This window comes from Papilio machaon, chromosome 19 (genome assembly GCF_912999745.1).
Source record: "Papilio machaon chromosome 19, ilPapMach1.1, whole genome shotgun sequence".
Classification (NCBI taxonomy): Eukaryota; Metazoa; Arthropoda; class Insecta; order Lepidoptera; family Papilionidae; genus Papilio; species Papilio machaon.
Window position 1 is genome coordinate 6314342 of NC_060004.1, and position 72089 is coordinate 6386430.

General features: G+C 33.3%; 2 protein-coding genes across 2 annotated transcripts; both read left to right on the forward strand.

The window, feature by feature from the left end:
- Positions 1–2773: 2773 nt before the first annotated feature.
- Positions 2774–10763, forward strand: LOC106709506. Its single transcript, XM_045682661.1, has 9 exons — positions 2774–2876; positions 3160–3431; positions 3704–4429; positions 4518–4849; positions 7205–7305; positions 8599–8861; positions 8981–9544; positions 9804–10100; positions 10332–10763. The coding sequence occupies exons 1-9, from the start codon at positions 2870–2872 to the stop codon at positions 10761–10763; spliced, it is 2994 nt and encodes a 997-aa protein (XP_045538617.1). The 5' UTR covers positions 2774–2869.
- Positions 10764–19128: 8365 nt separating this feature from the next.
- LOC106709507 lies at positions 19129–38592 on the forward strand. The gene is made up of 23 exons (XM_045682662.1): positions 19129–19148; positions 19730–19807; positions 19915–20005; positions 20558–20674; positions 21329–21367; positions 21456–21511; positions 21837–22067; positions 22467–22525; positions 23142–23170; positions 31661–31760; positions 31900–32686; positions 32838–33027; positions 33198–33612; positions 34011–34431; positions 34781–35001; positions 35191–35590; positions 35665–35716; positions 35897–36002; positions 36404–36514; positions 37038–37172; positions 37738–37868; positions 38093–38176; positions 38264–38592. The coding sequence occupies exons 1-23, from the start codon at positions 19129–19131 to the stop codon at positions 38573–38575; spliced, it is 4185 nt and encodes a 1394-aa protein (XP_045538618.1). The 3' UTR covers positions 38576–38592.
- Positions 38593–72089: the final 33497 nt, after the last annotated feature.

Here is a 72089-nt window from a genome sequence, read left to right on the forward strand (position 1 = left end):
ACTTTTTTCTCCCACCTCCTCAATCCTACCCTCAACATAATTTATTCAGTGTTGCTATTATAATGTCTTAATATTACATTGAAAATATTAGAACTCTTTTAGATTATTTTGTTTATACAATTTTAAATAATGAATTGTTTATCAATAATTACTTAAACCTAACACACGACCACATAGAAGACAGGCATGAGTGGAAGTAATTCCGTTTCGTCTGATGAGTTGTTTCTCGGAGGCCTAATTTTAGTCTTCTTTCACTTCTCATCCTTTTCTTATAAGGAAAGGATGGGAAGGGAAAGTGGATTTGATGGAGGGGGAGATGGATAGGAAGGGGAAATATTCTTTTTTGTGCGTCTCCTTCTCCATCGATTAAAGGCAATGGCAATCGAAAAAAGGTAGGCAACGCATCTACTATTGCGGATGTCTATGGGCAGCGGTCGCTTCGCCATTCCGGTGAATTTAGGCGGCCGCTTGCTCGTTTAACATCTCGTAATATAAAAGAAATTAAAGTAAGTAAGCCTATTAGCACTCTGGAGAAAAATACTAATCGATTGATGACACGTTCCAAAATAATTCAAGCCGTCTAAAAAAAAAATCGAATAACATCTCACTTGTCAAAATTGGTTTAATCTGTCAGGTGGCAGGCGGAAACAATTGAATTGCCATATGTATAGACCTACATACTTTTATTTAAAAAAAGAAATAGTAACAGTAGATAAAATGCAAATCTCGAAAACATTATTTTTTAATTATTTCCAGCCAAGCTTAAATTATCAATTAGAGAAGAGTACATAATTACAATTTCAATCATAACGTGGATAAGCACAAAGGATACGCAAGTATTATCCGAATGAAAAACAATTGTAATTGCAACAATTCCATGTAATTGTGAATCAGATATTTATCAATGGAAATTAGAGCGTCGGTGGCTCAGGGGTTAAGCACTTGACTTGCAATCTGCAGGTCCTGGGTTCGAATCCCGCCATGTACCAATGAGTTTTTCAAGTCTCGATTTACATATGTACATTTATTCGACGTTCTTACGGTGAAGGAAAACATCGCGATGCTGCACATATCTGAGAAGAAATTCAAAGATATGTGTGAAGTCAACCTGCACTGGGCCAGCGTGGATGACTATGGCCCAGTGACCCCTATCTTGGGGTAGGCTCCGAGCTCCTCAGTGGGGACGTATGGTGAGCTGATGATGATGATGCAATCAATATTCTATCGTTTATTTACAATTTCTTCTATAAGTGCTTGTTTTCACTGATCACTGTTAGCTGCCAGACTCCGGCCAAATGCAGCTGATGAAATGGTTAAATATTTTCTTATTATAGTGCTCCTCTATATCTACACTTTATTATAAATAGGAACGATATGATTGCACACGAATATTATAAATAGGATATTTGAGTATTTTTGCATGGGACGAATAAATCGAAAAACTACTGGATCGATTACACAGTTACATTATCACCGTGTAGCACAGACTATAATAAAAAAAAATGATAAATAGCAAATAGATATGCTATTTATCATTTTTTTTTTAATTCTGCGTGTATGAAGCCGCGGACAAAAGCTTTCTTACTAATATTATAAATGCGAATGTTTAGATGGATGGATGTTTGTTTGAAGATATCTCCAGAACGGCTGAACGGATCTTGATGAAATTTTGGCACAGATGTAGAACATAGTCTGTAAGAACAGATAGGCTACTTACTACGTATTTTTAATGCCGCGCGGACGGCGTCGCGGGCGACAACTAGTTATTTTACATGTATAGAAGTTACATTATCGCTTAAGGAAATAGAATAGGTATTGTATTGCCCTGGTAAATGGTCGAAGATGTTTGGCTTTTGTTTTTTCCCGACTAAAGATGATTTTTTCCTGGATTTTATAAATCTGTTTAATAACCTTTTATAGAATTTAACGGCTTTATCAATTTCTAGGAGTAAAATAAATATTAATAATTATATTTTTCATCGGAATTGAAATGACGAAATTTAGACGCTAGCAACAAAAACATCCGTTGCACGAGCGGGCCTTGCCCGGTGCAATACCACGACCACACAGAAAGCAGGCGTAAAGTGGAAGTAATTTCGAATTTCGTTTGATGAGTGTCCGTGCTTTGGCCTACTTTTCCTACTCTTTCTAACCCTATTATTATTATTATTCTAATAAAGATAGGCAGTGCACCTGCAATTACAGATGTCTATTTGCAGCGGCCACTTGCTCTTTTAGTACCTTATAATATATAAAAAAACTTGACAGGTGTCAAGGGACACCCGGATGGAACGAAGTTCTTTTCGATTAATTAGTGAAGGAACCAATGTTTATTCTATGAATAAAAAACTTAAGTCTTCACAAGAAGTACATTTTATTTCTATGAATTTTCGTTATATATTGTCACGTCGTTGCCATGGTGAAGTAGCGCTCATTCGTCTATAGCAAAAAGTGTCGTGACAACTTTTCGTAAGAATTTTTTCCGTCTAGCCCACTTTCACAACGCGCGATAAGGAACTTCGTTCCAAAAACTATTATAGTTTCTGAGTATTACTTAGAGCTTAATTTTTAGGGATGTCATCATGCATTTCCATCTATCATGATGTTAATCTTTTTATCTTTGTGTTAAGTGAATTTTCATGTATAACTTGTTTTTCCGCAATTAAAGATGTCAAATAAGATAATAAAGATTGAGACACTATTATTATCAACAGATCTATTTTTGATTATATCAGTAGCTCTATAGTATATTTGGAAATAAATAGCAAACTTTGTATTCAATTTGAACCAGTGTCAGTGGTAATTTTGGGACGATAGTATTGTTTTGGTGGTAATTGTTTTATTAGAAGCTAACCGTCAAATAGACGGAATGATCGGTACGTGGTTTTTTAAGTTTAAAAATATCTTTATGTGCAGTGACACGATTTTTAGTTGTGAAATAATGAAGAATATCCACAGAATTAAGATTTCAAATTTCAAACGATCTGACTTCATTTTAAAAACTGTCTGTCGTTGAAACCATTCGTGAATAATTCTCCCAGTTTATGAGTTGCAGTTAGTTTATAATATTTCGAATCATTTGTAAACTGACGAAGCTAAAATGCGACACATAAACGAAGAACCTAAATAACGAGCATAAGAAATGTTCCTTTTTTGCAGGAAAATTTATATTCCTAGCTCTCCTGGCTCTAGCCCAGGGGATGCCGTGGGATGATATTATATCAGAGAATGCAGACGTAGAAGCAATCAGTGATGAGGAGACTCTTATCTCAGATAGACTTGTGCCCGACGAGCGATGTCCTGAGGACCAATCTCATTTCCTCATCCCTCACGATTATGACTGTACCAAGTTCTACTACTGCGAGTACGGTCTAAGATGGATACAGCCAAGAGACTGTGCTTTGGGCACTGAATTTTCTGCAGAGATACAAGTATATACATGTTAATTTTTATTATTATTACTGGCTTTTTCCTCTAACTTAGCCTACGTGGAATTAAAAAAACAAAACAAATCTTAGTAAACAGCCTTCGCACTATCCGGACAGTGATCTCTCTTTGTGTCCAATATCATCCAGATCCGTAGAGTTTTGGAATTACCTGCTAACTAACATCCATCCGTCCATTTAAACTAACTATGTAAGTAAGATAAAGTAAGAAATAAACGTCTAAGTTGTCCCTAATGAATTTATATTATTTTAACCAGGTGTGTATCCATCCGGTGTTGGCGAATTGTACACTGCCAGGATCACCTACTCCTCCACCAGAGACAACCCCATCTACCACAACTACCACGCCAACTACAACAACCACAACTACATCCGCTCCAACTACTACAACCACAACACCGGCTCCGACCACAACTACTACAACTACAACAACACTAGCACCGACAACAACAACAACTACAACAACACCAGCACCGACAACAACAACAACAACTACAACAACACCAGCACCGACAACAACACCAGAACCGACAACAACACCAGAACCGACAACAACAACCACAACTACAACAACACCAGAACCGACAACAACAACCACAACTACAACAACACCAGAACCGACAACAACAACAACAACTACAACAACACCAGCACCGACAACAACACCAGAACCGACGACAACAACAACCACAACAACGCCAGCACCTACTACATCTACAACAACTTCTACGACCACAACAACTCCCGCACCCACAACAACCTCTACTACAACAACTCAAGCACCTACAACCACAACATTAGCACCAACAACTCCACCATCGTGCGGTAGTAATGAAACACTACCTAATGGTTGTCCTGCAGACTTCAGTATTCACAAATTATTGCCACATGAAACAAACTGCTCACAATTCTACTATTGCGTTCGAGGGGAATTGGAACTGAGGCAGTGCTCCGCTGGACTACACTTCAATCCAGTATTAGAGGTAGGGTTTTGTTTAATGTTTTAGTCGTAGGTTCTATAATATTTAGCGATAAAAGAAATATTATTTAACAAAATATTTCCTGTTCTAGGTTTGTGACTATCCAGAAAACGCTGGCTGCGAAAGTAACGGTGGAGGTGGTAACAGTAACAACGATAAATGCAAAGATGGCTGCAACGTATTACCTTGGCCACATGAAACCGATTGCGACAAATTCTGGAGATGTGACGGCGAAAAAGCAACCGTAGTCGTATGCTCTGAAGGTCTACATTTCAATGCAGACACACAGACTTGTGACTTCATTTGCTACGCAAACTGTGAAAGGAAAGAGATTCAGGCGACATCACACAGCGCTGGTTTGAAACTGTTCATTCCTTGGCATAGAGTAGATCATAATTGGGTGGGACAATACATAGACGAACTGTAATGATTGACTCTGCTATGAATTAATTTAAAAAATTAAATAAATTATACTTATAATCTTTATTTTGATTTTACAGTGCTAGATGCACTGACGGCACTGTTTTAACACCTACCAACATTGCAACAAAATTACCCATTCCTTTTAAATAAATAAATTTAATTTAAATTTTTTATATTACGAATTTTGAAATTATCGATAGAAAGTGCAGCTAGTTATAAATTAAAATATAGAAGAATTTGAAGACTTGAAGTGAAAGTAATTCCGCGTTTCGTCTAATGACTGTGCGTGTTGGCCTAATTTCAGACATATTTTCGTACCCACTCTTTTCTTATAGGGAAAGGATGGGAAAGGAACATATGAAGGGAAATATTCTTTTTCTGTGCGTCTCTCGATCCTTCAAAAGTAGTCAACGCATCTGCAATTACAGATGTCTATGTACAGCGATCGCTTTCGCTTTCGCTTTCGAATTCAGGTAGCCGCTAGCTCCTTTGCCACATTAATAAATTTAAACATATTTTGTCTATACTCTATAAAAATTTTCTAGTAATCTTAGAAAAAAGCATAGCACACTCTTCTATCAGTCTTCCACTGCCAAAGTCTTCTATTGTCATAGCATTCGACAAGGAGAACTAATAAAGAGGAAGAGAAAGGAGGGTTCCACCGGTAGGGTTAATGCGTAAAAAGATAGATTGCGTGAAAGGTAAGTAAGGAGGTAGTGAAATTATTTTAATGTTGCCGCAATGTAAACCCAAGATCAACTTTAACAAAAATATACTTTCCATCAACACAAAGTAGTAGTCTTAAAATCGTAATCTTCTAAACGATTTTTGATTGAGTTTTTGATTACTAGTTTTTTTTATCCGTAAAAAAACATATTAAACCGATTTAACAGTGGCTAACGAATGCTTTGACAGTTGACAATACATGTGTCCTAAAACCTACAATCATGTGCATATGTCATAAGTACATTAAGTGATAACATCATCTTTTAGATAACTTTTACAATCTCGATTATCAAATTAACAATAACATAGGAAGTACAAATAAAGTACGCAAAGTTAGGATGTTTACAAATTTCTAGTTTTAACAGTTTATTTATTTTTAAATATTAAATCTATTTTTATAAATTAATTAGCTTTTACCCGCGACTCCGTCCGCGCGGAATAAAAAAAATGCACACAAGATAAAAAAGTTCCTATGTCCGTCTCCTAGTTCTAAGCTGCCTCCCCATCAATTTTCAGCTAAATCAGTTCGACTAATCTTGAGTTATAAATAGTGTAACTAACACGACTTTCTTTTATATATATAGACTAGGTTTTACCCGCGACTCCGTCCGCGCGGAATAAAAAAATAGAAAACGGGGTAAAAATTATCCTATGTCCTTTTCCTGGTTCTAAGCTACCTGCCCACCAATTTTCTGTCAAATCAATTCAGCCGTTCTTGAGTTATAAATAGTGTAACTAACACGACTTTCTTTTATATATATAGACCAGCTTTTACCCGCGACTCCGTCCGCGCGGAATAAAAAATAGAAAACGGGGTAAAAATTATCCTATGTCCGTTTCCTGTTTCTAAGCTACCTGCCCATCAATTTTCAGCTAAATCAGTTCGACCAATCTTGAGTTATAAATAGTGTAACTAACACGACTTTCTTTTATATATATAGAAGACGATCAACTGATAATGTCGATTTGGATTAATAAAATCTTTTCGAGCTATGACCTACTAACTTATTTTTACAGAGACACAGATGAGAAAAATTAATTAAAAAAGAGAAATTATCAAAAAATAAAAAAAATATTAGGATTCATGATAGATCCTTTGATATCTTTAAATTTTTATTCTTTATAAATGTCTAGATTATATTCGACTAGAATAAACAAAAACATGACAAAGCGCAAACTTAAAGCGCTTGTAAAATGCTAAATACCCGGTCTAATATTCGAAAAAAAACTAACCAATGCTAGAAATCAAAGACCTTTATGTTGAGTAGAAGCATCAGAGGGCCTAGCGCGAAAAATTACGAGAAAGTATTTGAAACGTCATCGACAAAATTTGTATTCGATGTGTACAGCGTAAAGTATCCACTTTTTGACATATTTTATAGATGACGTAAAAAAAGGAATATCAAACATTATCCTGATAGACCCTCAGAAATAAAGAATTAACTGAAATATAACAAGAAAACAAATGAAAAACTTTTGCCTTGCACTTGGCTGTTTTGAACAAATTATGGTCGCCAATTTGTTATCCGAAATAAATGATCGTTTCTGAGATATTATAGATTCTATCAATGAAATTATCAAATATGTGATTTTATCAATGACATTAAATGCAGTATTAAGAATAAATAGCAATTCTGAAGTAATAAATAACGCAGTGCATCGAAGATCTCTTACAGAATCGACTGGAGGGAAATTGCATCGCAAAAGGCGTCAATTAGACGCAATGATTGGTAAGTATTTTGTCATCCCTTTTAAAATCTAAAAAAAAAACGGATATAGTGATATGTCCTTACATATATTTATTTTTTCAATTGAAGATACAGGTTGATTAAAAACTCTTTACAATTATTTTATTTTTAAATCTTACTAATATTACAAATGCGAATGTTTAGATGGTTGGATGTTTGTTTGAAGGATCTTGATGAAATTTAGTACAGACGTAGAACATAGTTTGGAAGAACACATAGGCTACTATATTGTTTTTTTATTTCCACGCCCACGGAATCGTGGGCAACATCTAGTTATCAATAATTTTAACAGTGGTGGACGCCAGCAAATATATCATATATTGCACTAATGTGCCGTCTTGACCGGTGCAATACCACGACCACACAGAAGACAGACGTCAAGTGGAAGTAATTCCGTGTACAGTCGGATGAGTGTGGTGCTGGAGGACTAATTTCAGTCTTCTTTCCCTTCCCTGTCTTTTTCTTATACGGTAACGAAAGAGGTTTTGACGGAGAAGCGAGCGAATTATTATGCGTTTCCTCCGTCAATTTAAGGTAGTTAACGTATCTAAAATTGCGGATTTCTATGGGCAGCGCTATTTCGGTAGATTCAGATAGCCTCTTGCTCGTTTATCACCTTATAATTAAGAATATATTGTAGTACTAGTTTAATCAAAGACATTAAAAGGGATGACAGTAGTTAGTTAGTAGTAGGGGCTCAGTTTTCCGCAACTCCACGACAAGCGCGTATTTTGCGTGAAGGCAGGCTGTAGGTTACTCCAGCCAGCCCAGCTCGCTTATGTATGATGACATAAGAAACATGATATCTATGTATAGATGACAGTATATATTGATACAAGTGTTACTACAGTTCTAGTTCTTCTAAATAGAAATAGAAAATGAATTAATTGCCCTTCGTAAATAGAAAATTAATTTCAGTTAAAGTATTAATAGGTTAATTAAATGTATATATTTTTTAATTGTTTGCCACTGAAACGGTTTTCAATTCGACACTTTTATTATCTATTGCGATGTTAATCATGTTATCTAAAATCAAATCAACAATCATAACAATAAAAACACCGCTCTTTTCAATTTTTTCCAATACATTGATAGCAAAAGAATATCACTCGAAGATTATCAACTACCATCAGATTACATATTTTTAAAGGTTATGAAATATAGGAAATTTTACTACGACTATTCTAGACGTTTTTTTTATATTTTTAGAAGATAATGTTACTTTTCAACAGGTGCTGTTTCGTATAATATGAATGAATCTTTGTCAAATTTTAGGTGGAATATTTCTATTGGCCCTATTGGCGTTAGGCCATGGGATGCCACGAGATGTTCCAGATCCTCAAGATATTAAAGTAGATGAGGAGGTATTCCAGGAAGATAGAAGGGTCGTTCCTGATGAACGTTGTCCTGTAAACAAGACACATTACCTTCTTCCACATGACTACGATTGCACCAAGTTTTACTATTGTGAATACGGTCTCAGATGGATTGCACCAAGAGACTGTGCTTCTGGCACTGAATTTTCTGCTGAATTACAAGTAAGTTGTAACTATGACGCTATATAATTTCAGTAGTTATCGAGAGATTATTAATTCAGGCGTAGTCCATAAAGACATTCCATCAATAATCCTAACACTATTTGTCTCATTTTTTGCAGGTTTGCATTCATCCAACATTGGCGAATTGTACTCTTCCTGGATCTCCTACACCGCCAGACGATTCAACCACTACAACAATAACATGTCCACCTGCAAGCACAACAACTACTTCGACAACAACTCCTTCAACAATATGTCCACCAACAACTACTCCTTCAACAACAACAATCACTACACCATCAACAACAACAACCACAACACCATCAACAACAACAACAACTCCATCAACAACCACAACAGCTCCTACAACAACAACAACTCCATCAACAACGACAACAGCTCCTACAACAATAAGCCCACCAGCAACAACTACAACAACAACACCTTCAACAATATGTCCACCAGCAACAACAACTTCATCACCAACAACACCGACAACAACAACAACCGCACGGCCACCTTGTGGTGGTCAAGGAACACTACCAAACGGTTGCCCCGCAGACTTCACCATACACCAGTTGTTGCCGCACGAAAATAACTGCTCCAAGTTTTATTATTGCTTGAGAGGAGAACTTCTAGAGCGGGAATGTAAACCAGGAACACATTTCAATGCGCAGTTACAGGTAACTATCGTTTACAGTTTTCTAAGATAAAATCGTCTTAGAGGGGGAACTACTGTGCCCCCAGATAGGAAATGTTTAGAAAGTCTAGATTAGATTAGATAAAGACATGCAGATACTATTTAAAAGACATTATCGTTAATGTAATAAGTGCAAACAAATATTATATTTCTGTACGATTACGAGGCGAAGTCTTCCAAGATCACACGTGAGGCAACGGCTTAACCGTTCTTAATTAATTTACTATTAAATATTGTAAAAGGTTTGCGATTTGCCGATAAACGCTGGTTGTGACCCTAACGTTGGAGGAGGATGCGATTGCGGTGATGGCGAAAATGGTGGTGGCGGAGGTGGAGGTGAAGGAGGAGATGGTGGGGATGGAGAAAGTGGTGGTGATCTAGACGAAACTGAACTCCTGCCTAACGGTTGCCCCGCTGACTTCTCCGTCCACAAACTACTGCCGCATAAATGCGACTGTACGAAATTCTTTTATTGCATTCGTGGTGAAAAGGTTGAACACTCCTGTCCATCTGGATTGCACTTCAGTCCTACGCTACAGGTAAATTCATTTTAGTATGATCTTAAAAAAATATGCCTTAGTAACATTAATTAAAGATATTAACCTAAGTAATAACATGTTAAACCGAGAAAATATTTTCATTTCAAATGTGGACTTGCAAAAATTATTAGTTAAACTTAACGTTACTAGTATGATAAGCTAGGACTATGATGCATTTCACTATTATAACTTTTTCTATATGTAAAGGGAAATAAAAAAATATATTTTAAGGTTTGCACTTTCCCTGCGGACGCTGGCTGTGATAATAATGGTGGCGAGGGCGGAGATAGCGGTGGTGGCGATGGCGGAGATGGCGGCGGTGGCGATGGCGATGGCGGAGACGGCGGTGGTGGCGATGGTGATGGCGAAGGAGACGGTGGCAATGGTAACAACAGGTGCGAGACTGATTGCAATGTAGCGCCATGGCCTCACAACACCGATTGCGACAAATTCTGGAGATGCGACGGCAAAACAGCAGCATTAGTTGTTTGTTCCGAAGGTTTACACTTCAACGCGAAAACACAAACATGTGACTTCATTTGCTACGCTAATTGTGAAAGGAAAAGCATTCAAGCGACTAATCATGATTCCGGATTGACGCTCTTCATACCTTGGGACAGAGTTGACCATAATTGGGTCGGACAGTATATTGGCCATCTCTGAACATAATGTTTTGTTTAGTTAATTTTTAAGTAAAGAAAATACAAGAAAATAAATTATTTAATTTAATTTTTCCTTTATTTCATATTTCGTGAAAATCTTATATTCAATCTTGGCTGAAGACTGTTTTTTATATATTTGTCTTCACATTCCTTTTTGGGAAAATATCACCATCTGACGAAAGCTGGTAATAACATTTTAAAAGTTTCCTGAAATCATTGAAGGGGAATTATCATCAATCTTGTTCCACTAGATGGCAGGAGCTGCCTATTACAAACAAACCAGACATTACTTTTAAAACCATTTTAGAACATAAAAATTGAATGTCGAAAAAAAACTTGCAAGTCCTTAGTAAATCTGTTACCATAAATTAAATTAAAATTCTAAAATCCCATCAATAAGTTCAAAAATACATTTATAAATTGTTTTCTATCCGACAATAGATGGCGTCAGGAACGATTTTTTCATTAAAACTTCGCAAACGAAAAAATAATTTTACTTAAAACAAGTGTTTTTTATGGTTACATTAAATGATAATTGCAATAGAAGATTATTTTTATCTGACAAGCTATTCTAACAGATATCAGTGGCCACCCAGTAATGATTTAAATCGCTTTGCGTGTTACATAGTTAAATGCATGACACAAAATCAATTGACGTTAATATCTTCGTCTAAAAAAAAACATTTACGAAACTGAATACAAATCTAGACAATCAATACATATAATGCTATACAAAAATTCCCTTTTTCAATTCAATTGAAAAAAAAAAACCTATTGAAAAATTTATGATTTTTTTTATAAAGTCTCAGTTACAACTGATGGATAACCAGACAAAGAGTACCCGCTTTTATATACATACAAAAAGTAATCTGTGACGGTAGGGCTGCGAAAAGCGCTTTCAAAAGCTATATCTCATAATTTTCAGCGCATTCATATTTTGTTGGAAGCGCTGAGTGATTACTGCAACAAACCGAACGGTGACGACGGAGAAAAAAGCAGACAAAGCGATGCTTGTTTAGCTTTGGGCGGTGGAAAGAGCTTTAAATGTGCGTGACAAATTAAAACATCGTATCTTATCATATAAGGATAATAAACAAAACGTAAATGTGTCATATCTTGTGGACTCTCTATAATGGTGTCATTAACCCTAACTCCATGGTTGACCTAATGAAATTGTTACTTAACTTACAATTAGGCTTCTATGATTATTGCACAATTTAAAAAAATAACTAACTATGAATTTCAACCGAGACCCTTAGGTAAATAACAAATTAAACATTGTCGTCTCTATATTTGCAAAGATAATGTAGGGATGTCGTTATGTCGGGATGTGTTACAAGTCTGAAGAACCGACTGATTGTATCTGTAAAATCAAAAGCACAAAACAATAGTAAATCCTGCAAAAACATCTATTGCAATGTAGAATGAATGTAAAGAACGAAGTGCAAATGTGTGTGTGGGAGGCCTAAATTTAGTCCCTCTTCTCACTCTTTTCCTGTAAGGAACGGATGTGAAGAGGATGTAAATTTGGCGGAATAAGGGACTCATATCACCCTTCCGCCGTCAATTTAAGATAGACAACGTATAATGCAATTACTGATGTCTATAGCAAGCGGTCACCTTCCTATATGTGCGAATTAAAACACGGACGAAATCACTTTCAGCTAATTTTCTATAAAATAGATTAAAAAGCTAATATATTAAATATTGTTTCTTTTAATTAAAAAGTTATTAAAGTATTTGTATAAACCGCGAGCTCACCTCAGCGAGAATAAATCTATGAACAAAGAGCATTGTAATTCTTGAGACGCGGCATGGGGTGAGCGCGACGGTTGTGGACGCCGCGCGGAATAATATCTTAATCCAATCGCGAACAGATGTTTAAATTCGAATCTCATTATATTAGTAGGGTAACGGCTCTCGATTTTGTACAGTTAAACGTTTATTATGTTATTATGTTTCGATCGGTTAAATCGAAGAGTTTTTCACACTTCATTATACACATCTTACTAATATTATAAATGCGAATGTTTAGATGGATGGATGTTTGTTTGAACATATCTCCAGAACGGCTTAATGGATCTCGATGAAATTTGGCATGTAGATGTCTGGAAGAACACATAGGCTACTTATGTTTTTTTTAATTACGCGCGGACGTAGTCGCAGGAGACAGCTAGTCTGAAAATAAAAGATAAAGAAGAAAAAATCGAGATAAACTTAGATTTAATTCTGTGAAGGTAAATGACAACAACTTATACATAATCTAAATACATGTAATAAGGTTTTTTTTTTAGTAAAAACGCTTCGCTTAAAAATCGATATCAAAAATGTTGTAGTATCTATTATTTAAATTATTTTATTAAATTCGTTGACTATGTTTAGTGTGTTTACCCTACAACAAAAAGACAAAGCAAAGGATTATTTAGTTGTACAGTTGAGTAGATAAATTATTTTGGAGCATGTATAAAACAAAACACAAAATTTCATGCAATATAAAATATTTTTTTTAAATCGAAGTTAAAAAAATCACCAACAATGTAATTTTTTTTTATTTTTAACTCTAAATTTCATATCGATTTGTCACCTCATAGGTAGAAATGTGTTTCAATTAATGCGGCATTTTAGTGTCCATTGAAATTGGTCGGTTTTTCACAAAACAAACGGGTATAAAACCGCTTGTGGAAATCGCCCGTATTTGCAATAGTGATGTGATACACATTATTTATATTCGCTTCACAATCGGCGCAGACTGACGCTAAATGGAATTTAAAAGCTTCGAGAACAGTACGCAGCGATGCTTTTTTGGATGGTATCACGCAACATGTGCTCAATGATTACAATTTATAAAAAATTCTTAAATTAATATCTTCATTGTCGTTGATAGTATTTTTCTAATATTAAACATCTGTGAAATATTACCTTTATGTAACAGTTTACTTTAGAATCTAGACCTATTAAGCTTTCTATATTACTTAGTGATCGAATTTACTTTATCTCAAATCCTTGTAACAATATACGTGTTTTCAAATTAAAAACAAATTTTCGTGTATAAACACATGTTTCACAACTTCTGATGAAAATAAAATTAAATCTTTTTCTAGTTTAAAAAAAAGCGCTTCGTGATTTTTACACGAAATCCTTTTTTTCCAATGTTGCATAACACCGTCCAGCGGTTGTCGGGCCCCGCACAATTAGAGCGTGACTGTACCGGCGGTGTCGGGAGGGAGGGGGGGATAGAGATAGATTTGTAATACATATCAGCCCTCTCCTGTGCAGGTTCTGACGCGACAAAATACACGAGCTGTAAGCATTGTCGTAATATCAATGGAAAAATTAAAAGCACACAAGTTATCGTATTTATATCGATGGTTTTTTTTTAAAGTGACAACCAAACAAGCGGCCATCTAATTTCGTCAAAATAGCAAAGTGTTCGCTGCATACAGACATCCGCATTTGCAAATGCGTTGCCTACCTTTAATCGACAAACGCACAGAAAGAGGACGTCTCCCCTTTTTATGCATTCCCTCATCTGTCAAGTCTACTAGTCCTCTCCCTGTAAGAAAATTATCGTTTGCTGCATACTAAAACATCTTTAGAAACTATAAATATATTTTAATTCACAGTACATCAAAACTACACGTAAAATACGGCTATATCTACATTAAACACAATACCTCAGAGATTGGGCTTCGACTTGGGCTAATTAAGACCGCCAAACACTTTACCTTTGTCCTCGGTCACGGCGTGGATCCGAAAAAAAAAAATACTAAAGAGAAATATTTTCGTATCCATCATAATGCCGCTCCGCAATTTTCAAAATGGCCGCGGATAAAGAAATAAAACAAAAGACGATCACTTTTAAAATACACAAATAGGCGCACAGACGTCGCAGAAAATATCTGCCTTTTTAAATATTTAAAAGGATTAAGCATTAAATGAAGATCAGAAGCAATTTTGAATTTATCTTACAAATATTAAAAATGCGAATGTTTGGTTGTATGGATGGATGTTTGTTAGAAGGTACGAGTATCTACAGAACGGCTCAATGTTTCTCTATGAAATTTAGCATAGATGTAGAACATAGTTTGAAGAACACATAGGCTACTAATTAAGTTTTTTTTAATTATGCGCACACTTTCAACTATATTAATTTGTTATTGAGAACATAGAAAAAAACACAATTTTGAGTTAGGTTCTAATCAATAAATTCATGCTTTTTATTTATTTTCCGGTGAAGGAAAACATCGTGATGAACCTGCACATATCTGCGAAGAAATTCAAAGATATGTACGAAGTCAACCCGCACGGGACCTGCGTGGTTAACTATGGTCTAGTCACCCCAAACTTAGGGTATCCATGCCCTTTAGTGGACGTATAGTGAGCTGATGACGTATTTATTTTTCTCTTATGTTTATTTGTATGGGTTGAGGTTAACAAAAGGAAGATTGTACTTTTCATTAATTGTAAGGATCAATTTTGCTTATATATTTCTTATAACAAAATATACGAGAGCTTTGGTGTTTCGTTAAAACATGGTCTTTAACTTTACAACGTTTTTTTGTGGTTATGAGCTTTAGTAACGCGGGTATTTCAACTTAAAGCTCCCGTATAAGGTTCTATAACAATAAAGAGCTTTTATTGAAGATGTTGAGTAAATCCAGGATATGTAGCGAAGCGTGTAAGCCGCGCTGTAAACAATTCTATAACGCGCTGTTTCCGTACGTATTCTTATCTTAATATAGTATTGTAGATGCTTTTTGGCACATTTTTTCGAATTTTTTATCGCTTTTGTTAATTGTCAAGACTTTAGGCGTATTTTTTTTAAGTTTCAGACCATTTTCCACGTTTTTTTTTCTTGTTATTTATTTATTAATGTAGCATAAATAATTTTAGAAAATGCAATTTTCTTTGACTACTAGTATTAAAAATTAATTCGAATGGATGGAACGTAGATAAATATCCCAAATTATGAACCTCTTTCATTGCATTTGCTGATTCTTAGGCTTTCTTTTTCGCATGCCAATATTCGTTATCCTTACTATAGATACATAAAAAGGCCACAATCGTAAAAACGCCATGTTGTCTCTATCGCATCACCTATCGATACATCGACATATTAGCGATTGAACAAGTCATAAGCTGAAGCGTTTTTAGGTTTCTGCAAATATCTGAAAATACAAAATCGTTTCAAAAAATTGTTCTTATTTATATGTCGGTAAAGTGCAGTTTCCCAATTATGTAAATAATTTAAATTAAAAATCAACGTCTCTTTTATCCTGAAAAAAAAAATGTAACATCAACGAAACACCAACAACGAAAATTAATTCTCAAAAAAAAATTACAAAACTACATTTAGGAAATAAGTTTTTACCTTGTACCATGTTTATCGTAAGGTAATACGGACAGTATTGGGCCCCTCGGCATTTCGACCTTTAGGGTAAACCAGCCAGTTTACGACACGTCCGTAACGGGTGGATTCTATACTGAGCCGGCTAGAAGGACCAATATCGGTTCACGGATGATTTCACCTTTGCACTGGTAATTGAAAAGCAAAGGTGTATCCCATTTTACTTTCTATTAGAGAAGGTGTTAACTTTTTGTTATCCATTGTTATTTCGTTTTATACTAAATGAGATCTTGAAAGGGCATAAAATAAAAGAGTTTATATAGCTTTAATGATAATGAATCTTGGTGAAGCTTTTCTTTTTATTTATCGTAATGTTATTTATTTTTTCAAAAAAGATTTTTATTTACATTTAGGATCGTAATTAAAATTGTTAGAATATTATTACTGACATAGTTTTAATTTTTAGATGACATGAAAAGAGGACACACAAATTTGAAACACCTTTTTGAACAGACAGTGAATCCTACGTGAATACTTACTTAAATACTAACGTGAATACGTGACACGTTTGCAGGAGCTACATCGTAATCTTACTTTAATATTTATCTGACACTGAGGTTATATCAATTCCTGATTTATAAAGTTTAGAAGTAGAGAAGTTCTGAATTGTGACTCATCATAGCTTCACCGAACAGTTGAAAGAATTCAGTTTCGGTTCAGTGTATTCAGGGAGTGTGACCCGTCTGAATGGTCGTGAGTCGTGAGGTGGCCACGACAGCCGCAACGTATCCCGAATATAAATGTAAATCCACCAACACGACGCCTTGATAAATAAAGAAGAAGGTTAAACGGCCGAGGTGAGCCGTGTAAACATCGTTATCATAGGGTTGTCGATACATTGGTAATATTTTTTTTAATAAACCATCTTTTAAACCTATATGAATATAACGTAAGAGTATTCTTTAACTGCTACAGCTATGTTTTAACTGTGATACCAAGAAAAGATTCTCACGTTTTTGATTTTCCTCTGATGAGCGAGGTGACGAAGTACGTAGTATGGATAGTCCTTTCCCTTCATAACCGTCCCTTTCTATCCATACTTTATTCATTCTCGTCTAGGAATAGTGTCAACTCATCAGTAACCCTTTATTTTAGTTAGATTTCTGATTGCAATTTTCCTTATCCTCATCAGTTTAGCATCGACTATGATTATCAATTTTGACTTGTAAAATATTTTAGAAATGAACTTGTAAGTGACAACCCTAAAAGCTAATACGTGAGTGACAGACAGTCATAAATTACAAACGTCGCATGATCTGCCCTCGCAGTACTGCGCACTAAGGGTCGGTATAAGATTCGATTCCAACAGTTTATTGACGTCACCTATATTATTTTGTAGGAACGTACAAACATATGTTAGTATGTTTACCCTTTTTGCTTGAGAATGCACTATCCTGGTATTTCTTAGTTTTTCATAATACCCTAAACTAAACAAATGAAAAAAGATTATTTATAATTACTTATAATTAGTTATTTGTAAACTAATTTAAAATGTTTTAGAAGACTAGGAAAATTTTATCTTAAAAGTTGTTAGTCAAATTTTCCTAAAGAAAAAATTTGTGTTTGACCTCAAACATTTTTATACACATTTTATATCAAAATTACAGGACCAAGAGTCAGTAAAACTGGAGTGATAAAAAAGGGGTTTATTCTATTAGCTGGGGTTAGACGAATGAAATACGTACGACACATGTAAACAAGTTTATGAGGACAGAACGTCCCGGGGGGTTATACAGGACAGAAACAGGTGAGTTTACCCTAGTCTATACGATATTGACGATTCAGGGTATGTATGGGTATGGATTTTACTAATTATTTAGTGGTTTAAAATGTTTACATGTTACTAAAGAATTTAATAAAAATAAAGCTACTGAGATTCTCTTATCAATCTCTTTTCTTTGACCACTGTATACTCCTTTTTTTCAATAATTGGTAGCCTTAACATAAGCTTTCACTGCGCTTACAATATCTAAAAACAATGTTTTTGGTATCTTGTACCAAAAAGGGCGAAAATCGGCGAAATTCAAGTCACGATTAGACTTCTCATATTTTCATTTCATGATTTGTTAAAACACAAATATGTATTTTTGGCTAATTAACAGACCGTTATTTTTACAAGAAACAACAGTGAATTTACTTAAAAAAATTTAACAAAAAAAAAAACTTTGCAAAACGAATTCTTTAATCGCAAGACCTTAACCATAATTCCGTCAGTAACGATGTATTAAATATATTTTTCATGAGCGATCATTTAGCTATATCCATCGTTACCTTAGCATTCCCGTATTCCCGTCGGGAGAAGTTCCCGGCAATTATTCCCGGGTCCTAGAGTAACGCTCAAATATCATTTTATTGCTGCCCACCCACGTAATGTGCTGGAATACACGCAATTTCCTTGAGTGATACTTTCTTATGTGTATTTTTTTTTCTTATTTACTTTTATTGGTTATTTTAAGAGTCCCTACAAGGTTGTAAAATTGATGTAGAGCATGCGATGTTTGTGTGTTTTATTTCTACTGAACCATTTCTTTAATATTGATATGTTTATTACCCTAATAAATTAAAAAGGGAAATTTATTAAATTTATTGCAGATGTCCATGGGCGTCGATGAACACCTTGGTGTTCCCGCTGCTCGTTTGCCCACATCTCTTATAAAAAAAATCCAATTAAAAATGATCACGTATTCTGCCAAAAAATCTATGACAGCGTAGTATATAAATTCATATCCTAGATAACTAATGTAGACTAAAAATAGAGAAGAATATGAAGAAAATTTAATTAAAATGTAAAGAATTTGGTACAGATACAAAAACTACGCGAAGAAATAATCCTTGCTGTTTATTCCTTCTTTTTGTAAAAGACAAATAAAACTTTTTAGAGACAAAACTCTTGTACGTGAGAAAAATAAAAATAAAACACAAATATAATCATGTCACCGTCAACTGATATTTTAAGAATATGGGAATGAGTAGAAAAGGGTAAGCTAATTTCGAATACATTAAAACATCTTTAAAATTATATGTTATTTGAAATTGATAACAAAAAAATTAAATATTGTATAAATATCTCCACAAAATGACAAGCTACAGAAACCTAAGTTAGTTACTTCGGCTCTGTCTCTCTGCGCATCGTTTCCTCATTCCTGCGGGTCCGGTTCATGTTATTCCGGCTAGTCTGTTTACATTATTGACAAAAGAATAATTAGATTTTAAATTACACGAGTATTTATACAGATTCAGAGTTGTTAAATTTTATATTAAACTAGCTTTTACCCACGACTCCGTCCGCGCGGAATAAAAAAAAAATAGAAAACGGGGTAAAAATTATCCTATGTCCTATTCCTGGTTCTAAGCTACCTGCCCACCAATTTTCAGTCAAATCGATTCAGCTGTTCTTGAGTTATAAATGGTGTAACTAACACAACTTTCTTTTATATATATAGATATTTAAATATTCTTAGTATAATTTAGTATTCTTCTATAACTTTATGAAAAAATGCCTCTTAAACATACTTAACTTTATATCTATTGTAGAAAAATTATCTTATGATTTGTTTCAGTAACAACATATTATCTGACAAAGAAACGCAATCACCTATGTTAAAAATTTTCAAAGACATCATGCAAAGAGAGAAAAAGTAAGAGTTTTTACCATCACATTTTTTCACAAATACAATGTATACCTGTGATTAGTTTACAAATGTTTTAAATAAAACTGTGTAAAAACAATGTAAAATGTTTACAGTGATTCAGAAAAAGTTAATCTAATCAAAATAGAGAAGTTAGAAAATAAAAAACGCAAAACATATTCTGGACCACTTCCTAAAACTGACTTGGTGAGTTTTATTAAATGTTTCCTAAACGTTAGAAGTTTTCGTTGTTTATTACATTGATTTTTCACTTAGTGATTTCACTCTATTGTCTATTATAATGAATTAATGATGCTTTGCCTCTCGTATATTAATGTATGTATATGTACAACTGAAGTAATTATAAGTTGGCACACGAACAAGCATCCACAGGAATTCGCCGATTCAGGGAAGCAACCGCTACCCATAATCATCTGCAATTGTAGATAGAATCGACAGAGGATGGGACACACACAAAGAGACTTTCTATGCATCCCCTCCTTTGTCATATTCAATTCCCCTTCCCATCCTTAAATATAATTAAAGTGCGGGAAGGAAAGGAGGAGAAAATTAGGCCTCCGGCACGCACACTCATCAGACGAAACATAGAATTGCTTCCACTTCTGAACGGTCATAATACAGCGTCATGATTTATGATGGAATGTTTATTTCAATGAAAGAGGTAAAGATAAGATAAGAACAGATTCTTACATTGCAGATATTGAGACTATATTTCTTTTTTTTCTTTTCGTATTGTAGAGATCATGTGATTCAAGCAGTACGGAGCGGTTTAAGCACAGTCACGGCAGTAAGATGCCGATACAAGATTTAGAACAGCAAATGTACAAAGAATGCATCGATAGGACGCAGACTATAGTAAGTACCAGGATTAATGATTTCCGTAGGTGACCGACCAACTTTTGTTCCTTAAAGATATTAAAAATGACTTCAAAAAGATTTTATTTAATCCAAAAATATTGGAGAAAGAATTGAAAATTAGTAACTTCTCTTTATGATAGTGCTACTGTAATGTCTGTGCAGTTTTATTTCAATAAAGTTGGATATATTAAGGACTCTGTCCGCGCGGAATAAAAAAGAAAAAACTTAAATTATAGCCTATGTGTTCTATCAGATTGTGTTCTACATCTATGCCAAATCTCAGCGAGATCCATGCAGCCGTTCTGGAGATACCCATCCATCTAATCTTACTAATATTATAAATGCGAATATTTAGATGGATGGATGTTTGTTAGAAGGTCTCTCCAGAACGGCTCAACGTATCTTGATGAAATTTGGCACGGTTGTAGAACACAGTCTGATAGAACACATAGGCTATTTATAAAGTTTTTTAATGTCGCGCGGACAGAGTCTTGGGCTAGAGCTAGTCATTCACATTTATAATATAAGTAAGTTCTACACTTAGAGTGTTTAACAGAGGCAGATCTGTTCTATTCATGAACATGTTTTTTTTTCTGTATTCTTCACTAACTAAATGTCTTCTTTACCATTTATGAACGATGTATTTTTCAGCCTTTCAACACCGAAAAGAAAGACAACTGGTGGTTTTGGGTATGTTAAGTTAAATATGGAATTTTACTAAAAACCATTTACTAAAAGGGGTCGGTAAGTCTTCTATTGTGATTATACCTTTTTTCAGAAAGATGCTGAAAAAAAGAAAGTAACAGACGACACCTGTTCATGTGTTTCGTGCGCGTAAGTATAAAAGATATGGTTTAACTGTGGATTTCTGGGACAATAATCTCTGTATAAGACATATTGTCAATCCTATCATTATCTTTGACAAAAGACAAAACGGAAATAAAAATATATTTTAAACGGATATTTTGGTCTGATTTTTTTTTAATCTGAAGATTTTTTTAAATTTGCCCGCTCTAAACATAGCAACAGCGTTAAGGAAACTAGATCTTTCGTTGGCAATTGATCTGTTTCAGTAATGCTTCTAAAATACAGTAATGTTTTAAGTAATGTTAAGGAACCACTATTGGGTTTGGCAGTAAATTTATAAAAGTAACTAAAGTGAAATTAACAGGTTGAAGAAAGTGATCAGTTCAGACTACGCTTGTATCTTCTGTCTATCGTTGGTGTTTGCGATATCTGTGGTGGTTGCATTCGTAATATTCAGGAGTGTAGTGGTATCTGACGCCATTTCGCCACAAATTGAAGGCCGCATGAGTTCCGCAATCAAGAAAAACGCAATAATGAAATCGAGACGACAATTTCGCAGCGATGGATCGAACTTGGATAGGAAGTTAGTATTAATTATCTGTGATACATCTATCTATATATATAAAAGAAAGTTGTGTTAGTTACACTATTTATAACTCAAGAACGGCTGAATCGATTTGACTGAAAATTGGTGGGCAGGTAGCTTAGAACCAGGAAACGGACATAGGATAATTTTTTACCCCGTTTTCTATTTTTTATTCCGCGCGGACAGAGTCGCGGGTAAAAGCTAGTTAAATATAAAACAAAAGGTTTTGTCGTAATTTTAGTCTGTCCCTGCTTCGCTGAGCTGGTTCCCTTTTTCTACACTATTGTACCAAGTTTGTGCCTTGTATGTGCGTTTTTCTTTTTTGATTTTATATTCTTTGTGTGGCAATAAATTCTTTCTTACTAATGTAAATACATGATTTTCTTTTTCTCTTAGTAAACCGTGGACTGACATCACTGATCCCTGGCAAAGTTTACCCAGATTGTCTGGATCAGGTAAATTGATTTTATATTATTTTCTGATACCCATATAATATTGTTATCTCTGTTCTGTTTAAAGATAATGAAAGGGATAATAATAATAATAATAAATTTAATTTATTTCAAAACACATATTATAAACATATTTTAGGTTGAGGCATTCTTTTAAGTAAGTACATCCCTGTGTCAGGATGTCCCGTTCTTCCATAACATATGATATTTAATACATTTTTATTCTGTTACATTTCTTTATGACTTACTCGTAGCTAATACATTGCATGTATGTTTGCTTTTAAGTGTCAATGCGCGCGTGTTTGTTGTGTGCGTGTAAACTGCAAGTGCATGAAAGTGTGTGCGTGAAGGCAGTGTGAGTATTTTGGTCTATTTTGTTTCTGAATCTGTCTGTTATAGTGCGTTAAGTGACATTTCTTCTTCATCATATTCTAGTTGATTATATCTGAAGGGATGAATGTTTTATACAGAGATCTGGTCTCAGATACCAACGATAAGTCTAAATTAATTAAAAATAAGTAGTTATTACAATATGGAATAATAAAAGAAGAAAAATATTACTTAACTACGTTATGTTGTGTTATTTATATAATTAAACATGATATAATTTTTGTTACAGATTTTGGTGATACTGGATTACGAGATGGGGTAAGAATATGTTTTTCAATATTAACCCTCATTCCTTTACCACGGAACATGAATTTACATATAACATTTTTTTTAAAGATGAGTATAAAAGACTTATTCTTTTATGATTCTATTTTTTATCGGTTATTTTATTATCTATATTATTTTTAATTCACATTTTCCGGGAACTGTCACATCTTGTTACACCTTTCAATAGAGTTACAGCACCCAAGAGTATCGCAGGGCCTGAACCATCGCTTGCGGCTTGTCGCGCTGCGCCGACACATAAACCCTTTGATTCACTGCACAGGGAATAATTTTTATCAATCAGCTCGAAGAAAACTTCGAGTTTTCGAATCTAACTCGATTCTCGAAAGTAACTCGAATATTCTCTAAGTTATAACAAGCATTGTGGATATACCTACTTTAGATAATTAATAACGAATTCATCATCAAAGGCTTCAAGTAGTAATAATAATCTTTTTATTTCACTTTTCATTATGCACTTTTTAAAAACAGAAATTAACATGTCAAATCTCTAACACATCCTAATATAAAATTAAACTCAATATCTTTTTTTTTAACTGTTATCCTGAACCATAAATGATCAGAACTTATTTGAACGTATTGAAAACTTCGAGTTTCAATAGTAACTTTATCACTCCCTCAACGACAAAGAGTCAGATTACGCGGGACACATCGCAAACCGAGACAGCAGTACAGTCACGCACGAAAATGTTAACTTTGCCAATTATTTTCTGATAAATCGGCTTTTTAAGTACTAGAACACAAATCTTCGAATTGTCACCTAATCTTGCCTAAGGTTCTCTTATTTTCTGACAAAGTAAGACGTCGTATTCTTCCTAGCAGTGTTTTTTTTTTTTATGGTGACAGAGCATTTCTTAGGTTGAGATAAGAATAACTAAGCAAATCAATTACTCAAAAAAATATCAAAAACTTTTGTACCTGAATGTATCTTGCGTGCTCATAGTATGACAGTTATAGTTTGTGCTTTCTCTCTCTCGCGTGATATTGTTGTCGCATTTGTATTATATCTGGCGGTCCCCTAACACCATTGTTTTGGACGTGATGTATTAGAAGGCAAGCGTTCTGAAGTGTCTATACAAGTTGTACAACATGTTTCCCACTGCCTATCAACATCTGTACAAAAAACGTTGTCGTTGTGTGTCTCTTTCTCTCTTCGGGCTGAAAAAGGGGGGGGGGATAAACCGTATTGTACCCAGTACCTACAAATAAATAACTAGTATTTGATAGTTCGTACGTCAACAATGTTATAAAACAATTTTCCCAAAAGATCCATAACTAACTTAGAAAGATCCCTGCAAAAGCAACGGTGTATGCTAAAGGTTTTAAAAAACAAAATTAAAATGCGACACAAATTGAAAATGCTATTGAATTTAAATCCTTACGACGATTGAAATAAGAGCTTTATAGTCTACGTAATAGATTTTCTATAAACTTTGTACGTTGGTTAAGATATAAAGAGCCCTCTCGTAAATGATAAATATTAATATATTATGATCAAGGTGTAATGGAAGTCAATTGGTGGAAACTCCTTTGGAATATAAAGTGTGTTCTAAAATAATTAAATAGTACTATTATCATTTAAATGTGTTAAACACAGGAACTGAACAGGGTTACTTATGTATCATTCTGTCTCAAGAATGATTCGTCACTTTAAGAGTATTATTTTTTTCTTATTGTAAGTTTTCACTGTCAAAATACATATATAAAAACATACTGTTCATCCATCTTAAGAAAAAAAAGTGTTCAGTAACTGAAATTATATGGTTATTGTTTCAAATATAAAAGGAACACGCTGTATGTAACAAGGGTGCGACTAGTTACAAATCATATCTCGGCTCGGGCGCCTTAAGAAGGTATTTATTCGGTACAGGAGGGTATTAAGTGATTTGTGGCCCACAATGCGACGCAAACAACTCTTTTTTTTTGTTTCTACCCGCCACGCGACATGAGATTTATTTGATAGATACTTTATGTATCTCGAGAGAGGAACAAAATCTATCTTGATTATAAGTTGTAACAGCTTTTATCTACGGGCTTATTTGGGACGTTGTAAAAATATTTAGTAGCCTTTACTATGGGTTACTAGTTTCAAAACATTTTATTGTTTTTAGTCGACTTCAAAAGGAAGAAGGTTGTCAATTCTTCTGTATTTTTTTTATATCATAAAGTGGCAAACGAGCAAACGGCAACCTAAATTCGCCACGGTAGCGAGGCGACCGTTGCCCATAGACATCCACAAATGCAGATGCGTTGCCTACCTTTAATCAACGGAGAAGGGGACGCACAGAAAGAGGATATTTCTCCTTCCTATGGGAAGTGTCCTCTCCTCTGTCAAATCCACTTCCCCTTCCTACCCTTTCCATCTAGATTGCGTTTATTTAATAGTAAATTCTAATCATTTTATCTCTATGTATAAATTAATTCAAAATACACGTTTAATGTTTTTGAAGAGATAAAGGCGAAATTTCAATAATGATCGTTACTTCCGTCTTTCTGTTTGATTATTGTTTCGTTCAGTTTTTAATTCCAACAAGAAAAGGCGTAGACTAAACAATAGCTTTTCGCACGTTCAAGGTTTATTACTAACAAATGCCTATTCGGGGCCAATTTGTCTTTCCTTTCAACTTTCTCTAAGCGACCGTGCGAGACGGAAGCCATCTATCTGAATCTCACCGTGTTCATCTCTACGTTGCGTTGTTTTTTTTTTTAATCCGGCATCGCCGTCGCCCGCGGGACCCCATTGTTCTGGACGCCCCAGACGGACGGTGCTTTGTAAAGCAGACGTAGACGTTGCCTTGATTATATACGTAAGCGTACAATTTTTTTCGAATTTGTTGAAAAACATTTGTTGCTATAATTTTTTTTACTGACGCACTGTAAATGGCCGCTAAGTGTGTACTTCAGTGTAGAAATACTATACGAAATCTAAAGTAAATGTCCGCTTTAACCATTATTTTTTTTGAAACATCAACATACGTAAAAACACTAGAGATAAAAAGCAACAGAAAAATATACTGTGTAAAACATATATTTGTCAAATCTTCTCATAATTTTAGATTCCTATACACAATCCCCTCCTTTTTTGATGTAAATAAACTCTATTAAAATTACTTAATCCATTAACAAACACTATCTCTAATATCTCTAACACAACAATAGAAGAGTATATCACTCCCTTATAATAAGAATCATACTGAAAACCCCTTAGCTACTAATTACTTAGACATCACAATAAACTTACATTAGTACATTAGAACGACATGGAAATTGTATTCGTGCCGATATAAAACCAGACGATGGCCGCTAAATGCAGTCGCAACCGAGACCACCACAATAACAATACACAAAGGGCCCGACGAGGTATAAAAAATGTCTGTTTGTCCATTGAAAAGTTCAACTTTCATTCGCCAGACGCCAGCAGCTAGCAGCCAGCGGGACAAACCATTATTAGCTAAGAGCTTGAATATTTATTTATGCAGCAATTTTACAACCAGTGAATTTACTACTATTCAAAATTCATGTGTAAACATGTGCAGTTATATATCGACGCTGGAAAGCATAAACGCTGTAACCCTTGAAATCGTGAATATGTTTTTCACACGTTAATAATTTCAACCATTATCAAACGATAATGATTTTATTATAGGTTTTTTTTTTTTTTTTTTATATTGGAAAAGTTAGCGCTTGACCACGATCTCACCCGGTGAGGTGAAGATGTGGTCTAAAGATGGTACGCGCTAGCTTTGTAGATGCCTATTCACTCTACTCTTGAAGGCCCCCACATCGTACTTGGACGGAAAAACTGACGCCAGCAACTTATTCCAATCCTTAGCAGTACGCACAAGAAACGATGATTCAAACTTTTTCGTTTGAACGCGTGGCACGTCTACTACATAAGGATGGATTCCAGCCGTATGTCTGAACGTCCGATGGTAGAATGGTGATGGTGGAATTATATCGTGTAATTCCTGCGCACACTCCCCAAAATGCAGCCTGTAAAATACCGAGAGACTAGCCACTCTACGCCTGTGCTCAAGACTGATTAGATTTAGGTCTTGGTTAGCACAAACTACACAACATTGCTAAATACCGCATGCTTGTAGACGTATCAGCTCACGAGTAATCATTTTTTGGCTCCCCTGTAAAGTTCATACTTTCGGGGTTACAACAAACATACTTAGCGATATCCTTTTTTTTTATATCGCTGAGAAACCTTTAAAAGATATCATGTCTTCTTCTTAAAAAAAAATACAATAAAATAAATTAAAACATTGTAAACACTAAACTATTAAAACAAATAAGTGACAGTAAATTACAATAACATTGTTAAAAATAATCTATGTTACATAATTAGGCAGTGATAAATTTAAAGGTTAGTAGGGTCGGCAAATTTTAATACGTGAATCCACCACAGTTTTCAACCCCCTATTATGTTTACATCTCTACTTCGCTCGCTATTTCGTATCATTTAAGATTAAATGAGATTTCTAAATTAAAACAAAACGTAATGCAAGTTTATTAAAAAAAAACTCCCAAACTCCCTCATTTTTGGTCTGCGTTATTAAAAATATTAACCATAGATAAATCTAGGAAATGTCTTTAATTAGTAGCATATTAGCTTGATTAACTTTACCTCAATTTTGTTTTTGTTTTTCTTCGCTAAAATATTTTAATAAAGGAATAATGAATGTACAAAAAAGTAAACAACTTTTTATATTTTGTCTGTCTTTAAAAAGTTAATAAAAAAAATATTGGTACAAATTAACATAAGAGATAACTTAGAAACATTGTTCTGGTATCTTATAATATTAAATAACATACTCGTATGTATTACTGTATAATCTAATATATAAAATTCTCGTGTCACAGTTTTCATCACCGTACTCTTTCGAAACGGCTTGACCGATTCTCATGAAATTTTGCGAGCATATTCAGTAGGTCTGAGAATCGGCTAACGTCTATTTTTCATACCCCCCACCCCATTTTTTTAGCTGCACGCGGACGGAGTCGCGGGCGACAGCTAGTAAAAAATAAATGTTTGTAATTTTAATAAAGTTTTCCTGTGACTGGCTCTTAGACTATAACATTATGATGAAAACGGTAGAGAATGGCTTTTTGGCGGCCAGACGTTGCATTTGTGTACAGATACGCCTCTAAATACTTGTTGATACTGATATTTAACTTTACATTAATTTTGTTTTTTATTATCACTGGCGGCACTATTTACTAAGTACTCTATTAGACAGTCTATAAAACTTTAAGAGACAACAGTTTTAAGGTGAATTTGATTATTGTTTAAAAAGGCATTTATTCTTATTTGAAAATAATAAGAATCTGTTAAAATATGTACAAATACGTAATTATGGTATTACTCCAAAATATACTGTCTTTAATTAAACACGTGTTTTAACCCTTTGACCGCCGATGATTGATTTTATGGGCACCAACTTGGTTATAAATGTTTTACAATTAAATCTATATATAAAAGAAAGTCGTGTTAGTTACACTATTTATAACTCAAGAACGGCTGAATCGATTTGACTGAAAATTGGTGGGCAGGTAGCTTAGAACCAGGAAAAGGACATAGGATAATTTTTACCCCGTTTTCTATTTTTTATTCCGCGCGGACGGAGTCGCGGGTAAAAGCTAGATTTCAATAAAACTGTTTCCGGTATAATTATTTGGTGTTTATTTATAAGTATCAAGATCGTATTTCAGAAGCCTTCGCATTACAACATTTCAATAATCATGGTTTCTGGTATAGTCTTAATATCAGAGTTCAGTAAAAGGTTGACATATGTTAAGGTAAAATGTATTATATTTGAAAAACTAAGTTTTGTAAAGTTATTGTTATTGTTTAAACTTTCATTATACAGCAAAATAAGTACATTACATGTCAAAACAAATACTATAGCATCACAAATTTATTTGACCCGGTGAGGTTTATATCGATTAGGTTACAGCATGCAAAAGCATAAAAAAATTGATAATGACACATGTGACTTATTAAGATACTAGCTTTTACCCGCGAATTCGTCCGCGCGGAATAAAAAAAATGCACACAAGATAAAAAGTTCCTATGTCCGTCTCCTAGTTCTAAGCTACCTCCCCATCAATTTTCAGCTAAATCAATTCGACCGATATTGAGTTATAAATAGTGTAACTAACACGACTTTCTTTTATATATAACTAGCTTTTTCCCGCGACTCCGTCCGCGCGGAATAAAAAATAGAAAACGGGGTAAAAATTATCCTATGTCCGTTTCCTGGATCTAAGCTACCTGCCCACCAATTTTCAGTCAAATCGATTCAGCCGTTCTTGAGTTATAAATAGTGTAACTAACACGACTTTCTTTTATATGTATACTAGCTTTTACCCGCGACTCCGTCCGCGCGGAATAAAAAAAATATAAAACGGGGTAAAAATTATCCTATGTCCGTTTCCTGGTTCTAAGCTACCTGCCCACCAATTTTCAGTCAAATCGATTCACCCGTTCTTGAGTTATAAATAGTGTAACTAACACAACTTTCTTTTATATATATAGATATAGGTAGATGACAAACATGATTCCAACAAATATATCTGTGAGGGAAATATTGCTCATTAATATTTTAATGTCGTGTGTTTTGTGTTGTACGAATGAGTTTACGTACAAAGTAGGAAAGCCATACTACGTTAAATACGTTCATCTTGGCTTAGTATATCAGTTTGAGTCCTGCACGTTCAGTTGGAGATTAAATGTCGTCCGTCACTAGTGGAAACTCATTTAGAAGCACGAATGCTATCGTGTTTTCATAAATATCGTGAAGCAATTTGAGTACAGCTGCTGGGGGTGCGGAGTGGAAGGGGGGGGGGGAGGAGTACAGGTACAATATGCTCAAAAAATTTCATGAGAATCGGTCAAGCCGTTTCGGAGGAGTTCAAGTTCGAACCCCGTGACACGAGAATTTTATATATAAGAAGATTATCTTACTAATATTATAAATGCGAATTTTTGGATGGATGGATGGATCTTGATGAAATTTGGTGCAGATGTAGAACATAGTCTGGAAGAATACATATACTGCTTATTAAGTTTGTTTTTTTATTATCGCGGGGTCGGAGTCACGAGTGACAGCTAGTTATTCTATAAGTAAAATGCCGGACTGTGTATGTCCCTTACAAATGACCATTATCAACAGACGTTTTCTACATTAATTATAAATTACAAACAATCGATAAATTAGTTACAGTTTGAAATGTTTATAGTACTTGCAAATTCGCCAATTTGTTTCCGCACATCGCACCTGTCCTCTTCTAACGAGTCGTGCTAGAGGGAGACGGTAAACAATTTAATGCTCTACGTACGTCACATGTTATAAACGACGTCTTAATTTCGCAACGTTGGTTAAGGAGAAGCCAATTATTGTTGGAATATTTTACAATATTTTAAAATTATTACATTAATTTTTGCCTTATATATCAGCTACATACAAAAACTATTATAATATGCCATGAAATTAAACTGCCCCTTTACTTGTTTTGAGACATATTGTTGTTTTATAAAGATATTATTTCTTACGTGTTTTCCTCAATAAAAGACCACGCTAATATGATGTAAGTGCTTTAAAGTAAGGAATACAACCTTATTTATTAAAAAAAAACTCAAAATAATATTTCAGTAACTTGGCCTTAAGTAAGAAGTCTTGTGCCCACCGTATCGATGTGTTTGCGCGAGTTTACTGTTCAAGTTTCGGGTCAACGTCTGGAATTCTCTTGCGATCGAATGTCGAATTGTTTATATATTACAGCAAACAGATGTTTTATATTAATTATTAGTTATTGAAGACGTTAAATGTTTGACCAGTCCGTTTAATAATGTAAGGGACTAATTGTACGTCAATTTCTATTTGTATTTAGGTTTAATTTTGTAACAAGATTTGAATAATGAATTTTGATTATTATAAAGAAGGGCTTTTGTTTAATAATCAGCGTTATCTTAATTAATTGAAAACTGAATTAAAAATGAAAGTTCTTCAGTTTTTTAAATACTATTCCTCATTTAAAAAAGTAATGACGTGAAAGTGATTAAAACACTTTTCCTTTGAAATTAAAACAAGTGATTATTTAACAGTAAAATGCGAATATAATTCTTGCGGGTCGTTCAGGCCCACCTGGGCACTTTTAAATAACCACTCAGGACATATTTATTGTGAAGGGTTAATATACAAGAATGGCGACAAAATGGGCCTTTTAAGCACCGAGCTAATGGCACTGTTGGACCATTGTTTACGAGATCTATGTTGAGTCTTTTATTTTAAATAAGAATTACTTGAAATTTTCATATTTCTTGAATGAAATGATGACATCAAATAGTTTCACGACGTTTGGAGTGTTTCGTTCTTTTGTTAAAATTCTTTTGTTTTTTAAATTATTTGTGATATGTTTTTTTTTTATTATTTAGTATATATTTTTGGTTCGCAGACTTACAACGAGGAATCTTACAACAAAGTCAGCGGAACAATTTCTCATATTCTGGAGGCTGACAAATTGTTTGACGGACCAACCAGCGAGAAGTTACGAGGTGAGATATGGTAGAGCGTAGCAACTATTATATTGTCTGATGTTTTTCCGATTTTTATCGGGCAAAAATTATTATAGAAAATCCTGGTCAACCTTTAGTCTTAGCAAATTAACATTATTAATTTTTGATTTACTTGCAGATTTCTATAAGCGTCTCATTCAAACGGACGCTCGCATAAGAAAATTGAAACTACAAACAGAAGAAGCAAGCGACATTATCACGAAACCTCTTCCTGATAGATACAAGAGGTCCCTAATGTCCATAGACACCCCCATAAACACTGACACCCAAAGACTCGATACTAAAGTAGACTTAAGTAAATTCAATTTATTCTATCCGCCCTACGTAGCCGTAAAAGATTCCGCTTTCGCTAATCAGAATTCACGATTTAAAAAATCTGACGACGATCAGTACAGCAATCATCCATCCGGTATAGTAATAGAAAATAAAAAGCTAATGGTTCAGTATGGACCATTCGATAGAAAACGTAATTTTCCAAAGTGCTCCCACATGCTAAAAGACTCGAAATCTCACGAGAAACAATTGAAACATCCTTTCTATAAGAACTCTCAACGTTTGGACGAACTATTGGGTCAAATGTTGGAACATAATTTGGATAAAGTTGTCGCCAATCCTTTTAATTTAGATCTATGGAATGTGGAAAAGGACAAATGCAAACATTCAAAGGATGAACCAGAAGGAGCGACAAATACAGATGAAGAGCCACAAAAACAAATTTCATATCCACCTAAAACGGAGGACTCCGTAAAATTTATGGGCGTTAAAAGAAGAAATAGTTTAGCGGAAGAGAATCCGAGTTATATTGAAAAAGAAGCAGCACATTTAAATGAAGAGGAAACCGATGAACTGTTCTACCCATCAACTACTCCAAAATACGGAGTTGTTTTGAGCGTATCAACATTAATGTATGTATCGCGAATCGTTCTTAAGATAAAAAGTGACAGGGAATAAGTACATTTTCAAAAAATAAAACAAAACAAATTCATCAAAGCTAGATAAAAATTAGAATTAGGTATGTTCAGCATTCTGTTAGATATAATTCATGGTTTCTTTTAGTGACAGTACTGAAGAGAGCAGAGTTTCGAAGAACAGCGACGACTCATCGATAAGTAGACGCAAACTGTTACAATTAAACGAGGAAGATGAAGAAAATCTTGCATATGAAGATTTCAAAGAAGTACTAGCCGATTATACTGACACTCATGACGAGACAGATAAACAAGTCGAAAGGGACAGAAGATCTGGTGTACGTTTTACCGTGAATATCAAATGGCATAGCACACATAGAACACATACACACACATATAACACTTTTGCTGTCACTGTTTTTTTAAAAAGAAGGAAAGAGACTGCAATATTGTCATTATCTAGTTGTAACGACCTAAAGATTTACCGTTTATTTCTATTCTTTTCCAGAATTCCGTAATTTCTGGGAAAAAGTCTATTGCAAAAAAATACGACATTTCTTTAGCACTTAATCCAAATTGGAAGAGTCCGATGAAATTATATCCTGATGAATTAAATTTATTAATAAAAAATACAGCATCTTCAAGAGCTGATAGTGAATTTGAAAAAGGATTTCTAGACCCAAAGGATAAAGTAAAAAATACTGATACAGATTACGTAGAAGAATATTTAAATAGTAAATACTCGAAATTGGCGCAAGCGTACAGTGATTACGGTGTACTAGCTGCAAAAAAAGATTATGTTACAAATGAAATGAATTTGCCCACAGAGAATATAATACACCATGAATTCCCAAAGAGTTCGACTGAAAAAGAAAACAATTTAAAACAAAACCTAATTAAAAAACGAAGGAACGCACAAATGCGTAGGTATTTAATGTTGTCATAATAATAAACTTTTAAAAATGTTGTTTTGATAAGAAATGCCAAATATACAGAAAACTTTATATTGACACCAGATCAGATCTATAAAAATTTTTGTCTACAAAGTTCGTGGAAGGAATTTTTTGGCGAAAAAAGGTCTATTCACACCAACCGCGGCGGAGAGCAGATCGATCACTAATAAAACTGATCCTTATACTCGTAAGAAACAAGGTTTTATTTAAATTTACACATGTTTTTTATTAAGATTAAGTGTGAAAAAGAACAATTTTTCGCGATAAAAATCTGCTCTGCTCTCTGCCACCGTCTGTCTGAACGGACCCTTACTAGCAGTAAATTTTCAATGATGTATTAACCAAATATTTTTGAATAACAATTACAGACGAACTTAACACTCAAGATGTTAAATATCCATTTTTAGCGAATAATATGACAACATCAAAAAATACTGTAAAAATTGCTGAATTTGGGCCAACCAAGATTGAATTATCATCAGAACTTAAAGTATTGAGAAATATGGAAAAAAATGATAATGAAACTGAAATACATCGCTCGGATTTAGCTTTATTTGGGAAACTACGATCATTAAAGTCTATAGCAAACGAAGAATCGAAAGACGCATTAGATTTAAAAAGTTATACAAAATTTGCAGTAGCCAATACAGAAGAAGAAATAAATAATACAACCTTGAGCAATAATGGTAGTGTCGAAGGGCCCGGTGAAATTTTACGCGTGTTTTCCGATTGGTTTTTAACTTTAGCTAAATTATCTGGTGAATTTAAAGATAATTCAACAGCCATTCAGTAAGTTCATTTTTTTTTATAAATCTTAATAGTTCATTTTATATATTTAGGAGTTACATTTTAATTTGAATTTATTTATAGTAATTGTAATGACACAATAATGGATTTTTTCGTGCAACTATGAAAATATTCAAGGATTAATATTCATAAATAAAATTACATTACTTACTTATATGTAAAGTTACTTGTTTATTCGTAATTTTTAATAAATAAATTGTGTCATGCTGTTTAAATTAAAGGTTGCTCTCTGAGACCAAAATCTCTGTTTCAGACATGTCGTAAATCTATTTTGTCAAAGATCATCATCTCCCTGGTCTTTTATTAAATTATAAGTATGTAATATTTTTAGAGAAAACTCTACAGCATTAAATACATCAATATTTGAACCGGAAAATGTTACGAAAGATTTCATGTATCCAATGTACGACGCTGAAATGATTGAAAACATCGGCCATAGGTCTAGAGTCCTCATGTCTATTGAAGAGAAAAGTGGAAACACCTCGTTAACAACAAATATTACAAATAACACGAATGTTGAGAAATCTGAAGAAGTAAATAAAGAAAATAAAGGTAGTAAATCAGAAAATTTTATGTTATCGTTTCATTGATTACTTTTAGATTTCGTACTTTGATTCCCAGTTATTTTGTACCTTGACTTATTAAATGCCCAACAAAATTATAGTACAAATAAATTACATTGTATTCAGATTACGTCAAACGATAAGGTAGATTTTTTTGTCAAAAATAACCTTATTGCAGGATTACCAACAAAATTACCACCAGCAAATCAAACAACAACAGTGAAACACGAAAATACAAGTGTTAATTCAAACTCTACTTTTCAAAATAATAAAGTCAATAGAACAGTAGTTAAAAGAAGTGTTGATAGTAATTTGATTTTCTGGAACGATATCTATGACGATGAATACGGAGTCAAAATAGATTATTTGGATAATGAAGCTAGGAACAAACATTCTGTTGATAATGAAAATTTCATGAAACGATCCGGACAATGGATAAATAAGAAATTTAGGAAGTTGGGTGAAAGTATACGCACTGGTTACAATTCTAGAAAGAATTATAAAAGACCTCATATAATTAATAAAACGAATAACAGACAACATTTCAATCGGTTTTTACGTAAAGTTAATGATCTCAGGTGATTATATTCTTTAAATAGGGAAATGTTAAGTTGAAAATAAATAAATAATGAAATAAAACAAATAATTTCAGACCTAAAAATTACTACAAGCGAGATGAGAGTGGAGTGGAGAAAAAGTATGAGGTACTGAATGACACATTTAAATTATAGTTTCTAATCAAATTGATGATTATTCTCGAAAAGATTTAAGCAGGGAACGAAAGAAAAGTAACTATTATAAATGAAGAAATAGATACATTAGAAGTAGCAAATAGTAAAAATGATAACAACGATGAAGAACATTTTATTAAATCTTTGTTACAGGATGATGAAAGTGAAAATTATTTAAACTTCGCCACCATGACAGCTAAAATGAAACAAATATGCCACGAAGCAGCAAAGGCTGTAGAGAAAACTAGAAATATCAACAGTAAGATGATATTCCACATTTAAAATACACATCTATATCATCTCCTAGAATATTACCTTTCCCCTATCTATTAAAACGCCAATATCCTAATAGTTAAGGGTATGGACATCCGATCACGTAGTTGTATATTCGAATCCCATCATTCTAGCACAAGTATATAGCTTAGTTGGAATGATTAAAAGGAATATCAGGTTATTCAATTTAAATAATATGCTATTTCTATTTTCCTAAAAAAAACTTGCAAATTGTAAAGTAAAAAAAAAAACAACTAGAAAATGACTAAGATTTCCACGAGTCCCTAGGATAACGTTTGACAGTAATGAAGTCATAGCAATTATAGAAGAATGATAATTGACAAAATACGATTGTCAGAAATAACTGACAGTTTAATATCATAACAGTCCGTGAGAGTGAGGGCGGTGAGGAGTTGGTAGCGACGTCCCTGATGCAGCAGTTGGTTAAGCTGATGACTGATCTCGTAGACTTCCAAGTGCAGCAGAAGACATGCTCCAGTATGTGTTTTTGATCTACAAATATTGTACTTATCAACAACCGTGACTATCATAGATATTCTGAAAGGATATTCCAAAATATAAGATATCACAAATATTCTCAACATGTTTTTACTATTTATCTTAACACTAGGTGTCGTCTGCGACTCTGTCCACGCGGAAATAACAAGAAAATTATTAGCATTCCAGATAATGTTTTACATCCGTGCCAAATTTCATCGAGATCCGTTCTGAAGATACATTCTACAAAACATCTACAGTCTACACTATCGACATGACTGAACAATTACATGTATATTTTTGATACATTTTCTAAGTCATTACTATACAGAATAATGCATTATAAATAGCAATAAAGGTGTTCTTTTACTAGCATTTTATATTCATAATTTTAAAACTATAATTCAGGAGATACTTACAGCTAGTAACCATGGCTACTTTCCTTTAAACTTTGTGTATCTACGTAACAACTTCAGAAAAGTTTTCAGTATTTGTAACTGTAAAAGTAACTATTTTATTCTAGAACTTCCGCAAGATCTATCCGATTTCCTGCATTGGTTGACATCACCCCCAGGTTCTGACGAAAGTAAGGACACCAGATTCGACATGATACTAATTGCCTCGCCTTTAAATGATACTAAACAATTTAAAACCACGGGTGAGTATTTTTGGTCGGTGATAAAAGAAGAAATAAAAATAATTCGTCTTACTGTAGCTTTAAATTACTACGTGGAGAAATACGAATCAAATTACACCTCACTAGACGAAATAAATACAATCGTTTAGGCTACAGAATGCCACAATGAAATTGACACACACAAAAATCCAAATGCATAAAAATATACTCGCGAAAAACACTAACCATCTTGTCAGTTAATAAACGCCCACATGCATATTATGACTTTGGCTTAGTTAATAGTTATTAATCACTAGCTGTCGCCTGCAATTCCATCTGCGTGGAATAAAAAAACTTAAGCCTATGACTTAGTAAGCAGCCTATGTGTTCTTCCAGAGTATGTTCTACATTTGTGCCAAATTTCATCAAGATCTGTTGAGCTGTTCCGGCGACATCTTCTAACAAACATCAATCCATATAAAATTTCGCATTTATAACATTAGTAATATTAACATTGGTAGATGTGGAATTATTTGCATAATTAAATAGAGAAAGAACCAAAATCTCATAGAAGGTAGGCGTGAAGAATATTTGTTTTTGTTGACAGAATCACCATTAGCAGAAATAGCGGATTCAATCTTAAAAGAAGAGACTGACCCTAAATCGGAATGTTTGAATGTCCTTCAATCGGTGCAAGAACTTTTGCAATTATATGACGAATTGTCTTACGAAGAAAAGGTTAGTTAACATTTTACTGAAAAACATAAGCCTGTGTAGATTTGACGCACAAAATTCCGGGTACATAATACATTTAAAGTAGACGGACATCTTTAACTTATTTATTTGTATAGTATCATTTATACTGATTTTGTCGCTATCCTTTAAAAGTACACTCAATAAGGGTACCAAATAATTAGCTTCAACAGACAAACCATCGTTAATAATACAATATTTAATTACAGAGCAAATTACTCGGCATCAAGGACTATTTAGAAAACCAAAGAAATTTCCTTTTGAAAATTATATCGGGTCCTATTGATTTGGGTGTAAGTATTATTTAAAAAGGTCTACTGTGTCTATATTTTAGAATTCCTATAGTATACTAAGTATACTAAACTATTTATAATTTCCAGACATCTCTAGATATGTTAAAAATGTATCGAAAACGTAACACACCAGCCCGCTTCAAGCGATACATTTCACAAAAGAAAGGACCGAACAAAACACAAACGCGGAGAAAAGAAACTCCAATGAAACGAATCAACAAATTTACTAAAACATCAGAAACTAAACGAACGAAAACGACAATAAATCAGATAGATTCTATGGTAGTTACTGAGGGAGCTAGAAAAAAGAAACAAAAAATAGACAAGGATATAGTCGAAAATAAATCGACAACAGCTCATCGCAAAATTGAAACTAAAACTGCAATTGTTAAGACCTAAATTACATTCCATTCCATTCCATTTGTATGAGGAATTAGGACCTATTTGCTAATAGTGTGGATTTCTAATATATAAATAATTGCAAGCAAACATCCATCCCTCTCATTTACTTTGAAATAGAAGAGAGAACAACACATTTTAATCACTGACCCTAAAGATATCCGCTGGACAGGTTGCTGCTTAGAAATTACAGCTTTTGCTTTGTTCCGGCTTAAAAGCGCCAGTTGAAATTACTGTCCGCTAATTCAATATCTATTATTCCGGAGTTTCCAACACCGCTACCAAACGATACCAAAATGGCGAAAATGAAATAGGTATAAAATACTATGGTTTATATCCTATCCAGTGGTATACAAGGTCAGAGATTTTAAAACAAATGGTAGTGGAATTTGTCAATTTTCATTTGTTTAGGATTGTCATTTGTAATGAATAACTTGATTGAATTTTAACATAGGTTGCACAGTTTGATTAATAACATGCGTATTTGTTTTAGCAGTTTACAAACGTTTGTTTTATGATAGGATTTACTTTCAGGATATTGTAATAAATGTATTTATTTATTATTTCTGAATCTTTTATTTGCCTTTTGCAAGAGTTCATATAAACCTAGTTTCTTAATATTTGTTAACCACACCACAAATTTACAAGACATTTTTTAATCTTGCTTTTATAGTCTTAAATTTACTTGGTTCTTAGCAGTGTAAATTCAAGTTTAGACGTATTTTGTTTGGTAAAGTGAAGTTGAAAAATGTTTCTTTGTCATCTCACACAGGTTTCCTTGTTCATATTTTATAACCGTTTAAGACGGAACATATTAATACGGCTTTGCCTGCATTTTATGACTCGTTTCCAGCGCAGACGGCAAAATGAAATATTTAGTTGTAATAGCGAATGCTTTTATGTTATTGCATGCACTTTATTGCATCTGGGGAGACGATGTTACAGTGCATTTCTAATGATGAGACATAAGCACGATAACGTATTGTTGTTTCAGTTTTTTGACAGCAAAAGAAAGGGATAACGCTATGATTTTCAACGATGGTATCAGCAGTGAAAGTCGATGATAGATATTGTTTGTAACTCTTGTACTATAATTGAGTCGCGAAGTCGGAAGTGTTTTTATTTTAATGGTGTTGTTTTATTTCGTTTCTTAATGGTGTGTAGTTGCTTTAATAATTTGTCAAGTCTTCGGAATAGCTTTTTTTTTCTTTAATTTATTTCCTATTCTCTTTTCGATTTAGTTTCTTTATTCAAGTTAAAATTGTTCATTATTACAAGAATTATTTTTATTTAACAACTAGCTGTTGCCCTCTATTTAGTCAGCTTGGAATTAAAAAAAAATATCAAACATTTCCGCATACATCAACTACCTTCCAGTCTTGTCAAAAACGGCCCAAACGTTTCGGAGATTACACGGAACAAACGGCTTGCGATCATACAATCAAAAATTTAAAAAAATGTTTTTTCGATAAAAGCATCGCAAATATATGTATGAAATATGTTCTTTATCCACATTACATACAGACGCTACAATTTTATTACCTGTATATATATATTTTTTAATAACAATACAGTATCCTCACGGAATAAATTCAATGCGACACTATACGTACATTACAAAATAGTTTACAATGTGGTATATAAGAAAGTAATTAAAAATAATAATCTTACTAATATTATAAATGCCAATGTTTAGATGGATGGATGGATCTTAACGGATCTTGATAAAATTTGGATGTAGAACATAGTCAGGAAGAACACATAGGCTATTTTTATTCCACGCGGAAGAAGTCGCGGGCGACAGCTTGTATATATATAAACTCTTTCGAGTTTCCGAATGCCATCTAAACTGAAGCAGTAAAAGATGTTTATTTTCAGTTGTCACGCTAACTCTCTGAGACATTGACATAATTTATGATTATATGTTACCTGGGGGACGTCGTAAAATTATTTCATGCTCACGTATATATTATTATTTATACATCAAATACAATATTATACAAATAGTAATATAACATCACCGGGGGATAGTGTAGCTTCCTAGCAGTGAAATTATTTTTCAAATTGGTTCAGTAGCTTCGGAGCCTATTATAGTATATACGAATTCTTCTTATTACGTGGTACCCTGGTACTCCATTTTTCGATAAGCCAATTTTATCCAATAGATCTAATCAAGATTTTCAATTAACTATCACTGTATCGCCTTTTACCCTCAGCATTCTATGTCGCCCTGGTACTTTGTTACTTTTTCGGTTGTCAAGGGAAAATTTTAACAAGAATAGAATTAAAAAAAGACTGTCATTTATTCGATACCAGAAAAAAAAATTATCCTCAAATTAAGGATAAAACGATAAAAATTTCCCGCCCAAACCTTTTCTAGCGAGGAATCACTTTATCCGCGGCGGAATTCTCGTCACGTAGTAAAACGCCCGCCAGACGTTCAGGTGTAGTAAACATACATACAAACAGACGTGTATATGTATAATAGATGCGATATACATTTGCGCGCTTCGAGGCCGAGTATCAAATTTAAATATACATCGCGACTGTACGTGCTTACTCATTACCTTATACAGGAGGTATAATTTTTTCATTCATTTTAATTAGTCGAATAAAATTAATTTCTTTTTTGCCACGTACAAATGCAGTTGACATTAAATTTTTTATCCCCTAATAGTAATTGGCGACTGTAATAATTTTTCAATTGATCTTGATGAAATATGGCACAGATGTAGAACATTGTCTGGAAGAACACATAGGCTACTTATTAAGTTTTATTAATTCCGTGCAGACGGAGTCGCGGGCGATAGCTAATTAACTATTTATTTTATCTATAGTCTTTTTAATCGAGACTATAATTTTAATAAATTTCTGTAAAGCATTTGACCTTGTTACATCTAATCTGTGTTTATAAAATTTTTGTTCCAAATTTTTGAACATCATGTATAAACGCAAGTCGGAACGGACCAGTATCGAAAGTAACTGGCGGGTAAGTGCTGTATTTTGTACGAAAATTATAGCATTGCTAGAAAATAGGGAAGGACTTTGTCATTGTCGATGAAAATGTTTAGTTCATGTAATACATTCGGTTTGTACTACGAATTACTTAATTATATTACCGTTTTAAGCTTGAAAACATTAAAAGACAAGTATTAAAAATCCAAGAATTTATGTCACGGATGTTTCTAGAAGTTATTTAAAAAACTGATTAACTAAATGGAAATCAATTTTAATTTTTTTATTCTTTATTAAGAAACTGAATGATTTGAATTGGCTCAGATAGATAGACATGACCGAGGTTTTAACATATAAATTAATTATTATTTAGTTTGAATGAAACAGACTGAATTTATCGATAAACCTTCAATAGTTAAAGTACAACTCTAGTTCTCCAGTCTCACTTGAGTGCAGTCTCGACGTCATAATATCGATAATGTACAGCGCTAATTACCTAAAGAGTACTCTTGTGTATCGATAAAATTGTTTATAAACATCACTAGCTATTTGTAGTCTGGCTGCCTGAGAGAATTACTTACGTCTATAACATTTTGTGATCTTAAGATTATCAAAATTAAATCATAATATTTCTTAATGACTACTTAAATGTCTAGAATTGAACCTAAATTTAAGTATAATGCTTATTAGGTTAGTTGATCTATGACCACCGGGTCAGATAACTGTTTCAGTCTATATGTGACGCAGGCATTTTTTACAAAACAGTTATTAACTCATTCTCCTTGGGAAAAATATTTTTTTTAATAATACTTCCCGAATTCCAGTGTTTTTGTAAGAAAAGTAGGATTGGCGACAGGCAGGCGGCTTTACTTCATAGAATCATTTCTATAATAAGTTCTTCACGAGACAGAGCAGGCGGCCGACCGTAAAAAGTTAAGCCAAAACTTTAAGGTTTATGAAACATTGTGTTCCGACACCACGTAAATTGGAAAAGGCCAGGAAGATGAAGTTGATTAGTATTTTTGATAGTATTTTTGTGCGTGTGATTCGACAGTAAGAAATCACAATTGTTATTCAAACAAAAAAAATGATAACTAATAAAAAACACAGCAAAGCATACTTAATAAAGTTCCCATTTTCCATGCCAGAAGTGTACACTAAGCTTAAAATGCCTGGAGTCTTATGCAATTATAACTTTTATATATTTATTGTCGAAGTTCTACCGCCATCCCTAGCAGCATTGATACCCCGGGACAAGATGCAATTTTGTTTGGATAAAGAAGTTGAAGTTGTCTTTATTCGAGCACTTTTATATTATTTTAACTGCACTCGTATAAAACAAATGAAAGTAATCGTAACCTCTTTTTATTGTAATTTAAATTTGTTTCGATCTCATTCTGTTTAGTGCCTTTTTTATTTCATACATTTAATAACGACAACATTGCTACGTTTAAGGCACTGTTCGTCACTTTTTTCGTAATATTGGCTTTGCTTTTTGCATATCAGAGGAAGTTTGAAAGTAGCGCCAGTTATCGAGAAATTGAGGAGCAGAAGGTTAGCGTGGTTTGGACATGTTATGCGGAGGGATGATAATCATACAAACAAAAAAGTAATGAGATTGAATGTGGATGGCTATAAAGGTAGAGGAAGACCAAAGAAAGTATGGATGTATTGTGTGAAAGAGGATATGCGTAAGAAGGGGGTAAATTCAGATATGACGGCTGATAGAGATGTATGGAGGAGTAGTACATACTGTGCCGACCCTCCATAGGGATAAGGGCAGGTTGATGATGATGGCTTTGCTTTTTACTGATGTTACCCAAAATGTAACAAAATGAATACAAGAAGTATTCATTTTGTTACATTTTTGTAATTATTGAAGGTTTTAATTTAAGAAAAAAGCTTTTTTTGGTTCCATTAGGGTCTCTTCTCTCTGTTTTCAACAACTCTGGGTGTTCCCTGTTTACAGGTGTTTCGAAATTCAAGTTTACATTTTTAGTTATAATTTTTTTAGTACTATATTGTAAAATTAATTGTAGCCTACATGTTCTTCCAGACTATGATCTACGTCAATATCAAACAGCGAGATCCATTGAGCCGTTCTGCAGATACCTTTTCCATCAATACATTAAAAAATTTACATTTATAATATACTAGTTGTCGCCCGCAATTCCGTCCGCGCGGAATTAGATAAAACTTAAGTAGCTTATGTGTTCTTTCAGGCTATGTTCTACATCTGTGCCAAGTTTCATTACGATTTCTTAAGTCGTTCCGGAGATACCTTCAAACATCCATCCATCCATCCAACTAAACTATCGCATTTATAATATTAGTAAGATAGTAAAAAGAAGTCCAAATTTGTTTTTGAAAGTTCTGGTAATTTAAAAATGTTGAGCAATCAATAGAAAAAAGTGTTCAAAGAACTCACCGATAGCTTTATTCATGTCCCAAAGAAAATTCCTCAGTAAAAACAAAAACATTGTGCATCCGTTGGCTATGTAGCCTCGAAAGTATCGCCTCACCACGACACATTACGTTCGTATATTTACGACACCAGCGCGGTGGGGTGGGCAGTGCCTGTTAATATTTTATACCGCACTGCCAAAGACTTTTATTGGCCACGAACGTCTAAGATCGATACACGATGGCGAGTCGAGTCGATTTCGTGTCAGACGTAATCGTGTTCGTGTGAATTTGACAATTTAGTTGGATATACAATAGACTGAAATCGAACCATTATCCTTCATAGTCCAAACATTACCTAAAATTATGAAAATAGTGAAAATGAATAGTTGGTAGTGATCTTACTATTGTTTTACGCATAGCATCAGTTTTCAGACCAAAAAGCGAAACACTTTGTGGTTCAAACTTCATAGTGGTTCCCAATTGTATGTTTTTATAAGTAACTAGCTCTTACCCGCGACTCTGTCCGCGCGGAATAAAAAAGTAGAAAACGGGGTAAAAATTATCCTATGTCCGCTTCTTGGTTCTAAGCTACCTGCCCACCAATTTTCAGTCAAATCGATTCAGCCGTTCTTGAGTTATAAATAGTGTAACTAACACGACTTTCTTTTATATATATAGATAGATACGTTCTTCGGACGAGAAAGAATTAATGAAAATGCGTAAAATAAACCTGTTGATCGAAGTAAAATGACAAAATGAATACCTTTGTTGATTAACTTACGCTTTGGTTCGAATACGAACCTTTGACCTTTCACAAGTCCAATAGAATTCCTAATTACTTTGTTAGTTCGCATAATGACATGAGTGATATTTTTCAACTAGATTTAGTTACCAAAAATCTGATCAAGTTTTCTGGAACTCACTGCAGCAGGCACTTGACTTATCGATATTTGAAAGAGGCCTAAGTCGCGGTCATCCAAGGTCTGATGATAGGATTTCTTAGCTCCCAAATTTAAATAAAAAAATACTGTCTTCTTACTTTATTCAACTTGTGTAATAGATATCAATAAATTCTACCAGGAGACCATAAATCAAAGTACAGACGTTGAAATATGTTTGATACAAAAAGCACACGGCTGCAGACTACGGACAAGTTTGACATTCTATTTACTATCATATGTAAAGATAAAGAGTTTTCCATGTACGAGGTAAATAGGAAAAACCCGCCTTCAAGTGAGGGCGTGGTTTGTGGGTAGGCGTGACTTGGTTTACATTGATATACGAAATGTTTGGATGCGTTATTTTTTACACTTAAATGGACTAGTATTTAGAAAGGACCATGATTTTAGAATTATTTTGTATATTATACAGAGAAGATATTAGTTGCGTGTTCAATTATTTTACTACTAAAATGCTCTTCTATAAGAAATTACTCTTACCAAACTTCCTGCACAAAAATGTTACTGTAATCAATAAATCATAGTTTCAAGGTAGATACTGAAATTTATCTTGATTGAAATTAAAAAAAAACGGAATAGTGAAACCCTTGGAAATCCTAAACCGTGCGGTTTTTCCGAAACTTTCTGCTACGAACTGCCAGATTGTGAAACAGTCTGCCGAAGACAGAGTATTTTCCAAATCGCTACGACTTAGCGTTTGTTCGCGCAGACCGGGGCGGAGAGCAGAGCAGATTTATCGAGAGTAAGCGTAAAAAACGGGTATATTCAAATTAAACCTCGTTTCAGTCGTACAAAGCTTATATTATAGTACTTATTTTATATAGGTTGGAAAATTTGCACTACTTTTTGCCATGTCTGTCTAAACGGACCCTTAAGGTTCTTAAGGTCCTTCTCAAAGACCTGGAACGCATCTGTAGTTCCTCTGGTATAGTGGGTGTCCATGGGCGTCGATGATCACCTTTTGTAAAAAAAGACACGTAATTATTCATCACAAATTTTGCTAATAATTTTTCAGTCCGTCAATGTAACAAGCTCAAGTTAAAAAACAGTTCTCAAAAGCCGAGTCAAAACTTTTCCGTTGCCACATCCAACCAACTACGCACAGACCTTTTTAACATCCTTGTTCAGCGTAGTAGGCGTGCAGCACTAATGCAATTGGCCGGAGGAGCAGCTGGAAAATCAATAACCTCCAGACTTTCAGCTCGCGGTTTATGAATATTTCACTGCGCCTGCATGAAAACTTTATTTACAGCCTAACGCAGCTCACATGAAGCCATTTAGCCAAAAAATATCTTGTCAATGTAAATAAATGACCTTTATCTTGGACCAACATCCATTTGAACTGAACCCATAACTAACCCTAACCTAACTATAACAATGGAACAATCCATGCAAGAATAAATCGGCCAAACTTGGAATTATAACTTTAAAGACTATTCAAAATTTCGTAAGACATTATCATTAACTAATGTAGGAATCGGCTAAAACACTCACGTACATTTGTCCGGTGTCGGCACCGACTAGTTTCGAGAACATCGGGGGCCCTTCAAATTCGGCGTCCGCGAAATAATACCAGTCCCACTCAAACTGATGAAGGGCTCGAAACTAGTCGGTGCCGACACCGAACAATTGTACATGAGTGTTTTATTCGTTCCTATATTAGTTAACTTTAGAGACGTCTACCACTAAGTAATTAAAATGTTACAATTAACGACAGAACATTTGATTAGAATTGTGGTGATGATCAAATTAATTCATAGTATATCATCTAATCGTTTTATAAATATCAAACAGTTAGGGGTTCAAAGTCTTGAACCCATTTGACTATTGTGTAACCTAGAATCTGATATGCAAAGAATCGCTTCACATTTAAATTCTGTAAAAAAACCTCCCATGAACCTGAGTTTATGTTATAATTTATTCAAGCAAATCATCTAATCGTTTTATAAATATCAAACAGTTAGGGGTTCAAAGTGAACTTAAACCCATTTGACTATTGTGTAACCTAGAATCCAATATGCAAAGAACTGCTTCACATTTAAATTCTGTAAAAAAACCTCCTATGAACCTTATTTTATGTTGTAATTTAAACCATAGTTTATGTTTGACATAATTATTATTCTATGATGCAGTATTAAAAGCTTATTCATTGAGAATGCTTTAAGTTCAAGTTTATATATAGTGAATCAAATGTTGCTATCTAAAAAGCTTTTATGATCAAACACAGCTTGATCTCCTAAAGTCTTCCTGGTTAAATAGACATATAAATGTCCATTTAATTTTTCAATGAAACTCTCTTCGTATTACTTAAGATAAAAATAAACCAGTGGACCTAGCACAAATATTTATTATAATCGCCAACGTATCATCACTAACAAAATTGGTATTTATGCGTAAAATACACGAAAAATCTCATACTAATTTTAAAATAATTGACGATGACGATAGTAAAGTGATTGTCACAAATATTCGTGCTAGACCCTATGTATGTTTAAAGGACGTGTTACTTTAAGAATATTTCGTTACTAGAAGGACATAGAAGTGACGACAGTGCAGCTGAAGAGAGAGATATCAAATAGTCATATCTCTTTTGAAATCCTTATTTTTTTATATCATAAGGTGGCATACGAGCGAGTAACCAGCTGAATTCGCCGAAACAGCGAAACATCCGCCAATCATTTCCAGATGCAATTGCAGATACGTTGCCTACCTCTAATCGACGGAGGAAGGGTTGCACAAAATGAGAATATTTAACCTTCCTATGCATCGCCTAATTCAACATATCCACTTCCCCTTCCCATCCTTTCCTTATAAGAAAAGGGTGGGAAGAGAAAGAGGAATAAAATTAGGCCTCCAGCACTACACTCATCAGACGAAACGCGAGATTTCTGCCACTTGACGCATGTCTTCTGTGTGGTCGTGGTATTTCACCGGGCGAAACAGAATTTATTGCTGGCGTCTACCACTGTTAAAAATATTTCTAAATCTTACATTTCCCTTTAATTAATTGCAAGTATGTAGTTTAATATTTATTCCATGCATATGGATTTTCTTTAGAACCAAACTTTTTAAAATCACATTTACACTCGGCGTTATAAAACTACGTGCGCCATAAACCCATTCTCAAGTGGCTACCGAACTGGCGTAACATTGCAATTTCCCTACAGATTAAAAAATAAAACACTTTTATTGTGTGCGCACTTAAATTTAACTGGCCATTCTTGTAAAAAAACTACCGGACTCAATTGTTTGCATACCAATGAAGTCACAAACGTCTCGTATAACACGAAAATTAAATTTAATACGTCTAGAAGGAATCTTATTATGTTATAAAACTGTTTTAGGCAAAAAATAGCAAAATAGCCAGGTTTCATGGCAATTATTTTATAAAAAAAACTAGCTTTTACCCGCGACTCCGTCCGCGCGGAATAAAAAATAGAAAACGGGGTAAAAATTATCCTATGTCTGTTTCCTGGTTCTAAGCTACTTGCCCACCAATTTTCAGTCAAATCGATTCAGCCATTCTTGGGTTAAAAATAGTGTAACTAACACGACTTTCTTTTATATATAGACAAGATATGACCAACTGCTAACATATTTTGTATTGAGCTTCGGTTGCTCGGGGGTTAAGAATTTGACTTGTAATCGGTAGGCCCTGAGTTGGAATCGTCATGTACCAATGTTATTTTCGATTAACATATGTTCCGACGTTCTTAAGATGAAGGAAAACATTGTGATGCAATCTGCACATATCTGAGAAGAAATTCAAAAATATGTGAAGTCAACCAACCCGTACTGGGCCAGCGTGGTTCATTATAGTCAATATTCCAGATTAACTAAAGAAAACAACTGAAAACCGATGTTTACTGAATCTTCAAGTACAAAAAACTGATTCACTTAAAAATCCAAGACGAACTAAATTCAATTTTCATCTTCAATTTCTTCAAAGGTTATATTAAAATATTAGTATTGTCAGAACAAATAAAATTATAATACGCTTCGTACAAAGCAACAAGTAACCATCTTAGGATATCCGTGTATGCCGTTTATCCGGGCGGTCGACGTTTATCCGTGTTCCCCGTTTATCCGGGCGACGGTCTTGTACGCGTTTGTTTGTTTTTATCCGGCGGGCGGCGTGTGCTGGCTCATTTGAATAACCGGCACGGCTCACTGCGCGGGGCCAAATGTGATCTGACGTTGCAATAACGTGGATAAGAATTAAATTGAAAAAAATCGAACTGTTTTGTTACATTAGATTCAAAGTCACTTAAAAATTACTTAAGAAATCTAACACCGATTCACGGGACTGTGAAATTAATATCTCTGTAGGTGACCTTCAACATATTTCCCAAAAACACTCCACAGTTACACATACACACACTTACATACACACATACCATACACACACACACACATAAATACAGGTGCTTGACGAGTGGTCGACGTCGCGCATGACAACCGAAATTATTGACCTCTGATTGGCAATTTCAAAATTGCAACGCACAGCTGAGCGGGGGTCACTGACCGGTTTTGCACACGCACCGGACTTCAGTGGAGTTTTTACAGTGCCGCGATATACCACGCCGCTTACGATTTCTCAAACCTGTACTTTGTTTCTCGAACAGTGATATTTGTCTTTCTCTTGTTACTTTTACTTTTCTTCTCTGTGTTGTACTCTCCTTCTTTATATTTATTGGTGTGTGTACGAGTGAGAATAAATTGTGTTGTGAATAACGGTCGCATCATTTCGCTACCTCACACCCTCACATCACCACATCTCTCACCTTCCACCACACCACATCTCTGTTTCACAGTGTAATAAAATAGGTTGAGAAAAATTTACACTAGATAAGAATACACCTTTCAGTCATATAATTGTTTTTTTTTATTTCTTCCCTAAAAAGGATCAACAAGCATCTTATAAACCTTAATCGAGATTTAGGATAACTATAAAAACGAAAACTAAGAGAAAATAAATATACGAGAATAAGGGAAAATATCCCATTGCTTTAGTAAGTCAACGTGTTATTTTCATGGGTATATCCATACTATGACAAACAAAACTCTGCCATCTCAAGGAAATCTGTATAAAATACCAATTGTTTTGCCGCTACAGAAATATTTTATATCTCGGAGTCCTCTTAATTCGAATGCAAATTATTAACTTTAATTCCTCCGATAGGGGGCGCATTTTTACAGTTGAACTCATCTTGCTTATTATTTTCTATTACTATTGTTTCAAAAAATGTATTCGATCCTTTGCATATTTATAAAGGGATGTATTTTTCATCTACCGCGAGCTCTTAGTTTTTTTTTTTTTTGTTTTGGTAAAAGATATGAGCCCTTGAGCCATGCAAATATTGAAAAGCGCAGAAACAATGATAGTTCCCATTGGTTCTATATTAAACTAGCCTCGATGATCTCCAAGATTGTTTGCCTCCTTATAAGAAAACTAGTTATCTTTCATCTTCTTTATCAAAAAATAGCTTAATTAATAAACATTCAAAACATATTACTATTTTTTAATGCATCGAAATAAAGTTAGTATTATTTAATATGAGATTTTCATAATTACCAAGCTGATGTTAATATATACCAAGAACTTTATTTTGTTTTGGCGTCAAATCGACCTGTCGATCTGACAGATGACAGCAGTTTTCGCGCGAAACGATTACCAAAGATGGCGGCGACGTGCTTTATCCAAAAAATCGCACTTCGTATCCATTGTTATACGTCAAGATTTTATAAACAACTTGTTTAAATTTCTATTAATTATTGGATACTTGAGCTTTTTTCTCAAATAATTTTAGTATAAATAAACCTGCGAATCTTCAGTAGTAAATAATAATGATTGGATCATCCATCACTTTTTTATTATCCTTTTTCTTTTCTTCGGATAAAATTATACCGCATGTTTATCATACTTTGTAGATTTGTTGTTTTAAATATTTAGGTTTGGGAATATATTTTCAAATATGACGTTTTCGTACAATGGATACGTAGACAAAGTAATTCCAGACGGAATATTTCACACGAGAATGTGCTTGAATGTAAAATATTAACGAGGCTAAAATTGCATTACACCTCGCTGCCGGCGAATCAACAATAACTTAAACCGCACTGCATTCTATATTTAAAACTGTGAGTTTACACTAACGAAAAACCTGTACAGAAACATGTTGTTGCACATTGAAAAACTACGGTAAAATTTTCAGTGACAATCATCAAATGTTAATTGCCAATAATTAATATAAAAAACTTATCTTAAAAAAGGAAGTCTTTTTAAGATATTTTAGATAAACATAGCATACTATATAACTTTATATTAAATTTATCAAAACACGAACTGACTGTAACTTGTATAGAATATTCCAACTAAGCGCAACCGTGAAACGGAACGTAAAAGCCGGATGTCACCGTCGCCGCATCTCCGGTCGAACGTTAAATTTGAATTTCGAACTGATATCGCACTCGCTCTGGTCAGTTTGTGGTGAGCGGACGTTCAGTGCCAGGCGCTGCGGAAATTAATAGCACGCTTTTATTTTACCACATCATCATGTTTCGATATTATGAATTTCCTACGATTCAAAATATTTACAATCATTTAAAAAGGGAAAACATTCTTTTAATGGTGATTATTAATCACATGGCGTTCTTTCACGGACGAAGCCCTCCTCTCTATTTATTCAGAAAAATTGCTATAATCGACTCGACTGACATGGACAAGAAATAGCCGGAATAGATTGTTTGTTAGTTGGTTAGTATCTTTACCCGAAAATGTTATTTTTTTTTATCTTCTTCCTATATTTTCAATATATACTCATACTTAGGCTGATAGATCATCAGCAGTGCTCACAGGGAAACTTACTCTTGCAATAACTAAGGTGGTCTTTGGCATTTAGCACTTTCAGATTTAAATGTTTTAACAATAACATATTCAGCATATGAATCAAAAGTTACCTGTAACTATAAATAAATTTGCTTTGTATGAATTCATTGTTTAAGGAGTAGGTTTGAGTGAAGTGAGCCGCGCATCAACTTGAATTACTTGTTTTGTTTATTGTTTCAAACTCAACCTGGGCGTAACTTGTCACGTCACTACTGATACTTTGAAGTTGTTTAATATGATATTAAAGTCGAGACCATGGTTTCAAAGTTTTTAAAAAGTATTTAATTATATTTATTTGTTAAAAAGTGCATGAAATAAAAAAAATGGGAATAAGATAAAAAGCTGTATAATTTATATTCATTTAACAGTAATTGAAATAAGCTTCTGGTGCAAAAGTGTATTAGGTACGAAAAAAAATTATTACTTTATTATTATATTCGTAATTAAAATTTCGCGAAGGTTTACATATGTAGGTTTACTTACGTAAGAATAAACAATATAACCTAGTTAAGTTAATGAATAAACGTATTTATTTCACCAAGTCCGATGTTTACGTGGTCGTGTCATCGAGTAAAACGTTGAAAATTCAATTTCCAGTTGCTACATTGTTGTCACAGACGCCATTGTCGACTATCCTTGATAGCGTAACCCTCTTTACCACTTGTACAACTGACATCTGGTAGCTAGCAGTACATATGTTACGCTGGATTCATTTATATACCTTCCTGGTGAAGACCATTGTATGTTCGATACGGGGTACAAAACAATATCTGATTATGTTGAATGTTGATTAGTTTTGGGGCATGTAGAGGTGTCAGTTTTTGTATAACAAAACATTATTTAAAGCAATGATGAGATGTATTAACTTGAATTTTCATGGTCTATTTTCTATTGATGTTAAAGTTTTTGCTTTACTCCTTATTTGTACTTCATACAAACATTATTACAGCATATAATGATACAAGGTGACAATATTTGTTAATTTTTATCTTACTAATATTATAAATGCGAATGCTTGGATGGATGGATATTTGTTTGAAGGTATCTCTGGAACAGCTCAACGGATATCGATGAAATTTGGCATAGATGTAGAGCATAGTCTAGAAGAACACATAGGCTACTTATTTTTTTTTTTTTTAATTCCGCGCGAACGGAATCGCTAGCTAAAGGTAGTGAAATAATAAAAAGCAAAGATTTTATTGTTTGTTTGCATTGAATAGGCTACGAAACTACTGAACCTATTTGAAAAATTCTTTCACTGTTGAGAAGCTACACTATCTCCGGGTGAGGCTATATATTACTAGATTTTTTTATTTCAACGCGGTTGAAGCGGACAACTGCTAGTTTCAAATATATCAAAAAACCTTGTTATAAACACGCCGCTAGCGTCACAAGCCAAGGTGTCCCGTGTTTGTCTATGGCCGGACATGGTCAACAAAATAAAACATTATTGCAGAATCGAACTCGGTCTATTTTAACACGTTCCATGTTATACTTGGACCTTCTATTGAGACATGAGATACGAAGATTGAAACACCTTTATAAAAAAAGAAATAAATAAAAGTTACGGATTTATTTTTGGCATTATCACAGTTCGCATGGTGTTGAGTGAAGAATTATGTATCCTATCTCTTTGGTAGACAAGGTTTCAAGACCAAAGAGATGGCACACTGGCCATTAAGACCTTTGCCTTTTTAGTTAATGGAAAAATATAGATGAGAAAAGAAAGAATCGCGAGGCAAGTTAACGTCTTAACAACTAGATGAAGTACGGAAGAGTTTTAGGAAATAATCTTGTAAATATGTATATTGTTACACTATAAGAATTTAGAAAGAAAAAAGAATTTTTCTTTCATAAGAATTTAATAATCAAATAAAAGCATTTTGGCTGCCGTCCTGATGTTTTTAATTTATGCACTTGGTTAGCCTTTATTTTAAACTTCAGTAACACTTGATAAAAACATTTTTATCACCCCCATGCCCTATAAAAAAATAGAGACATTATGTTTCGTACTTGTGTTTTGATACTGTAAAAGACAGTGTTCTATGCTTAATAGATTTATTACTTTATAAATGAAACTTCGATACAATAAGATAGAAATTAAGAAAAATATGACACAAAAGACGTTGGCCGTTAGCCAAAAATATGGCTGCTGTAGACGACAAGTCAATTTGCCGGATCTCAGAACTATCTCTTGCGCTTCGATGATTATCTTCAAGTAACAGACTTGCAACAAAGTTACAATAAAGTATTTTTAAACAAGAAATAAATTAATTATTAACTTTCATTTTACCTAATATTTCGCATATAATAAATAAGTCGTTGGTATAAAGCAAAAATTACGAAAAAAAAAATTTTTGTATTGACAAAAAAGTTTTTGATCTCTTTTAAAAATAATCTATGATTGGACCAAAGATTTTTTTATAAAAATTTGACAGAAAACGTCAAAAATATTACATTAATTAAAATGTATAAAAAAATGTAAAGTTTAAATTTTCAGTGTTAAAAAAACTTTACCCATAATGTGCCTGCGTGTCTGTGAATTTTGGACATGGCGTTTGATGTCCATTTATATTGCTTGCGTCGGGATCTTCGTAGCTTTTATATTTGGACCCCTACAAACTGTTGTATATCTGACAGGTACTACAGAATCAAAATAACTTACAGGAATTCGCTTATAAAGTTACTGACCTTATATTTTTAATCTTCCTTTAATCTTACTTCTTACTAATATTATAAATGCGAATAGATGTATGGATGGATGTTTGTTTGAAGGTATCTCCGGAACGGCTTACCGAATCTTGAAGAAATTTGGTACAGATGTAGAACATAGTCTGGAAGAAGAAGAAGACATAGGCTACTTATTAAGTTTTTTTTTATTCCGCGCGGACGTAGTCGCGGGCGACAGCTAGTAATATTATAAATGGCGAATGTTTAGATGGATGGATGCATATTTGAAAGTCTTGATAAAATTTGGCACAGATGTAGAACATACTTTGTAAGAACACTTTACGTTTTCTTTTTCGCGCGGGCAGTGTCACGGGCCACAACTAATCTATATATTATATATAAAAGAAAGTCGTGTTAGTTACACTATTTATAACTCAAGATCAGTCGAACTGATTTAGCTGAAAATTAATGGGGAGGTATAGCTTAGAACTAGGAGACGGATATAGGAACTTTTTTATTTTGTGTGCATTATTTTAATTCCGCGCGAACGGAGTCGCGGGTAAAAACTAGTTAATGATTAATATCCCATTCTTTTGTTTCGACACAATTGTATGTAGGAGTTACTGGTAACTTGTCAGATTAACAAGACGATTTTACTTTGAATACAAAATGAACGTTTTTTTTTGGTTTCAGATCAACATTCCGAGATGTCCAGACTTATTAACACTGAGATCAATCTAGCGCTTATGCTCTGGTTTATCGTGGCTTTCATGTGGCTTATCCTGATCGCAAATATTATACTTTTCTTTGGTTGCTTATATAATAATAAAAAACTAGTCATGGTGTATATCTACGCAATTATATTACATTTAATGGTAGCATTTAATTTATGCATTAGATACGCCATCTTGTGTTCGTTTTTCGACAACAAATGCTTCGATCACTCTCCTAACAGACAGAGTGATGACAGCTTTACTGGTGTAGGTATTATATTTGCATTCCTAACCTATACCGTCGCTTGGTCTGTTATACTTTTTGTTGTATGGAATTATAAGTTGACTTTACCTTTATCTTAACATACTTGTTTTATTTCTAATCTACGATCTATATATTACTAATATTATAAATGCTAAAGCTTGGATGTATGGATGTTTGTTAGAAGGTATCTCAAATACGGCTCAACGGATTTCGATGAAATTTGACATGGATGTAGAACATAGTCTGGGAGAACACATAGGCTAATTATTAAAAATTTTTTCAATTAAGCATAACGTCATCTAGTCATCTAGTATAAGGATTATTAGAAAACAAAGAAGTCATAATTGAATAAATAAGTAGCCTATACGTTTTTATCTTAATAGTAACAGTAATTAGCGCTTAAACCTATATCAGTGGTGGACGCCAGCAACAACATCTGTTGCATAAATTGGACGATGGAAATATCTTCTTTCTTTACATTCTTTCGTCTATCGATTAAAGGTAAGCAACGCATCTTGAAATGTCTGTGAGCAGCTCGATACGCTATTTCAGCGAATTCCGAAACCTTATAATATAAAAAAACCATCTATTAGTTTACTTCAAGTATGATATAAATAAAGACAGTAATCTGTACACTTTATCTAAATCACGAGTAATAGAAAACTAATATAAGATAGTATTTACGAATTTTTATATAAAAATATTTGAAAATAACTAGACTTTTATCTTGTATCAGTCTACAATAAACCTTATGGGGAAAAAAATCTACTTTTTCTATTTTTTGAAACGTTTAATCTTAGACTACCTGAGATGTATTTCAATTCCTTTCAATATTTTCTATTGTATTCAACGTAGCGAGATCTTATCGATTTGAAATTCAACGTCGCGAAGTCTTCAGTATTCAACTGAATATCCGACTAAATATTTAGTTGGATATTTCAAATACTCGTAGCCGAATTCGTTAAATACTAAATCAGGCATCTCACAAACTAAACTGGACTCGGAACGATCCTTGGGGCATTCTCCTATCTAGGAATTACATCGAAAACTAAATTTAATATTTAACATGAAGTGACGTTATTCAATAATAATTTCATTGACTTACCGTGGGTTTCTGAGGCTAAAATCCTTGTTTAAATCATATTGTTATCTCTGTTTTGTAAATGATAATGACAGGGATGACGATATGTTTTATACAGATATTTTGGTCTTAGAAACAAATGATTATAAATACAATAATTCGATGATCATGTACAGGCAAATACAATTTTTGATTAATCTATCTTATATATATAAAAGAAAGTCGTGTTAGTTACACTATTTATAACTCAAGAACGGCTGAATCGATTCGACTGAAAATTGGTGGACAGGTAGCTTAGAACCAGGAAACGGACATAGGATAATTTTTACCCCGTTTTCTATTTTTTATTCCGCGCGGACGGAGTCGCGGGCAAAGTCCCTTGTTAAAGGCCAGTTAGTCAACTTTAAGAGGAGTAATATTAACGCTGAACGAAAAATGCTTGTCTATAATGAAAACAAGATACTGTACAAATCCAGTCGGTTAATTCATGCGATGGATACTCACGGGCTGTACGAATTTTTAAAATTCGTACAAAATGGGTCTTACCATAAAAAACTTAGACAGTGTTTCAAATGCATTTAAGCTTAAACATACGTCAACCCTTTTATACCGTGACTCTAGCTCCCTGCGGGGATTTTGACAAATCATGGTTATTGAAAACACTACCTGTCGCCCGCGACTCCGTCCGCGAGTAATTAAAAAAACATAATAAGTAGCCTATGTGTTCTTCCAGGCTATGATCTACATCTGTGCCAAATTTCATCGAGATTCGTCAAGCCGTCCCGTAGATACTTTAAAACAAACATCCATCCATCCAAACATTCGCATTTATATTAGTAATATTATTATGCGTAGGCTTGTGAAATACCGAAAGCATTGTGGTTGTGATACATATTTATGGTGAAAACTATAACCACTTTGACGTCAATAATATCAATCAGCGGCAGTCAAAGGGTTAAAACACGTGTTTAACTAAACAGTGTCCAACTGTATTTGGAATTATCCAGATTATGTTTACAAAGTAATTTAAAAAATACAAAGTAGTAAATTATAAGAATCCATACAAGTCGAACATTAACAGTAATAATGAAATTGTTCGCGAGTCATTTAACGTAGAGTTGCAACAGATTTCATGTGTACAGACAGACCGACGGACAGACAAATTGCCGCGAGCACTTCATTAGTGTACACCCGGACGAAACATTTCTAAACAAGACAAAGAATAATTATTAAACTTCTTTGTAATTTTTAAAAGCAAAAGAAATACCTTTTCTTATCTTTTGCTTACAACCAGGTGGATATTAGAAACTACAAAGGACAATAGATTATATTGTTTGCATGAAACAAAGAGAAAATCCCTTTATTTATATATATAAAAGGAAGTCGTGTTAGTTACACTATTTATAACTCAAGATTGGTCAAACTGATTTAGCTGAAAATTGATGGGGAGGTAGCTTAGAACTAGAAACTTTTTTATCTTGTGTGCATTTTTTTTATTCCGCGCGGACGGAGTCGCGGGTAAAAGCTAGTTTAATATAATATAACATAGTTTAAGTCTACTGCAAAAGTGTATTTTTCTAAAAATCAACTCGCTACGTTATAATGTAGCAATATGTAGCTGTAGCCATTTTAACGTAGCCATTGTAGAGATGCTACGAATATACGTAGCAGATGTAATTGGTCTCTGAAACTAACTGTAAACCGACTATCCATTAGTTTTATAATAAGATAAATTTTATTTTAATAGGATGTCGAGAAATGAAATTACGTATATGGAAAAAAGGTAAAAAAAATACGCCAACTTTTCCTTGAACAATTAAATCAAAAATCCAAACTTGCCATCTCCTGTACGTCGCGGTATTCGCAAAAATGTTCATTAACGAAGTCCGAGCGTTAGACGCGAACGATAAGCGAAAATGCACGCGAACACAATACGTACATGTACAACGTACAATACGTACAATGTACAATATGTGCTATGTACAGTTGTTAATAATTTTCCATAGACGGCGGACGTATATTTTTTTTTATTGTACATTTCAACGGAAGTTCCCACTGCGCTGGAAAAAGTTTTGTAGACTGTTACTAACGAGGGTGATCTTCATAAGTCGAGACGATATTCTGAGCGCACAATTATTAGGAATTGTGTTCGAACTGTGGAGCGAAAAATAGTTTTTAAAATATATTTTAAAGATATGAACATTGGAGTTCTAAAATATGGTTACTTTATATTTAGACAGTCTTTTATCGTAATGTTTTTAATATCATTTGATAGTCTTGGCTATAAATTTAAACTGAAACTGTTGTATTTTTTAGAGTTGCAACTCAACTTTTATAAATATGAATCGATATTTCAGAATTTATGATCAAAAATTATATCATAACTAGCTGTCGCCCGCGACTCCGTCTGCGCGCAGTTAAAAAATAGATGTTGGCCGATTCTCAGACCTACTGAATATGCTCACAAAATTTCATGAGAATCGGTCAAGCCGTTTCGGAGGAGTACGGTGACGAAAACTGTGACACGAGAATTTTATATAATAGATTTAGTTACCCTAAATATTTAGAACCCTAGTTAAAAATCTAAAATAACAAAATATAAAGATTAACGAAGCTAAATAAAAAAATAACCGATATTCGTGAATTGAAATACAATCATTCGAATAGGAAATATTGAACATAGTTTTTAAAAGCGAGTTGTATTCGAAACAATGCTACACGTACGTAGTTTCCTTTCGTAGGTTTTTTTTACAAAACGCACAGTTTTCGTGTTTTTTTTTTCAACATACAACAGACGTATGAACTGAGAAATGCGAGTCTGTACGTTAATTGCTTTTTTAAAACGCATTCCGGACTCGCAAGTTTTTTAATAACCCCGCCAGGTGGAGCTGGAATTACGTAAACTGCGCCGACGGAAATATATCCATATAAGTTAATAAGGAAGTACTTATCAATTTGAACTCTACTAACTCAGGTGGAATTTCCAATACTAAGATAAATTCAACCAAAGTAAAAGATGTGTTAGCATTGAACTAGAATAATTCAAATATCAGTCATATTTCTATTAACTTAGCTTATTGGCTTAATTTACAAATTTAAAAATGTAATCCAATTTTAACGTGTTTGTGCATACATTTAGAAATATGTGATCTCGATTTGATTAGATGAACGAGATAATAATTGGGAAAGACCGTACCTCGTCAAAAACTATGATGACATTAAGGCGTCAAAGACTTCAAAACCGTGAGACACTTTGATTGCATTTTTTAAAACTAGTGTAATTCAAGTCAGTAATTGTTACACTAGTAATCGTTGGTTTCTGAGGCCACAATATCTGTATAAAACATTTTGACATCTCTGATATTATCTTTGACAAAACAGTGATAACAAATGTTTTAAACGGGGGATTTTGGTCTCAGAAACCTACGTTGAATAATGTACAGATATACATAGAAAAATAGCTTTTTTGAGATTTTTTCGAAAATGTATGGGAACTGAAGAAGCGCCATCTGTTGGTGAGTAGCACAAATAGAAGGTACAAAACGTATAATTTTTATAACTTTTTCTCATTCTGCGTCCCGTTTCATGTAATATTTTTACTTATATGGGAAAAATTAATTATATGTTACAATTAAAATCAACAACGCTTCATGTCATGCGCCACCTTGTGGATAAAACATGTAACTTCAACATTCATAAAATATTCAACCAGGCGGAAAGTTAGTATGTTATTTTCGGAATCTATTTCAATGGAAAATTAACATACTGCAGTCGGAATAAGGTTTAAAATCAGTTAATCGTTAGTGTATGAAATAACATCACTGAAATATTAAGGAAGGTAAGTCCGTAAGGTAAAATAGGTGTATCGCAATTTCCAAATAAGAAATGGCTACGAAAGATTTGCCAAATTTGTATAACGTATTATGATTAAAGTAAAAATACATATTAGTATAAAATACATAATGAAAAAAAAAACTAAAGACTAGCAGAATTGACTAAAGCTGATTTAAAAAAAATCATATTAAAAGCAGTTCATCACATCTACAAACATGCAACTTTTGACGGAGGAAATTGTGTTTAAACTTAGAACGACAGAGCGAGAAGACCAAATAACTCTATCACTAATTACATACGGATAGAAAGAGACAGCCTTTGAGTCGATATACTAATTTTTAATGTGTGAAACAATAGTAACATTACGTCGTACACCTGTACGAACACAGTGTTTTGGAAGTATGGCAAGTAATGTGAATGGTTCGACACAGTGTCATAGTTGGAATAAGGGTTCGATTGCTTGTGTGTGTGTCGGGGAGGAGAATCTGTGTACAGTGGGAAGGAGGTTGTGTGCGTCGCCGGAGGGAGATGTGAACGCTGAGGATGTACGGTTAGCAAAAAATCGATGCATACTAAACTAAGTAAGTTGGACCTACAGTTTTGTAATATTTGTCTAAATTTTTTATTTACATATTACATATAGAACTTATCTTAAAAATATATATACTATCAGTATCTGGTATTTGAATTCAAGGTAATAATTTAATAAATTAAAATCCTTGTCCATATAACCTTGTAACTAAACATGTTGGAGGAAAATAAATATTCCTTCAAAGTCCCAGCATCCATAGCTTCTGTTGCTGTCTGTACAACTAATCTCCGCCACCCTTCTATAATAGGCCATCTCCTCGTCTCCATGGCGACCAGTCAAAATGGCGGACGGTGCCCCCCGCCCCCCGGCGCGCCGCGCTGCGGGTATATAACGGCTCCCCAGGCGTTCAGCCGTCAGAGAGCCAGTACGCGTTGTTTAGAGTGCACGTCACTTGCGTTTCTTTTTCATCTGTTTTACTTCGAAATACCCTTTAATTTAACACCCCGACATCCTATCCTCCTGTTGATTTCAATAAATATCCAACTATATTTTTTTGATTTTGTTTTATTTTTTTTTTCTGTTCGCTTTTACACTTGTGCGTGGGCGGCGGCGGTACATCAAAGGTAAGTTAAATCGTCGAAATATTTATAATTTAAAAATGTCGTCGCGGTTTTGAATTTCGAAGTTCATTTAATATTTTTAACACGTGCACAGGAGGGTACTTATCGATTTCTGTGCAGACGCGCGGGCTAAAAATAACCGGTCAGATCCCGGGTGTGTCGTGGTAATACTCACCTTACGTTTTTACCTTAAGGTTGAGATTGCAATGTCACCTGTTTCACTTTGGACCTTTTTAGTTGTTGATCGATGAAAATAATTAACGAGGAGTAAGATAGAATAAGTGCCGTCAGATATTTTTAACATACCTCAATGATTTCAATGATTTGAGATAGTACACGGTTACAATTTTTCGGTTAAATTTTCATATCGTTTTAAGTTAACTGCGATTCCTATTACGGTTAAAGGTTAACGGTTCGCTTAAGTTGAAATGAACAAGTTTAAATTATTTAAATTAAGCAAGACGTTAAATTAAATAGACGAAATTATATGTTAATTTAATATAAAGTTATTCTTTTCTACGTTGTCATTTTATAAATTCTTAAACGTAGAAAACATCTAAATTTTTAAATTTTAATTCGGTGGTTTATAATGTACAAAATATTAAATGAAAAACTATAAAAACGTTTCAAAATGAATGTAATAGTTCAAATATGATACGTTCAAAGGTGTAACTCATACGTTTTCATTGAAATGAGTATCCTTGCGTATGAAATATGAAGCGCCAACAGTCTAAGGGTTAATGGTAGACTGTTAAATATGAACAACGGATTCGAACTCAAACAGCGTCATTCACTCATTTATTCCATTACTTGTCGTAATTTGAAAATTTTCTAACTTTAAAAGACTCGATTCTGTCTACAGTAAATTATATTATTAAAAAATAAATTCTATGCTTCAACTCAGAATCTATAAACAAGTTAAAGTTAAAACCGATTGCCGCTTGGAAACAGTTAATTAATTAATAACACAGATATATTAATCACAATATAATTGTGGTCCAGCAGCGCTCATCGCTGTGGTAATTATTTCTCGCAACCTATCAACCGCTACTGTCCACCACGGAGCATATTAATTTCGCGCCCATCAAACATATTAGCAAATAAATCATATTAACATAATCACTAATCGTCGTTATATACTTATCAAGTCTTATCTAAGTTAAGGGTTACTTGATACATTAGTTTTTTTTTAATCTTATATGTATATAAAATTATCGTGTCACGGGGTTCGAACTTGAACTCCTCCGAAACGGCTTGACCGATTCTCATGAAATTTTCTGAGCATATTCAGTAGGTCTGAGAATCGGCCAACATCTATTTTTCATAATCCCCCCCCCCCATTTTTTAACTGCGCGCGGACGGATTCGTGGGCGACAGCTAATCTTATATATAAAATTCTCGTGTCACAATGTTCGTTCCCGTACTCCTCCGAAACGGCTTGACCGATTCTCATGAAATTTTGTGAGCATATTGAGTAGGTCTGAGAATCGGCCAACATCTATTTTTCATACCCCTATTAAGTTGTTTTCAACTGCACGCGGACGGAGTCGCGGGCGACAGCTAGTTTATATATATTAAACAGGGTAAAAAATACACAGTTACATTAAGTGTCTACAAACCCATAGCTGTATGAGTACTAACTGGTATAGGCTAAATTCTAGCTTCATAATTCTTCTAGAAAACTTCTAATATTATCTTTCTAACTAGATAAGGATGTATGGGAAAGAAAATATGTTTTTTACTGACATTTTTTGCTTCTTAAAGAAAGGTAAAGCATTTGTTGCCTTTTAACTTGTTGCAATGGTACTGTGAACCTTGTACTATGAAAAGGCGTTTAATAAGGAGTAAATTGAAGGGTCGACTAAAGGCTTAAGCTACTTAGGGATTACATTGAAAAATTTAATAAGTTCGAATTTACAATTGATATTTATATGGATGGGTACAAGGAAGCATTAAGTTATTAAGTTAGTAAAAAGTTAACTGATTAATAATCTTATAATATTTTTACTATACTTTTTTTTTCTAAGCTGCATCAGCAATCATTCTTTAAAACTTTAAGCAGATATGAGGAACGAGTAATATTTTTTACTATACTTAAAAAATTAATGACAAAACTTAGAATCATGAAAGAGGAAAGTAAATTTTGAAATTCGTATAAATTGTACTGAAATATTTTACACTCTAATTGAAACAAATGGGATTTACGAACGTTTATGAAAAAATATAGCTTAAAAGAGATGGAACACCTTTCGCTATCACCCCCTAGGGAGGTAAATTATTTTTCCTAGAGGGGTTGGAGTAAATTATTTTTATTTATCACATTAGTTAAATGCATTTGTTACATTTGAATCATTCTGGATGTTTATCATTTCTATAGTTTAGTTGCATCTCAAAGTTCCAGATTGATTTTGTTAGCGACATTTTTGTATTTCGAGGTTTTATGTCGGTTACTTAATGGTCACCATAATATTGCGCAGAATAGATAATTAAAAGACTTATGTTTAGTTCACTTTAGATACGAGTTAACTTACAAAAATGTCTTACGAATTTTAACACTTAAAAAAATTAATACAAACCTGGGAATTACAACTGCGAACATAATTAAAATATTTGAAAAGCGAATACATATATACTTTTGAATAAATGGCAACATTACTAGTACTTAGGGTTGACAATAGTAATCTATCTATCTATATATATAAAAGAAAGTCGTGTTAGTTACACTATTTATAACTCAAGAACGGCTGAATCGATTTGACTGAAAATTTGGTGGGCAGGTAGCTTAGAACCAGGAAACGGACATAGGATAATTTTTATCCCGTTTCCTTTTTTTTTAAATTCCGCGGGAACGAAGTCGCGGGCAAAAGCTAGTCTTATATATATAAAAGAAAGTCGTGTTAGATACACTATTTATAACTCAAGAACGGCTGAATCGATTTGACTGAAAATTGGTGGGCATGTAGCTTAGAACCAGGAAACGGACATAGGATAATTTTTACCCCGTTTTCTATTTTTTATTCCGCGCGGACGGAGTCGCGGGTAAAAGCTAGTACTATTATACAGTCGAAAAGTATCCGGAAACTGAAAACGTCGAGATTGTAACGTTTTCAGGAGTACTCGACGGAAGCTTTGGAGGTTCTATAGATTTTTTATATTGAAAACTGAATGCAGTTTTATTTAATCATCGATGTTTAATTGTTATAATACCAATTAAATTAATAGACATAACATAAAATAAAAAGTTATAAAAAAAATCCTACTTCGGTGAGCAAAGAAAAAAAAAGTTATTTGAAAAACGTTTTTAAATATAAATAGATGAGAAACTAAATAATAATTGAAAAATTTTAACCTTTTTCTTTATAGAAGAAGTTCTTTGTTGCCTTAAAACCATAGAATAAAAGTAGAGTTCTAGAAGTCCTTAGAAGTTTTTTAATTTAATTAATTAAATATTTGAATCAATAAGACGAAATTATATCAATAGAAGCTAAATAGAAATATTCCTGTAGATAGATACGTTTAATGGAAAGTAATAAAAAGCATAAAAAATATTTCATAATAAATTTTTAACTAAAATTCGTTCACAATTTTTCTGAAGGACGGTGAAAAACTTGATAATTTCCAGTTTGTTGGTTTTAGTGTCGGAGACTAGTTCGTATTCTGCAATAACTTAATGAATGACTTAGTAATGATGCTGTTGAACTGACACTGAGTGTTCTCAAAGTTTTCAACATAATGACGTCACAACTTGATAAATTTCAAAGCTATAGAGATTGGCGAGAGATAAACAGATGTTTAATTTTACTAGAAAAATGAATTATATTACAATTAGTTTAGCATATTAATATAATAAAACTTGATCTATTCTTTTATAAACATACGTAACTGAATTTACTTTGATTGGTCTCAAATGTGACAAGATGTAGACCTATCGGAGTTACCTTGATCCGATAAGATCCGATAACTTTAAGGCAATAATTTGAACGCCTGAATTTTTAAATTAGCAATTTATCATGTCTGATAGATCACTAATAAGATAGGATTTGAACCTATCGCCACTTTCAAGGAATAAATACAATAATTCCAAAAAGATATAAAAAATATCAAGCTTTGACTTATAATAAATATATATCTAGGCAATATTTATCAATTTACATTTATACATACATTCTATTCTAGACACAGAATTTAAAAAAAAACTATAACATGCCCGCGTGCATCAGCTACCTTCCTTTCAAAGTCTCCTCAAAATCGGACCAGCCGTTCCGGAGTTAACTCGGAACAAACGCGGCCTTGCGGAAAGACATAAATACAGACAAAAAATTGTAATAATTGTTTTTTTTTTCATATTACATATAAACATTGCAAATGGTAACAATTTTAAGATATGGTACTAATATCTAATATTCCTATGAAAGTGATTTAATTCACATGCCGTCTAAAGTTTATTACATGACAAATTAGTTCCGCTGAAAATCATCACGTAATTTGATATTTAACTACAGAATAATATATAGAAAGTTCTCGAAGCAAATAATAAACACATGTGAAATTTGAAACACGCAAAGGTTAATTTAAATTCTTGGTTTAATAATATAAAATCAAACTATGATATAGACTATAAGATCAGATAAACAGTTAACAAATAATGTCTCTAATTTTGCTTCAAAACTTGAGCTATTTTAAAATTGCTTTAACAATCTTCAATTCACATTTATCAATACTTTGTTCTAAAGTATTCTAATAAAAATTTTTGGTACTACGCCAACACACTTTGGTGAACGTCGACTTGCAAGTAATGCGATTACAGGCTACATTTTTAATAGATACTACAAACAAAAATTTAGCATCTGAGAAAGACAAAATTAAAAAATATATATTATTAATATATGTGCATAATTATCATAGATTAGAATAACTTCACTCGACCGTAACAGTAGACATTATAAAAATCATGATTATGTCAGGTTTCCGAAATGCGATCTTGATAAATGAATAACGTATGTAAAGTACTCATGTATCCCGAAAGCAGATTTGTTGATACATTACTTAAGAAAGCATACTCTTTATAAATACGTTGACGGACATGATATCAATCTGAGGCGGTCAAAAGGTTAAAACATGTGTTTAACTAAACAGTGTTAACTGAATTATTTGGATAAAAACAGTTCATATATAGAGAATAGATGGGTGGATGGATGTTTGTTTGAAGGTATGAATGAAACTTAGTGAAATTTTTACAAATGTAGAACATAATCTGGAAAAACACATAGGTTACTAAAAAAGTTTTTTTTTATTCCACGCGGACGGATTCGCCGGCAACAGATAGTTTCATAAATACTCAAATACATTAATATAATAATCTAACAAGTTTCAATTAAATAACAATCTAAATCCAACCTTAAGTAGTAATTCTACAAGGCTTAAAATAAAAAAACAATGTACTAACACTATCCGCTATTCTATTTCAACCATTCTAAAATTCAAAATTGAATCTAACACGAGCAACATCTCCTGTAAACAAAATCTATTATGTGTTAAAGTGAATATATAACGCAAACTCTCTTCATAAAATATTTATGTATGAAAATTGAATGAAGTAGGAGAGCGCAGTTGAGGGCGCTAGTGTTGCGAAGCTTCACTTATGTACATTGACTAGAGTTAGACCGGAGATGCGTTTTATTTAAAGTGATTCTGCGTTTTGAACTAGGTACATAATATAGCACGTAACTGAAACAATATACTGAAAGAATGTTATGAAACACCTATATTTTCTTTTAACTTCATATTTTATTTAGATAGAGAGAGTTATTTATTTTTTCGAAGCTAACAAAAATTATATAAACAACATGCTATTTTTTAATTTATTAGGAGTAACTTAATCTTACTTAGCTAGTGAATGAAAACTAAATTGATTTAAATTAAAATATTTTGGATGTTTTATAAAAAAATACTTAACCTTAGTAACTATGAGACTGTAACATTCAGAAGAAATAATAATAAAAAAACTTTTTATAAAAATAAATTTTTGGTAAATTGTTTTATTAGATTTTTATAAATAATTTTATATTGCAAAATAAAAAAAATATACGAATAAAAAATATTTTATATGTAAAAACCTATAAAAACCTAGTAAGGTTAATATTAAAAGGGGTCAATGGTAAATCGCAAGGTAGAAGTCGCAGGGGATCGTCTCGACGCGATGCTGGGTCGATACAGCGCGTCTGTGACGTAGTGATGTTACTATATCTCATATCGATAAATTTTATTATTTATTTTTTTTTTAAATAAAAAAAAATTGGAATTAACGTTACAAATATTTTTTTGTACTTCATTTTATATTTCTACCACAAACATAGTAACGGTCACAACCTTTTACTGAAAGACGAAAACATCATTATGTTTTAGTTTTGCATGCATTTTTTCTCTTTTTATTATTACGCAAAACTTATATCGATGTTCTTTTGTTTCGAATATTTTTAAATTTCTAAACTCTCTTCTTATTACGTAAGAGTACATTTTCTATAAATTGGTTACCCGAAACGTCCAGTGTAACAATATTTTCCCTATAATTATCGGTCTACCCTCAATTTTCGAGCCATTAACTAAGATGATGGTCCATCAACACCCCATCGCATTTTACTAGATTAAATTTACTTTGAAATTCAATAAAACCTTTTAGTACTAAAGTGGATATAAATTATTTCTACCTAGTTGAGATAAATGTATATAAATTAATACTTTTTGGGTTCAATACATACTAATCTGACGTGCGACTAGGAGAAGAAACCTAGTCCGACAAGGATATCTGGGTCTGTAAGAGGCTCTGCTACTGCCGTAAGTTCTTTTAGAAAATATGTAGAACCTTCTTAGGCAGACAAAATCACATAGAAGAAAGAAATATCTATGGGACATGGTTCTTCTGAGACTTTTTTGACAGCGAATCTTCTGAGACTTTTTTGAAGCTATTATAATTTAGTTTGACTTATGCCAACTTTGTCGGTCTATATATTAGGTTATTTTAACTATAATTTCTCGTATTTTTAATCGATAAATTATTACGAAATGTCAAATACAAACTCCAGCAGTCATAAATCTTGTTTAAAAGTAGCACTAACACTATCTAAAAAGTAATTTGAGATTAAAAATAGTCATAAAGGTTTATTTCTCTAAAAGTGAAATAATTTCGACATCATTATTACAATAAAAATACTTTAAATTTGTCAAAGAATTTCATTTATTATTCACACTTCACACCTGCACTTCGGCCGTCAAAAATTAGTCACTCCTAATGAAAAGGGGTTCACAAAATTTAATTTGTCAAGGCGTTCGATGCGTCTTGCTTGCCCTTTCAATTAGTTCAATTAAAATTGACTGTGATTTAGTGTTAGGTACTCCATCTTTGTTTCCTTTTCTTAACATTTTAAGACTTCTTATATTATAATTGACAATTAGTGTTTTTAGAATATACAAAACTATTTTTTAAATTCTAATCAGTTTACAGTCCGTCAGAGTCCTTTGACAACTTTACGTAATCTTACTAATATTATAAATGCGGAAGTTTAGATGGATGGATGGATGTTTGTGTGAAGGTATCTCCGGAACGGCTCAACGGTGCTTGATGAAATTTTTCACAGATGTAGAACATAGTCTGGAAGAACACATAGACTACTTATTACGTTTTTGTTTTAATCACGAGCGGACGGCATCGCGGGCAACAGCTAGTTAGAAATAAAAATTAAAAACACGGCAATAACCTATATTCTTCGTGTACAATTATTTAAAATATATTGATATTTTGAATTAGATAATAGTTTTATTTTGTAAAACTTTATAATTTATTTTTATCGATAATTATGAAGCCAATGTAATAACGGTCACATCACTAGACTTTCCCCCCAAACATCGTGCATTTTGCACCTATACGTAGAGCGGATATTTCAGAGTGATTGTAAGGGACGTTCTGTCTACAACACATCAGTCAGTCAATTCACCTGAAACGTATACGAACACTTTGCTTTTCAATACCCTGCGAAGCTAACGCAAGTGATGACGTCAGAAATGATTTACTCGTTGGAAAATCGAATGATGCATTAGTTTTAGACCCTTCGCATACAAAGCAACGAAAACCTTATAATCCTGGTTCCTGAATTCGCTGAAATAGCAAAGCGACCATTACCCATAGACGTCTGCAATTGCAGATGAGTTGCCTACCTTTAATCAACGGAAGAGGGATACTCAGAAAGGGAGTATTTCCCCTGGGCTATGCGTCCCCTCCTCCGTTAAATTTAAATAGTTCATGATAGATGTTGTAAGATTGATTTTTTTATACATTCATCTACCAAGTCTGTTTTTTTTCTCAACATTATTTTACTCAAATCTGTTTTCGCAAAAGACACAAATTAAAGGAAAATATAATACTCAACATGGTACTTTAAAAAATGTCAACACCATAATGGCAATAAAAATTATGTTATTCATACAAATTAGATATAAAACCTTCATGTTCAGTTGAGATTACAGACTGTAATATAAAATAGACGTACAAATTACAATTATGACTGTTAAAGCCTTTGAAGTAATGATAAGGGATCACTGGAATCCCCATCACTGGAATTACTAAACGTCTTTTGTAAATTTGTCGTGAAAAACTTTTTTAGACAGCCTTTTTGACAAGTGAGTCAAGCGTCATTTTTTTAATACGAAGTAAAAAATGCATTGTCAATTTTTATTTAATGATTTTAAGGTAACTTTCAATTCAATAGTTAGGACCAGTGCGAGTTGACTTTACACATATCTTTGAATTATATATGCAGGTTGCATCGCGATGTTTTCCTTCATTATAAGAACGTCGGATAAATGTACATATGTTAATCGAAAATCGAAAAACACATTGGTACATGGCTGGATTCGAACCCAGGACCTGATGATTACCCTAATGGTTAACCCCTGGGCCACCGACGCTCTTATGTACTGGAAGCAATTAGTATAATTTATATTTGCAGTTCAGTGTAAATAATTTAATTTTATATATCCCGATAACGCGGCCTGACTTTGACGATGAAAGATGACCATTCAAAAATCGAAATTGATTGCATTTAAATATTTTCCGTAATTGGATACTTTTATATCTCGTTAAAAACAAAGTTTGAATTTCATAAAAAAGTAATATTACTAGTTGTGCCTGAGACTTCGTCCGCGTGAAATACTGCCTTCGAGTAGTATTTTTAATGACTGGCTAATTACTTTACTAAAAACATTCACATAAAACGGACATATTCCCATACAAACTTACATCCCCTATTCTTGTTATTGTTATTTTGCACCTTTGTGGGTAAAACTTTAAAAAACTTTACATATTTATTTATATCACAAATTATCAGCCTAAGATATAAGGTTCAAGCTTCTAACTGCAAAAATGATGTTCCATACCTAATACCAAACCCCACTTACAACCCCTATTTCACGTTAAAAAGTAGCCTATGTCCTTACTCCGAGTCTAGACTATCTGTTTACCAAATTTCATATTAATCGGTGCAGTATTTTTGGCGTGAATACAAGACAGACAGACAGAGTTGCTTTCGTGTTTATAATATTAGTAAGGACTTTGATTAAATTAGTAACGATAGAAAACGAACACAACCTCAAAATTTCAATTGAATGCTTAAATTCGAAATAATTGATAAACAACGAAACGCAATCTGTTTCAATTTCGCGCCGGCTAATATGTTTATAGTATTTACATTCAAAATATTCAATATGGTAATTTATCATTCATTCAATCCATTTCCCGTCGAACCTGGCAATATTGATATGAGCTGCGTTATTGCAACACTCGCGTCAGGGCTACCAACTTTGAAATGCACCACAGGGTTACCATATTTCAAAGTTTACATTTTTGCCTTATGATTTCAATTTGCAAAAATATGATATAGGTCGGTTGAGTTAATTAATTAAAAATTTATACACGTATACAAAAGCATTTCATCTATATATATAAAAGAAAGTCGTGTTAGTTACACTATTTATAACTCAAGATAGGTCGAACTGATTTAGCTGAGAATTGATGGGGAGGTAGCTAAGAACTAGGAGACGGACATAGGAACTTTTTTATCTTGGGTGCATTTTTTTTTATTCCGCGCGGACGAAGACGCGGGTAAAAGCTAGTATTTAATGAGTTAGAAAGTATACAATTTAAAAACCAGTCAAATATATCAAATTTTCCATACTTGTATTAAAGATTATACGAGTAATAGAATCACTTCAAACAATGCTTAAGTAAATAAAGTTTAAAATAATAATGGTCCATAAAATTTTCTACAATGTCAGTTAATATCAGAACGAGAAGATTTTATACCTCAATAGTTACTTTACAAACAGTTAAATTACCAATAAATTGTCGTGTGTAGTTTAAGGGGGAGATTAAGCACGGATTTCATCCCTTAATATCGTAAAACGTATATCAATTCTTATCCTAAATTAAATGTGCTTTTAAATTGGTACTCAAAGTTATATCATGGTTGTTTAATCGTTTCCTTAGTGTAGTTTATTCATACTTTATACTAATAATCTTTCTTAGTGACCAATTAAAAT

Coding starts and splice junctions, on each gene's coding strand:
- LOC106709506 (XM_045682661.1), top strand. Junction 4,430..4,517: donor ACTTCAATCCAGTATTAGAG/GTAGGGTTTTGT, acceptor TTCCTGTTCTAG/GTTTGTGACTATCCAGAAAA. Junction 7,306..8,598: donor TCAATTAGACGCAATGATTG/GTAAGTATTTTG, acceptor GTCAAATTTTAG/GTGGAATATTTCTATTGGCC.
- LOC106709507 (XM_045682662.1), top strand. CDS start 19,129: ATGGGAATGAGTAGAAAAGG. Junction 21,368..21,455: donor AAGACAACTGGTGGTTTTGG/GTATGTTAAGTT, acceptor ACCTTTTTTCAG/AAAGATGCTGAAAAAAAGAA. Junction 21,512..21,836: donor TGTTCATGTGTTTCGTGCGC/GTAAGTATAAAA, acceptor AAGTAACTAAAG/TGAAATTAACAGGTTGAAGA.